Below are 72089 nucleotides of genomic sequence, written 5' to 3' on the forward strand. Positions count from 1 at the left end.
CTCGCAATGAGAAACTTGCACAACGTCTTTTGTCCTACCAGCCGGTGGCAGCCGGGCCTCTAGGGAATCGACTGGAAATTAAGGTACTATTTTTAATAGAGTACCGGAGCAAAGCATTAACACTCCGTGAACACATGTGATCCTCACATCACCGCCTTCCCCTCCGGTTGTCCCAATTTCTGTCACTTTGGGGCCTCGGGTTCCGGACAGCGACATGTGTATACAACTTGCAGGTAAGATCATAAAACAATGAATATCATCATGAAACAATAACATGTTCAGATCTGAGATCATGGCACTCGGGCCTTAGTGACAAGCATTAAGCATAACAAGTTGCAACAATATCATCAAAGTACCAATTACGGACACTGGGCACTATGCCCTAACAATCTTATGCTATTACATGACCAATCTCATCCAATCCCTACCATCCCCTTCAGCCTACAGCGGGGGAATTACTCACACATGGATGGGGGAAACATGGCTGGTCGATGGAGAGGCGTCGGTGGTGATGATGGCGATGATCTCCTCCAATTCCCCATCCCGACGGAGTGCCAGAACGGAGTTTCTGGTCCCGAGACGGAGTTTCGCGATGGTGGCGGCGTTCTGGATGGTTTCTGGCGACTTCGACTTCCCGTCTCGCGTTTTTAGATCGAAACCCTTAAATAGTCCAGAGGAAGGCGTCAGAGGCTGGTCGAGGCGGCCTCACCATAGGGCGGCGCGCCCCCTCCTAGGCCGCGCCGGCCCATGGTGTGGGGGTCGTGGGCCCCCCTGGCCTGCCCTTCTGGCTCCGTGAATCTTCTGGGAAAATAAGCCCTTTGACATTAATTCCGGGGATTTTCCTGAAAGTTGAATTTCTGCACAAAAACGAGACACCAGGGCAATTCTGCTGAAAACAGCGTTAGTCCGTGTTAGTTGTATCCAAAATACACAAATTAGAGGCAAAACAATAGCAAAAGTGTTCGGGAAAGTAGATACGTTTTGGACGTATCAGCGCCATAGATGGATCGCACATTCCGCAGTTGAGGAGGTTAACCACGCGGGAAGGCATGGTTACACATCACAAAATCTGCTAGCGATATGTGACTTCGATTTAAGATTCACATTTGTTGTTGCTGGATGGCCTGCTTCGGCAAATGATACACGCATTCTACAAGGTAGCATTGAGAAATATCCAGTAGAGTTCCCGACCCCTACTGGTGGTAATATTCTAAATATTTATTCAAATAACTACTTATGCATTATTATTTGTTTGATATTTTTCCTTTATATGCAGATGCATACTATCTTGTTGATTCTGGTTATCCAAATAAAAAAGGGTTCTTTTTTTTGACACAAAAGAAAAGGGTTCTTAGCTCCTTTTAAGAACAACAAATACCAAATACCATAGGGATTTCTATTTTCGTGCCCCTGGTTCGTTAGTTGTACTCAGTTTTCCCCAATCCCTTAGTCTTTCCTCAGTTTTCCCCTCCTCTAGTTTGAAACACGCACAAGTGCTGGAACGGCCCATAGCCGTCAGGTCAGAGGCCTTGACCGTTAGTCTGACCGGGTGGGGCCGCACAGGGGCAGCTCCTCCCTGACCGTCTCGTGCTGACGGGTAGGGTCAGGAGACACGTCGGAGCAGCCATCCATCTATCGCTGACGTGTGGGCCATTTTATGTCATGATTTTATACGCGTTGCTGCCAATGACAAAAGGGGCCGCTCTATAGGGCTGCCGCAGTCAATGACCAGTGGGGTTGTATATTTTTCAGGAAAAGACATATATTGCCGCTCTGTGGGGCTGCCGCAGCCAATGACCAGTGGGGTCGTCTATTTATTTAGAGAAAATTATATATTGCCGCTCTGTGGAGCCTCCGCAGCCAATGACCAGTGGAGTCGTATATTTTTCAGGAAAAGACATATATTGCCGCTCCGTGGGGCTGCCGCAGCCAATGACCAGTGGGGTCGTCTATTTATTTAGAGAAATCATATATTGCCGCTCTGTGGGGCCGCCACAGCCAATGACCAGTGGGGTCGTATATTTTTCAGGAAAAGACATATTGCCGCTCTGTGGGGCTGCCGCAGCCAATGACCAGTGGGGTCGTCTATTTATTTAGAGAAAATCATATATTGCCGCTCTGTGGGGCCTCCGCAGCCAATGACCAGTGGGGTCGTCTATTTTTCAGTAAAAGACACATATTGCCGCTCTGATATATGTCTTTAGAGAATATCATAGAGAGAAGCAACAAGTTCGCTAATTAATTATTCTTAAGCTAGACCGGAGAACCGCTGGCAGCTTGTTCCCCACCGTCGGACGGAGCAGCCATCGCCGGCGCCTCGTCGCGCCACCGGCTCTGTCCCCTGGCGGCGTCAGACGGACTGCGGCGCTGCACGTCAACCACGTCTCCAGCACTTGTTTCCTCCGCACACATTGTACCCACCGCAGGAAAGTCCGCCGCAAGCAGATCCACCGCCCACGACGACTGGGATTTGTTCCGCACACCAATTGGTAGTATAGCTTGGTAAGACCTCCGCTTCTGCCTCCCCCGCCCCCTAATCGATTCGGTTCCCGTAATTTATTGGAGTTTGCAGGTACGAAATAGTCCTCAATGTCTGGTCGTAGCGGGTACACCGGCGAGGGTGGGGATTCGATCATGTCGTGGCCACGTTCTACTTCTCCTACCTCGTCGGAAGTGCAGGTATCTAGCTTCAGCTCTCTGTACTACCGTTGAAAGTTCCGCCATGGCCTGTTGGAGTGATTTCAGTTGTTCTTATTTCCATTATTGTTACAGTTAGCCAGGCAAGCCGATGATCCATGGTACATTGCATACCAAGATGAATCAACCCAGTGGTGTAGCCAGAGGATGGATTTGGAGGAGAAGGTGGCCAATTTAGGTGATGAATTGGCCCGTAAAAACCTGATGATATTCGAGCTGAAGCGTATTGTGGAGGAAGAAAAGAAGAATTCAGAGCTTATTCGCAAGGAGAAGTTGAGAGTTGAGACAGATCTTGCCGTATTTGATCAAGTGGTAGAAAATCTAGAACATGAACTTAAAGTGATGGGAGAGGAGAAAAGTAGATTCATCTGGGCAGTTTTATTAGGTGTCATCCCTGTCCTAGCAGTTATGTGGTTCTGGTAGACGATTTAGTATAGAATTGTTATTCAGTAGATGGCTCTAACCACTGTATTTTGTTGTGGCTCTAAGCACTGTATTTTGGCGTACAGTTTCCTAGTTGTGCTATGTAATGCGCGCGATAATTTTAGCCTGCATGAACATTTTATAAAAGTGAAGGGATCCCAAAAGTGAAAGCATGTACCAGCCTCCGGATCAAATACATATCAATATATTCCCAATCAAGTTGGGATAGAATTCAAATCATACATACGGATGTACATGGATACATCAAGAACGTGGAGAAGCTTTTTTTGAGATGGTGGTAGTAGTTCGAACAATTTTATCCCAATTGGAAATTGAAAAATACAAATTTATCATAATTTATCTCAATTTGCGGCGTCGAACACGGCCGCGCAGCGATGGGCAAGAAAGGCCGGGACGACGGGCGGCTGAGGGTGGTCATCTGTGCCATCCGCCATTGAAGCGATGTTATCGGCGATGGCTTCAATGTTCGTGGCATCGATGACCACTGTCGGAACCGCCGCTGTCTTCATGTACTTACGGATCTGTGGAGGGCTGGATCGGCGGCTTTGCAGCGCGGTTGTAGACGATGGATTCAATCGTCTTGGCATCGATTCGCACTCTCGGCACCGGAGGTGAGACATCAACAGGCTCCGGCATTAAAGGCTGGGTCTGTGCCGTCGAAGCGATGTTGCAGGCGATGGCTTCAATGTTCGTGGCATCGATGACCACTGTCGGCACGGCTGCCGTCTTGTTGTCCTTCATCAGCAACGGATCTGAGGAGGGCAACGGAAGTGAGACATCAACAGCCTCCGACATTGAATGTTGGATCTGCGCCGTCGAAGCGATGTTGTAGGCGATGGCTTCAATGTTCGTGGCATCGATGACCACTGTCGGCACGGCCGCCGTCTTGGGGTTCTTCATCATTCAACAGATCTGAGAAGAGAAACGAAAGTGAGACAGAGAGAGACATTTCAACTATTTCTGACGGTTAGATCCTCACCGGCACTCTTAGATCCGCGCCGCCGCACACCACCGCACGCACGGTTAGATCTGCGCCGCCGCACGCCGCCGCACGCACGGTTAGATCCGCGCCGCCGCGACCGCCGGAGTAAGAGAGGAAAGAGGAGAGAGGAAGATGCGACTGGAATATGCGACTGCCAGGGTTGGTAGGTATGTGCTCTGCTCTTGTCTCCGTATGCGTCCATCGTGGTAGAGAGAGATATACAGGCCGTCCGATCATAAATGATCGTACGGTGCAAGCATTCGTTGAGCTTTCAACCAACCAAGATCCGTGTGACATACATCTCGACCAATCAGAGATCAGCCAGTGAGTACAAGTTAGGAAAACTGAGTAGAACTAAGAGGGGGAAAAGTGAGGAAATGTTTATCGGAAGGGCAAAACTGAGTAGGACTGAGTAAAACAAGTGGGCCCGGAGGGGGAAAACTGAGTAACACTAAGTAAAACAGGGGCACCCAAATAATAAAGGGACTAAGGGAAATTGAAGGTTTTGGCATAAAAATTGTAAAATTGTGTTATTTGCACAATATATTACATTTTGGCCGACTAGATATTGTTTGCAATTCAAAGATACACAAGTGTGACGAATTTGGACTCATTTGGACAAAGTTTGTAGGCATAGTGGGTATTTGGGAGGTGTATTGAGCAGAAAGCCCTGCATCTTCATAGCTAGTAGCTCATGGACTAGGAAGTGGTTTTGAAGCTTTTGGCATAAAAACTTCATATCTCTATATTTCCTTTTCCATTATTATTTCTCTAGGTTGTAGGTAACATAATAAGACTCCATGGGAAGGTTCCACCATGTTTTGAATTATTTTGAATTAAACCCTAAACCCTAAAACCCTAAATCCCTAAAACCCTAAACCCTAGAGAAAATGATAAATGTGGCTTAAATGTGGCATACAATATGTTCATACAAATTCAAACTGTTGAACACAAAGGGATCCCCAATACAAAGGGAACCCCAATACAAATTGTTCATACAAATTCAAATTGTTCATACTAATTCAAATTGTTCATACAAATTAAAATTGTTCAACACAAAGGCATCCCCAATACAAAGGGAACCCCAATACAAATTGTTCAACACAAAGGGATCCCCAAGACAAAGGGAACCCCAATACAAATTGTTCATACAAATTAAAATTGTTCAACACAAAGGCATCCCCAATACAAAGGGAACCCCAATACAAATTGTTCATACAAATTCAAATTAGTTGTTCAGAATAAAATCTTTCTCTTGCTCCTGGTGTTACTCGCTGGGGCCACCACCTTACTCCGGGTAACCCTACCAGGGATATTACCGGTGTCTACCTTCCTTTTGCCCTCTTTCTTGTTCTTCTTCTTCTATGAAGCTTGTGCTTTTTCTTCTGCCATCTGCTCTTCGAAGTTAGCAATAATCTGGGCCATACCACTTTCGGTGCACTCTCGATTATACTGTTCCTTCTCCTCTGGACTCATCGGTTGAAGCCATTCTACATCCATCTGTTCCCTCTGCTCACGATCCATCGGTTCAAGCAGCTCTACATCCATCTGTTCCCTCTACTCACGATCCATCGGTTCAATCTCCTCATGTTCAATTGCTGCTTCAATCTCCTCTGCATTTGCTGCTTCAATCTCCTCATGTTGAACTGCTGCTTCAATCTCAAGTTGAATTGCAACTTCATTCTCCTCTGCATTTGCTGCTCCCGCCTGATCTTCCATTCCAAAAGCTGGGTCAACTGGATTTTTACAAAGCCTAGCAATGTGTCCAGGGATTCCACAACATTTTCACTTACGTTTTCGAATCGGTGCACCGCCCTCTGCACTAGCTCTGATCCTATTCTTCCTCGGCCTACCTGCCGGTCTAGTCAATACTGGAGAGTACAGTTTGAAGCCTGGATTGACTTTCATCCATTGGTCTTTTCCCAACAAGGTAGGAACATTCATAGCATATGCAGCCCTAAATTTGGCAAGAGAGAAATACTCTGACACATACTGATCAACTTCACCATCTTCACCCCCTATAACACTCATGAAAAACAATGCGTGTATGCAGGGTATCCCACAGATCTGCCATCCCCTACAATGGCATGTCCTATCAACCAAACTCACTGGATACCTCCTTGCTGTTTTCTTTGTCGGTGTAGGTTACCTCAGCCTCCATTCCTTTTCTGACGCATTGCATCCTCAATTGTTTTGCCCTGTCATGCAAAGACTTAATCAAAGATGGGAGCATGAGATGGCCAACATATTTTGTGGATGCAATTCTTTGACGCAGATCGATCTTTATCATGACCATCTGCCTAATATTATCAAATATTTGCCACAGCATAAGCCCTTTCAATGACTTGGCCTTTGAATTGAAACTCTCCGCAAGGTTACTTGTTACATAGTCTACCTTGCAAATTTCATTGAATTGGCTTCTTGACCAGACCCTACCATGATGTTCATCCAAGTACTCCTTCACCCCAGGTTTTTGTTTATACAACACATCCAAATGAAACAGATGCTTCCTAGAGCTGCATGTGTATGAAGCTGGCCATAGGTTGTCAGTAAAAACTTTACCCTTGAATTTCTTTGTAAAATTCTGTACCAAGTGTCGCATACATTCCCTATGCTCCACTCCAGGGAATACTGCTTCTACCGCAGTCTCCAAACCTTTGCAAGCGTCTGTGTGGATAACAAGTCCTGGTGGATGACCTATAAGGTCGCGCAAATTCTGCAGAAACCAAGTCCAACTTTCCTGTGACTCAACCTCCAAAACCCCATGAGCAACAGGGAACATCCAATTATGTCCATCAACTGCAGTAGCAACAACTAGCTGTCCTTTAAACCTGCCATGGAGAGCTGATGCATCCACGGCCAAATAAGGCCTGCAACCGTCCAAAAAGCCTTTCCAGCAAGCTTTGAAACAAACAAAAGCCCTTCTAAAACATTCCTTGTGCATTACCTTCCCGCTTTTCAATTTGTAGGGAACTGTATGCTTGTCTATCGCTACAACACTGCCTGGACTAGCCATCTCCACTTCAGCTTTGAAAGTGTAAAGCAACTGAAAGCTTTCATTCCATGGACCATTGATCTTGTCAAGAGCCATTTCCTTTGCATAGAACATCCTCATGTAAGGTACTTCCATTTTATACTTCTCAACCACCTTTTTTACGAGTGCTGTTGGACCAAGTGAAGGATTTTCTCTCAGCCAATCTAGGATTATATCTGCCAACCACCTAGTCTTCGCTAGCTTTGTTTTCAGCTCTGGCTCTCCCCTAGAGGTGGACAAGAATGGACGTGCTCATTCTTCTTTATCTGAAACATAATGATAAGGGATGTCAGTAATAGATAACAAATTTTACACCGTGATCTAAAATACACAACTGGTTGGCGTAGTACCTGAACCAAGCTGCTTCTGCGCATTGTGGATGCATGCAGCCTCCACCTACACCTCTTGTATGGGCATTTAACTGTGAACCTACCTGGCTCACTTTTAATAACCTCATAATTATTCTTAGAGAGAATGCAATATGTAGTAATTGCATTACGGCAGTCCATCATTGTTTGAAACACGGTGCCTTCTGCAAGCTGAGGGTTCTCCCTGTTCCACTCAATTGTTGGCAAGTCTTCACCTTCGTAATCGGCTAAAATGAGGCTGTCATCATTCTCATTCTTCTCTTCATCATCAGTGTCATCAAATCTGGCACCAAAAGCAATATCTTCCATGTATTGATCCTCCATTGCACCTTCGCATCGATCTACCAATTCAGGAAACATCAACTCATCCTCATCATCTTGAGGAGACTGATCCTCAATGTCTGCATCGTCCTCCACATCGACCGTACGAACGATCTGGCTACCACTTGCACTGGGGACAGATGGTGCTGCTGTGGACCTACAAGGAGCGCCACGGCGCACACTATTAGCAGAGGCAGCAGCAGTGGAGAGACATGATGCCCGACCACCTGATGATGCCCCAGCACTAGATGATGCCTGGCCCCTGTCCACATGGATACGAATTTTACCGAACCGGTAAGAAGCATTCAAAGCAAAAAGAATTCCCAGATCGTCTTCGGAAATTAGTGGAACAAATCTTCCCTCCGGGCTGTTGAAATATTCGAAATGAACTGCATCGAAAGAGCTCCAGGGGTACTGATCGTAGATGTTAGCTTTGAAATCCCTTAACGAGATGGTGGTTGCAACCACCGCAGGGAAGTCAAACCCAGTCTTACAGCATTTAGAATCACACGTAAAGCTAGAATCCAGCCTAACCACCAGCCGAAAAGCCAGCGCTGGATCCATCCTATTCGAAAAGCAACGCAGTTAGTTGAGCAACAACGATTGGCGCTCAAAAACTTCCTACTGTTAATTCACATAGGCAGACGATGCTTACCCAGATGGAATCCATGCGTTAGATCCCTCCGATTCCCAATCTTCTCCACGGCTGACGGGAATAGTAGGCACACCAGACAGAATTACAAAGAGGACAGGGGTAGATCCAGATCTGGTGGAGGCGGAGCCCGGGGGTGGTGGTGGGGGCGGGGCCGGCTCGGCGGCGGACGACGACATAAGGTAGGTGTGCAGGATGGCGTGGCGGCGGAGGGGCGGTGTGTGAGCTCCTCCAGTCTCGGGCGGAGGGGAAAGCTTTGGGTCAGCTCTTCCAGTCAATAGTCAACACATTTCAAAAGCAACGGTCAAGTCAAAACCACCGCGGCTCCCTAGCCGTCACCGGTAACGGAAGGCCTCTGACCAGACGGCAACCCTCCCGTCCGAGCCTCTGCGAGGGGTTTCAAACTAGAGGGAGGGGAAAACTGAGGAAAAGTTAAGAGGCTGGGGAAAACTGAGTACAACTAACGAACCAGGGGCACGAAAATAGAAATCCTAATACCATATACCAGATTTTCGTCGAGAAGGACTATCAACAATAAAGGAAGATATTTTCAACTATCTACACTCATCACTTCAGAATGCTATGGAGCGTGTCTTTGGTATCTTGAAAAAAATAAGTGGCGCATACTGAAATATATTCCCTCTTACCGTTTGGTTACACATAATTTTTTTATTCTTGCTTGTATAGCTCTTCACAATTTCATTAGGGACTCCAACTTACGTGACAAACAGTTTGATCGATGTGATTCTGATGAGAATTACGTAGTTTGATCGATGTGATTCTAATGAGAATTACGTCTGTAAGGTCCAAAGGCAGTCGATAACATTAGTTGGTGATACTACACACAGTTTACATGGACTCAACGACATCATTGTTCAATGCTAGAAGAAGATGATTGACTAGTGCTAGCTAAGTTATTAATAAGTGTAACGACATTAATATGTATTTTGGAGAAGTGTATTATTACCTATATAAAAGCTAACCCTCTTTACTTCAAGGAGAATTTTTTGGTTACTGTTAACTCATCCGTTTCATCGAGTCAAGTTTAGACACGTCAGTATTTTGCCATGTTCACGCAAGGTTGTTTCCTGCACATGCGGGGCTGCACTTCCTTTTCTCCCTATTTTTCCTTTCTGAAATTCATGTTTATCAGTAGACAACGGGAGCCAGCCGGTGATCCTATTTTTCTGCACCGGTTGCTTCTTTTTCTTTCACCCTGTCTATCTTCCAAGTCCGGTTCCATCGGTTTTCACCGGTCGAGCATGCCTCTTCGACAACTTCCTTTGCTATCCAGCTGCCACGTTTCTTATTGTTGTAGCTATTCCCTCTGTTTTTCCTTCTTCATAGGCCTAAATTGAAAGGATCGTATGCCGCACCTAGAGGGGGGTAAATATGTGCTAACAATTTTTAGTTCTTTTTCAATTTAGGCTTGACACAAAGGTAAATTCTCTAGATATGCAACTATGTGAATTTACCTATATGAAAAGGTTAACAACTAAGCAAGATATAGCTACGCAATATATAGGAGATATAATAGGATAGAGGTAACCAAGAGTGGAGCACGCGGAGACACGGAGTTGATTCCCGTAGTTCCTGCTGCCTGTGACGGTAAAGCACACATCCGTTGGGAACCCCAAGAGGAAGGTATGATGCGTACATCGGCAAGTTTTTCCCTCAGTAAGAAACCAAGGTTATCGAACCAGTAGGAGTCAAGAAGCACGTTGAAGGTTGATGGTGGCGGAGTGTAGTGCGGCGCAACACCAGGGATTCCGGCGCCAACGTGGAACCTGCACAACACAACCAAGATACTTTGCCCCAACTTAACATTGAGGTTGTCAATCTCACCGGCTTGCTGTAACAAAGGATTACATGTATAGTGTGGATGATGATGTTTGCAGAAAACAGTAGAACGAGTATTGCAGTAGATTGTATTCGATGTAAAAGAATGGACCGAGGTCCACAGTTCACTAGTGGTGTCTCTCCCATAAGATAAATAGCATGTTGGGTGAACAAATTACAGTTGGGCAATTGACAAATAAAGATAGCATGACAATGCACATACATGTTATGATGAGTAGTGTGAAATTCAATTGGGCATTACGACAAAGTACATAGACCGCTATCTAGCATGCATCTATGCCTAAAAAGTCCACCTTCAGGTTATCATCCGAACCCCCTCCAGTATTAAGTTGCAAACAACAGACAATTGCATTAAGTATGGTGCGTAATGTAATCAACAAATACATCCTTAGACATAGCATTGATGTTTTATCCCTAGTGGCAACATCACATCCACAACCTTAGAACTTTCTATCACTGTCCCAGATTTAATGGAGGCATGAACCCACTATCGAGCATAAATACTCCCTCTTGGAGTTACAAGTAATGAATTGGCCAGAGCCTCTACTAATAACGGAGAGCATGCAAGATCATAAACAACACATAGATGATAGATTGATAATCAACATAACATAGCATTCATTATTCATCGGATCCCAACAAACGCAACATGTAGCATTACAAATAGATGATCTTCATCATGTTAGGCAGCTCACAAGATCCGACAATGATAGCACAATGAGGAGAAGACGACCATCTAGCTACTGCTATGGACCCATAGTCCAGGGTGAACTACTCACACATCACTCCGGAGGCGACCATGGCGGTGAAGAGTCCTCCTGGAGATGATTCCCCTCTCCGGCAGGGTGCTGGAGGCGATCTCCTGAATCCCCCGAGATGGGATTGGCGGCGGCGGCGTCTCTGGAAGGTTTTCCGTATCGTGGCTCTCGGTACTGGAACTATTATCGATGAAGGCTTGTGTAGGCGGAGAGGTAGGTTTAGGGGCGACGCGAGGGACCCACACAACAGGGCCGCGCGGCCAGGAGGTGGGCCGCGCCGCCCTAGCGTGTCGCTGCCTCGTCGCCCCACTTTGTTTCCCTTTCGGACTTCTGGAAGCTTCGTGGAAAAATAAGATCCTGGGCGTTGATTTCGTCCAATTCCGAGAATATTTCCTTACTAGGATTTCTAAAACCAAAAACAGCAGAAAACAGCAACTGGCTCTTCGGCATCTTGTTAATAGGTTAGTGCCGGAAAATGCATAAATATGACATAAAGTATGTATAAAACATGTGTGTATCATCAATAAAGTAGCATGGAACATAAGAAATTATAGATACGTTTGAGACGTATCAAGCATCCCCAAGCTTAGTTCCTACTCGTCCCGAGTAGGTAAACGATAACAAAGATAATTTCTGAAGTGACATGCCATCATAACCTTGATCAATACTATTGTAAGCACATGTAATGAATGCAGCGATTCGAAGCAATGGTAAAGACAATGGTTAAACAACTGAATCATATAGCAAAGACTTTTCATGAATAGTACTTTCAAGACAAGCATCAATAAGTCTTGCATAAGAGTTAACTCATAAAGCAATAAATTCAAAGTAAAGGCATTGAAGCAACACAAAGGAAGATTATGTTTCAGCGGTTTCTTTCAACTTTTAACATGTATACCTCATGGATATTGTCAACATAAAGTAATATAATAAGTGCAATATGCAAGTATGTAGGAATCAATGCACAGTTAACACAAGTGTTTGCTTCTTGAGATGGAAGGAAGTAGGTGAACTGACTCAACATAAAAGTAGAAGAAAGGCCCTTCGCAGAGGGAAGCATGGATTGCTATATTTGTGCTAGAGCTTTTATTTTAAAAACAAGAAACAATTTTGTCAACGGTAGTAATAAAGCATATGTATTATGTAAATTATATCCTACAAGTTGCAAGCCTCATGCATAGATTACCAATAGTGCCCGCACCTTGTCCTAATTAGCTCGGATTTACATGGATTATCATCGCAATACATATGTTTTAACCAAGTATCACAAAGGGGTACCTCTATGCCGCCTGTACAAAGGTCTAAGGAGAAAGCTCGCATTGGATTTCTCGCTTTTGATTATTCTCAACTTAGACATCCATACCGGGACAACATAGACAATAGATAATGGACTCCTCTTTAATGCATAAGCATTCAACAACAGATAAAATTCTCATAAGAGATTGAGGATTGTTGTCCAAAACTGAAACATCCACCATGGATCATGGCTTTAGTTAGCGGCCCAATGTTCTTCTCTAACAATATGCATACTCAAACCATTCAACTCATGATAAATCACCCTTACTTCAGACAAGACGAACATGCATAGCAACTCACATGATATTCAACAAAGATAGTTGATGGCGTCCCCAGGAACATGGTTATCGCACAACAAGCAACTTAATAAGAAATAAGATACGTAAGTACATATTCAATACCACAATAGTTTTTAGGATATTTGTCCCATGAGCTATATATTGCAAAGATAAAGGATAGAAATTTAAAGGTAGCACTCAAGCAATTAACTTTGGAATGGCGGAGAAATACCATGTAGTAGGTAGGTATGGTGGACACAAATGGCATAGTTTTTGGCTCAAGGATTTGGATGCACGAGAAGTAATCCCTCTCAATACAAGGCTTAGGCTAGCAAGGCTATTTGAAACAAACACAAGTATGAACCGGTACAGCAAAACTCACATAAAAACATATTGCAAGCATTATAAGACTCTACACTGTCTTCCTTGTTGTTCGACCCTTACTAGAAAATATCTAGACCTTAGAGAGACCAATCATGCAAACCAAATTTTAGCAAGCTCTATGTATTTCTTCACTAATAGGTGCAAAGTATATGATGCAAGAGCTTAAACATGATCCTTATGAGCACAACAATTGCCAAGTATCAAATTATTCAAGACATTCTACAAATTACCACATGTAGCATTTCCCGTTTCCAACCATATAACAATTAACGAAGAAGTTTCAACCTTCGCCATGAACATTATGAGTAAAGCTAAGGACATATTTGTCCATATGCAACAGCGGAGCGTGTCTCTCTCCCACACAATGAATGCTAGGATCCAATTTTATTCAAACAAAACAAAACAAAAACATACAGACGCTCCAAGTAAAGCACATAAGATGTGATGGAATAAAAATATAGTTTCACTAGAGGAACCTGATAATGTTGTCGATGAAGAAGGGGATGCCTTGGGCATCCCCAAGCTTAGATGCTTGAGTCTTCTTGAAATATGCAGGGATGAACCACCGGGGCATCCCCAAGCTTAGAGCTTTCACTCTCCTTGATCATATTGTATCATCCTCCTCTCTTGATCCTTGAAAACTTCCTCCACACCAAACTCAAAACAACTCATTAGAGGGTTAGTGCATAATCAAAATTCACATGTTCAGAGGTGACATAACCATTCTTAACACTTCTGGACATTGCACAAAGCTACTGAAAGTTAATGGAACAAAGAAATCCATTAAACATAGCAAAACAGGCAATGCGAAATAAAAGGCAGAATCTGTCAAAACAGAACAGTCCGTAAAGACGAATTTTTTAGGTGCACCAGACTTGCTCAAATGAAAATGCTCAAATTGAATTAAAGTTGCGTACATATCTGAGGATCACTCACGTAAATTGGCAGAATTTTATGAGTTACCTACAGAGCCTACTGCTCAAATTCGTGACAGCAAGAAATCTGTTTCTGCACAGTAATCCAAATCTAGTATGAACCTTACTATCAAAGACTTTACTTGGCACAACAATGCAACAAAATTAAGATAAGGAGAGATTGCTACAGTAGTAACAACTTCCAAGACTCAAATATAAAACAAAAGTGCAGAAGTAAAATCATGGGTTGTCTCCCATAAGCGCTTTTCTTTAACGCCTTTCAGCTAGGCGCAGAAAGTGTGACTCAAGTAACATCAAGAGACGAAGCATCAACATCATAATTTGTTCTAATGATAGAATCAAAAGGTAACTTCATTCTCTTTCTAGGGAAGTGTTCCATACCTTTCTTGAGAGGAAATTGATATTTAATATTACCTCCTTCATATCAATAATAGCACCAACAGTTCGAAGAAAAGGTCTTCCCAATATAATGGGACAAGATGCATTGCATTCAATATCCAAGACAACAAAATCAACGGTGACAAGGTTATTGTTAACCGTAATGCGAACATTATCAATCCTCCCCAAAGGTTTCTTTGTAGAGTTATCAGCAAGATTAACATCCAAATAACAATTTTTCAATGGTGGCAAGTCAAGCATATTATAGATTTTCCTAGGCATAACGGAAATACTTGCACCAAGATCACATAAATAATTACAATCAAAGTCATTGACCTTCATCTTAATGATGGGCTCCCAACCATCCTCTAACTTCCTAGGAATAGAAGCTTCACGGTTTAATTTCTCATCTCTAGCTTTTATGAGAGCATTTGTAATATGTTTTGTAAAGGCCAAATTTATAGCACTAGCATTAGGACTTTTAGCAAGCTTTTGTAAGAACTTTATAACTTCAGAGATGTGACAATCATCAAAATCTAAACCATTATGATCTAAAGCAATGGGATCATTATCCCCGACATTAGAAAAAATTTCAGCAGTTTTATCACAAGCAATTTTAGCAGTTTTAGAAGGTTCCGGCAGTTTTGCAGGCTTTGCATTAGAAGTAGAAACATTGCAAACACCAATTATTTTACCATTGATAGTAGGAGGTGTAGCAACATGTGAAGCATTAGCGTTACTAGTGGTGGTAATAGTCCAAACTTTAGCTACATTGTTATCTTTAGTATTTTCTTCTTTTTCCCACCTAGCACGCAATTCGGCCATCAATCTTATATTCTCATTAATTCTAACTTGGATGGCGTTTGCTGTAGCAAATGACTTAATATCTTTATTTTCATTAGGCATAACTTTCGATTTCAAAAGATCAACATCAGCAGCAAGACTATCAACTTTAGAAGCAAGTATATCAATTTTCCCAAGCTTTTCTTCAACAGATTTGTTAAAAGCAGTCTATGTACTAATAAATTCTTTAAGCATGGCTTCAAGTCCAGGGGGTGAATTCCTATTATTGTTGTAAGAATTCCCATAAGAATTACCATAACCGTTACCATTATTATAAGGATATGGCCTATAGTTGTTACTAGAATTGTTCCGATAAGCATTGTTGTTGAAATTATTATTTTTAATGTAGTTCACATCAACATGTTCTTCTTGGGCAACCAATGAAGCTAACGGAACATTATTAGGATCAACATTTGTCCTACCATTCACAAGCATAGACATAATATCATCAATCTTATCACTCAAGGAGGAGGTTTCTTCAACAGAATTTACCTTCTTACCTTGTGGAGCTCTTTCCGTGTGCCATTCAGAGTAATTAATCATCATATTATCAAGAAGCTTTGTTGCGGCGCCTAGAGTGATGGACATAAAAGTACCTCCAGCAGCTGAATCCAATAGGTTCCGCGAAGAAAAATTCAATCCTGCATAAAAGGTTTGGATGATCATCCAAGTAGTCAGTCCATGGGTTGGGCAATTTTTAACCAAAGATTTCATTCTTTCCCATGCTTGGGCAACATGCTCATTATCCAATTGTTTAAAATTCATTATGCTACTTCTCAAAGATATAATTTTAGCAGGAGGATAATATCTACCAATGAAAGCATCCTTACATTTAGTCCATGAATCAATACTATTCTTAGGCAAAGATAGCAACCAATCTTTAGCTCTTCCTCTTAGTGAGAAAGGAAACAATTTTAATTTTATAATGTCACCATCTGCATCCTTATACTTTTGCATTTCACAAAGTTCAACAAAATTATTAAGATGGGCAGCAGCATCATCAGAACTAACACCAGAAAATTGCTCTCTCATAACAAGATTCAGTAAAGCATGTTTAATTTCAAAGAATTCTGCTGTAGTAGAAGGTGGAGCAATAGGTGTGCATAAGAAATCATTATTATTTGTGTTTGTGAAGTCACACAACTTAGTATTTTCAGGAGTACCCATTTTAGCAATAGAAAATAAAGCAAACTAGATAAAGTAAATGCAAGTAACTATTTTTTTTGTGTTTTTAATATGGAGATTGCAAACAAGATAGTAAATAAAGTAAAGCTAGCAACTAATTTTTTGTGTGTTTTGTTTTAGTGCAGCAAACAAAGAAGTAAACAAAGTAAAGCAAGAAAAAAACAAAGTAAAGAGATTGGAAGTGGAGACTCCCCTTGCAGCGTGTCTTGATCTCCCCGGCAACGGCGCCAGAAAAAGCTTTGCTGCTTGTGACGGTAAAGCACACGTCCGTTGGGAACCCCAAGAGGAAGGTATGATGCGTACAGCGGCAAGTTTTTCCCTCAGTAAGAAACCAAGGTTATCGAACCAGTAGGAGTCAAGAAGCACGTTGAAGGTTGATGGCGGCGGAATGTAGTGCGGCGCAACACCAGGGATTCCGACGCCAACGTGGAACCTGCACAACACAACCAAGATACTTTGCCCCAACTTAACAGTGAGGTTGTCAATCTCACCGGCTTGCTGTAACAAAGGATTAGATGTATAGTGTGGATGATGATGTTTGCAGAAAACTGTAGAACGAGTATTGCAGTAGATTGTATTCGATGTAAAAGAATGGACCGGGATCCACAGTTCACTAGTGGTGTCTCTCCCATAAGATAAATAGCATGTTGGGTGAACAAATTACAGTTGGGCAATTGACAAATAAAGATAGCATGACAATGCACATACATGTTATGATGAGTAGTGTGAAATTCAATTAGGCATTACGACAAAGTACATAGACCGCTATCCAGCATGCATCTATGCCTAAAAAGTCCACCTTCAGGTTATCATCCGAACCCCCTCCAGTATTAAGTTGCAAACAACAGACAATTGCATTAAGTATGGTGCGTAATGTAATCAACAAATACATCCTTAGACATAGCATTGATGTTTTATCCCTAGTGGCAACAGCACATCCACAACCTTAGAACTTTCTCACACCGTCCTGCATTTAATGGAGGCATGAACCCACTATCGAGCATAAATACTCCCTCTTGGAGTTACAAGTAACGACTTGGCCAGAGCCTCTACTAATAATGGAGAGCATGCAAGATCATAAACAACACATAGATGATTGATTGATAATCAACATGACATAGCATTCATTATTCATCGGATCCCAACAAACGCAACATGTAGCATTACAAATAGATGATCTTGATCATGTTAGGCAGCTCACAAGATCCGACAATGATAGCACAATGAGGAGAAGATGACCATCTAGCTACTGCTATGGACCCATAGTCCAAGGGTGAACTACTCACACATCACTCCGGAGGCGACCATGGCGGTGAAGAGTCCTCCGGTGTGACGCCCCGGAACCGGTACCATGAGGATTCCAGCGAACCCGCCGAAATCCGCACGATATCGATCCAGAGACGCCCTCCGACACGACGTGCGCGACGAATCCCAGACGTGATGCCAGAGGAATTAACACGAGCGGTAACATTACAACAGGATTACAATAGAGCCCACAAGATACATATATTACAACAACGACTCCAACGAGTCAAGATACAAATATACAATACAAAGATCCAAATCATACAGAAGATCAAATACGTCCGAGTACGGACAAGATACAAATTGGACTAAGAGTCCTGAAGATAACCAGCGGCGTCCATAACCCTGCCCAGGCCAAGCCGGAAGGGTAACCTTGCTAACGTCGTCATCTCGTACCTGTCAAAGTCGGGCCATCGGTTGCCGACAAAAGGGGGAGGAGACAAAAAGAAAGGAAGGCGAGGGTAAGTACCATTGGCACGTACTTGCGAGACAAGACCAGCTATGCTCGCTGGTGGGCGGTATAAACTTCACCCGGCTATATGTGGAGTTTAGCGGCAGCAAAGCTACTATCCAATAGAGACACGCTACAACATCCGTCTACTCAGAGAAGATAAGAGAGCGCACATGGTAACAGATAAATACTACACAAACATAACCCAGCCGATTACACATATCCCCTTCAACAATTGCGAAGAGGCAATGTAAAAGGCACTCAACGGTGGACCAGTTTTATTAGGTATCGGTTGTAGTAATGCTAAATTACTAATCAAGTTATTAGCAAATTATTATTAACAACATAAAGGTGTAAGTTGTTCTATGATCAAGCTATACAATTCCAAGTCGTCCATAACCGCGGACACGGCTTATCGATAAGATGTACACCCTGCAGGGGTTGCTCAAATGTAACCATACGCATGCTCGAACCCACTTACTACAGGTGGAGTCTCACATCAAGACCGTTCCCAATGCAAGAGAAAGTTTAAGGGGAGCCACCCCACTAAGCTACCCGTGACGAAGTTCGGTCGTACTCCGATACGGACCCAGAGGTTTGTGCCAACGGCTAAGCTAAGTGTGAACAACCTGCTGTCGCTAATCGTTCCACGAGATGAGTACAGTACAGAAATAAACACCCGAAGGCAACAAGAAGTAAATCGTGCATCGTGCATATGAGCAAATAAAACCAAGGTTGTGGCTCCCAATAAACAGACTCGAGGAAAGGTAGTGGGTGATGGGGGTCCCATTCCCCCACGTACGGGTAGAGCGCTCAATCTCGGAACAGATAACAAGAACTCGGATCCTAGGGGACATTAGCGAGTCAAAGTTCCGATGCTTTCGCAAAGGGGCTCACAGATGCCTCTGCTTACAATTTTAGTTGTTAACAATTAAGTAAAGCATGTGTATCTCCAACAACTGATAAAGCATGTGAAAACCTCCCAACAAGATATCCCGAACATCTCGAGATATCAACAAGACCCTAAACTCGCCTACGACTCGCAAAGTTGGCAAACAACAAACAATAGGTAGGGCGAGGAGGTGTATCTCGGACATATAGATAACAGGTGGATAGGACACGTGACACAACAGAATCGCAACATAAGGATAGCAATAGATCAAAAGAGCATGTAAAAGTAAAATAGGTGAAGGGGTGGGCTCGCCTGTGAAAGGTTGCAGAAGAACTTGCCGGAGAACTCGTCGTATCTCACATCAACACTTCGTGATCCTATCCGGGAAGAAGCAAATGCTGGAACACACAACGCATGCAAGTCTTACTACTACGGATAAAGAAGATCCAACATGTTCGAGATGGTATGCATGGCATGGCAAATATGGTGCAATGCATCTTATCCAATTTAATCGGAGTCGGAACCCCGGACAAACAAATTAGGTTGGAGTTGCATTTCTACCGTCAAAGTTAAATGTTTATTAGCATGGCATAACATGGCAGGGGTGAGCTACTTCAATATTAAACGGAGCGGGGAAATCCTAGTTGGAAATCCGAAATACTCCGCATATATGTGAGGTGAAATGCACAAACTATCACGTCACGACATGATGCGAGATGCAAACAGATGAATGGATGGCATATTCATGTTCAGTGCATTTTTCTGATCAATTTTCATATAGAACACATTTTATTTCGAATTACAGATTTAAAGTTATTAACAGATTAAGTTTTATTGTTAATTTAAAACATAAAACAGGTTTTATTAAATAGGGAAGGACCCAGAAATCATATTCATACAGGGGGAAGGACCCCGGGTTGATTTTCAAAAGATACAGGGGGTTTTGTTTAAAAGGGAGAGGTCCAGGGGCTGCGGGTTGAGAAGGATAAACATGCAGGGGCCTAGACGAAAAGCGGCAGATCTGGATCTGAGGTGGGGGAGTTTCTCACCGAGCGGTTCGACCCGCGCGTCGCTGACGGGTGGGACCAAAGAAGCGGACGTGGCGGCCAGGCTGGCGAACCATCCAGGCACGCACGGAAAGTGCTCGACGCGGAGATGCCGTGCGCGGCGAAGGGAGACGCGGTGACTGCGGCTCGGCGTCGCGCGGCGCGGGCGTTGCAGAGGGCCCCCGGATGCGCGCGTGAGGGCGTTGGGTGCGCCTCGCCGGCGTGGACCAGAAGATGGCGGCGCCGTCTCCAGGAGGTCGCCGGAGCGTCGTCGTCGGAGGTGTCTGCGGAGGAGGCGGCCGGCATCAACGACGGGAGGTCGAATCGGGGACGAAGGAGAAGGGGAGGAGTACTTGGGAGGTAGAGGAGATCACCGGGGAACAGCGAGGAGGCCACGGCGGATGAAGGGGGAGTCGGTAGCGGCCGGAATCGACGAAGAACCGCGGCGGCCTGAGCGAGGAATCGGCGAATTTCTCGTCGATTGGAGGGGCCCTGGTTCGATTGCTTGCTCGAGGTGGTAGAGGACGACGGTGCGGTTCCAACGGTGGCAGCGGCGAGGCTTGGGGTGGACGGAGCTAGCGGCGCCACGGCAGAGCAGCTCACGGTGGTTGTCTCCGTTGTTCACAGAGAAGAAAAGGGAGAGGGGAAGAAGAGTGGCGGCGCGAGGGGAGGAAGAGTGGGAAAGGCGCTAGGGTTTGGTGCATCTGGGGTGGCTTTAAGAGAGGGGAAAAGGGAAGGTGGCCGCGGTGGTTGAGCTCGGTGGTGGCAGACAGCGATGGGGGGGCTCACGCTGCTTTTCGTGGGGAGGAAGAGGACACGAGGGAAGATCCTTTTCCCACGAAGGGGTACGGGCCTGGAGATGGGGAAGGAAGAAAAAGGCCAGGGGGAGAGAGTGGGCCGCCGGGTTGGGCTGACTCGGCCAGGAAGAGATGGGCCAGAGGGGAGAAGGTTGCTGGGCTGCAGGGAGGGAGAGAGAGGTAGAGAGAGCTGGGCCAGGAAGAGAGAGAGCCCAAGGAGAAAGAAAGGGTTTTGTTAAAAGAAGGAGAAGGGAAAGTTTTATTCAACCATATGAGAGGGAAAAGAAAATAGATTAGGGTTTATAAAATAATTTTATTTTGTAAAACAAGGATGCTATGATGCATGATGCATGATGATACACAAAAAGAAAGGAACAGACAAATCTAATAGGGGTGCTACCCGGGGTCGTTACAATCGACACCACTAACAAGGGATCGCGTCCCGAGATCCCACCTCAAGGTACGGGGGAAAGAGGTGAACTATCGGATCTTCTGGCGACGTGTCGATCTCCTCGACACCACTAACAAGAAGTCTTGCTCCATGCTGATCGGCGACACCACTAACAAGAAGTCGTTGTTCCGCTATTGATGATGCGCTTCCGTCGGATCCTCCGAAGATCGAACCTATTAGGTGAAAGGTATAGATCGTCCAACCCACGTCGGAACCTAAGACTCGGAGAAGCAGATAAGAGAGAAGACTCAAAACTCGCAAAGGTAAGAGGAGAAAGAATATAGATACGGAGAAAAACAGAGCTAATCAGATCTATCCAACGGATTTTAGAAAATAGGTTTTGACACTAGACACAACAACGTCTGTTGGCAAGGTTATCCTATAGGCTGGACTAGTGGGGTACCGTCAACCTGAGCTCTGATACCAACTTGTGACGCCCCGGAACCGGTACCATGAGGATTCCAGCGAACCCGCCGAAATCCGCACGATATCGATCCAGAGACGCCCTCCGACACGACGTGCGCGACGAATCCCACACGTGATGCCAGAGGAATTAACACGAGCGGTAACATTACAACAGGATTACAATAGAGCCCACAAGATACATATATTACAACAACGACTCCAACGAGTCAAGATACAAATATACAATACAAAGATCCAAATCATACAGAAGATCAAATACGTCCGAGTACGGACAAGATACAAATTGGACTAAGAGTCCTGAAGATAACTGGCCAAGGCGTCCATAACCCTGCCCAGGCCAAGCCGGAAGGGTAACCTTGCTAACGTCGTCATCTCGTACCTGTCAAAGTCGGGCCATCGGTTGCCGACAAAAGGGGGAGGAGACAAAAAGAAAGGAAGGCGAGGGTAAGTACCATTGGCACGTACTTGCGAGACAAGACCAGCTATGCTCGCTGGTGGGCGGTATAAACTTCACCCGGCTATATGTGGAGTTTAGCGGCAGCAAAGCTACTATCCAATAGAGACACGCTACAACATCCGTCTACTCAGAGAAGATAAGAGAGCGCACATGGTAACAGATAAATACTACACAAACATAACCCAGCCGATTACACATATCCCCTTCAACAATTGCGAAGAGGCAATGTAAAAGGCACTCAACGGTGGACCAGTTTTATTAGGTATCGGTTGTAGTAATGCTAAATTACTAATCAAGTTATTAGCAAATTATTATTAACAACATAAAGGTGTAAGTTGTTCTATGATCAAGCTATACAATTCCAAGTCGTCCATAACCGCGGACACGGCTTATCGATAAGATGTACACCCTGCAGGGGTTGCCCAAATGTAACCATACGCATGCTCGAACCCACTTACTACAGGTGGAGTCTCACATCAAGACCGTTCCCAATGCAAGAGAAAGTTTAAGGGGAGCCACCCCACTAAGCTACCCGTGACGAAGTTCGGTCGTACTCCGATACGGACCCAGAGGTTTGTGCCAACGGCTAAGCTAAGTGTGAACAACCTGCTGTCGCTAATCGTTCCACGAGATGAGTACAGTACAGAAATAAACACCCGAAGGCAACAAGAAGTAAATCGTGCATCGTGCATATGAGCAAATAAAACCAAGGTTGTGGCTCCCAATAAACAGACTCGAGGAAAGGTAGTGGGTGATGGGGGTCCCATTCCCCCACGTACGGGTAGAGCGCTCAATCTCGGAACAGATAACAAGAACTCGGATCCTATGGGACATTAGCGAGTCAAAGTTCCGATGCTTTCGCAAAGGGGCTCACAGATGCCTCTGCTTACAATTTTAGTTGTTAACAATTAAGTAAAGCATGTGTATCTCCAACAACTGATAAAGCATGTGAAAACCTCCCAACAAGATATCCCGAACATCTCGAGATATCAACAAGACCCTAAACTCGCCTACGACTCGCAAAGTTGGCAAACAACAAACAATAGGTAGGGCGAGGAGGTGTATCTCGGACATATAGATAACAGGTGGATAGGACACGTGACACAACAGAATCGCAACATAAGGATAGCAATAGATCAAAAGAGCATGTAAAAGTAAAATAGGTGAAGGGGTGGGCTCGCCTGTGAAAGGTTGCAGAAGAACTTGCCGGAGAACTCGTCGTATCTCACATCAACACTTCGTGATCCTATCCGGGAAGAAGCAAATGCTGGAACACACAACGCATGCAAGTCTTACTACTACGGATAAAGAAGATCCAACATGTTCGAGATGGTATGCATGGCATGGCAAATATGGTGCAATGCATCTTATCCAATTTAATCGGAGTCGGAACCCCGGACAAACAAATTAGGTTGGAGTTGCATTTCTACCGTCAAAGTTAAATGTTTATTAGCATGGCATAACATGGCAGGGGTGAGCTACTTCAATATTAAACGGAGCGGGGAAATCCTAGTTGGAAATCCGAAATACTCCGCATATATGTGAGGTGAAATGCACAAACTATCACGTCACGACATGATGCGAGATGCAAACAGATGAATGGATGGCATATTCATGTTCGGTGCATTTTTCGATCAATTTTCATATAGAACAGATTTTATTTCGAATTACGATTTAAAGTTATTAATGATTAATTTTTATTGTTAATTTAAAACATAAAACAGGTTTTATTAAATAGGGAAGGACCCAGAAATCATATTCATACAGGGGGAAGGACCCCGGGTTGATTTTCAAAAGATACAGGGGGTTTTGTTTAAAAGGGAGAGGTCCAGGGGCTGCGGGTTGAGAAGGATAAACATGCAGGGGCCTAGACGAAAAGCGGCAGATCTGGATCTGAGGTGGGGGAGTTTCTCACCGAGCGGTTCGACCCGCGCGTCGCTGACGGGTGGGACCAAAGAAGCGGACGTGGCGGCCAGGCTGGCGAACCATCCAGGCACGCACGGAAAGTGCTCGACGCGGAGATGCCGTGCGCGGCGAAGGGAGACGCGGTGACTGCGGCTCGGCGTCGCGCGGCGCGGGCGTTGCAGAGGGCCCCCGGATGCGCGCGTGAGGGCGTTGGGTGCGCCTCGCCGGCGTGGACCAGAAGATGGCGGCGCCGTCTCCAGGAGGTCGCCGGAGCGTCGTCGTCGGAGGTGTCCTGCGGAGGAGGCGGCCGGCATCAACGACGGGAGGTCGAATCAGGGGACGAAGGAGAAGGGGAGGAGTACTGGGAGGTAGAGGAGATCACCAGGAACAAGCAGGAGGCCACGGCGGATGAAGGGGGAGTCGGTAGCGGCCGGAATCGACGAAGAACCGCGGCGGCCTGAGCGAGGAATCGGCGAATTTCTCGTCGATTGGAGGGGCCCTGGTTCGATTGCTTGCTCGAGGTGGTAGAGGACGACGGTGCGGTTCCAACGGTGGCAGCGGCGAGGCTTGGGGTGGACGGAGCTAGCGGCGCCACGGCAGAGCAGCTCACGGTGGTTGTCTCCGTTGTTCACAGAGAAGAAAAGGGAGAGGGGAAGAAGAGTGGCGGCGCGAGGGGAGGAAGAGTGGGAAAGGCGCTAGGGTTTGGTGCATCTGGGGTGGCTTTAAGAGAGGGGAAAAGGGAAGGTGGCCGCGGTGGTTGAGCTCGGTGGTGGCAGACAGCGATGGGGGGGCTCACGCTGCTTTTCGTGGGGAGGAAGAGGACACGAGGGAAGATCCTTTTCCCACGAAGGGGTACGGGCCTGGAGATGGGGAAGGAAGAAAAAGGCCAGGGGGAGAGAGTGGGCCGCCGGGTTGGGCTGACTCGGCCAGGAAGAGATGGGCCAGAGGGGAGAAGGTTGCTGGGCTGCAGGGAGGGAGAGAGAGGTAGAGAGAGCTGGGCCAGGAAGAGAGAGAGCCCAAGGAGAAAGAAAGGGTTTTGTTAAAAGAAGGAGAAGGGAAAGTTTTATTCAACCATATGAGAGGGAAAAGAAAATAGATTAGGGTTTATAAAATAATTTTATTTTGTAAAACAAGGATGCTATGATGCATGATGCATGATGATACACAAAAAGAAAGGAACAGACAAATCTAATAGGGGTGCTACCCGGGGTCGTTACATCCGGGAGATGATTCCCCTCTCCGGCAGGGTGCCGGAGGCGATCTCCTGAATCCCCCGAGATGGGATTGGCGGCGGCGGCGTCTCTGGAAGGTTTTCCATATCGTGGCTCTCGGTACTGGAACTATTATCGACGAAGGCTTATGTAGGCGGAGAGGTAGGTTTAGGGGCGACGCGTGGGACCCACACAACAGGGCCGCGCGGCCAGGAGGTGGGCCGCGCCGCCCTAGCGTGTCGCCGCCTCGTCGCCCCACTTCGTTTCCCTTTCGGACATCTGGAAGCTTCGTGGAAAAATAAAATCCTGGGCGTTGATTTCGTCCAATTCCGAGAATATTTCCTTACTAGGATTTCTGAAACCAAAAACAGCAGAAAACATCAATTGGCTCTTCGGCATCTTGTTAATAGGTTAGTGCTGGAAAATGCATAAATATGACATAAAGTATGTATAAAACATGTGTGTATCATCAATAAAGTAGCATGGAACATAAGAAATTATAGATACGTTTAAGACGTATCAGTTCCCTTCCTTTGCAAGAAGGTACGTCTACGTTTGGAGGAGTGTGGTTGCTACGAAAGCCAAACCAACGCCACGAAGGCTTCACTTAGGTCTCCTGTGAGCAACGCCACGAAGGCCTAGCTCACTTCCACTAAGGGATTTCCTCAAGGCGAAAATCGGGCCTTTTCAAGGTTCTTGGGCACACATCCACAACCAAATTGGAGGCTCCCAAATCTGTAACAACACAACAATGAACAAGAATACATCAACAACAAACAACTAGGGATCCAAAGAGGAACACTAGCAAGGGGGCCCTCAAGCATATGAGGGGGAAATGAGAATCGCTTCGGTGAGGATGTAGATCGGGGCCTTCTCCTTCAAATCTCCAAAGATCAAGAGCTTTGGTTGGGTGGAGGAGAAGATCTTGCAAATCTTGTGTTATTGAGGTGACTCTAATGGTGGCGAAGCTTGGCAGATTTTTGTGCAATGATTGAGCAGGTTGGAAGGAGGAAGAAGGTGGGTATAAATAACCCCTCTCAAAATCCACCCGTTGGAGACTTTCGAGGGCGGGATAATCCGGCCTAAGTTGGGGCCGGATAATCCGGCCCCCCCTGAAAAGTCCGGCCCTGGGAATTTCCGGGCAAAAGTCCGGCCAAAAATCCGGCCCATGTCCAGGGGAGTAGAGCCACATCGTCAAGAGTCCTTAGCCGATTTTAGGCCCCCGGATATTTTGCAAATATCCGACCCGAATTATCCGGCCTGGTGAAAGATTATCTGCTTCCTTTTGTCTTGTTTTTTCACACAAGACACCCATATACATGTATATATATAATCTCTGCACCACTTCATCAAACATTAGTGTATCACATATATTGACATCAAACAATCCAAAACATAATGTGAGAGATGTTCTTTCAATCTCACCCTTTTAGGTGTTTGATGACAATATACGGATTTGCAATAAACAACACTATAGAGAACAAGCATGTTGGCAAAACATAGAGGCACTCCCCCTACATGTGTGCATACAAGTAATTTGCATTTGAATACAAATGCACAACATATAGGTGCGAGGTGCCTCAACACAAGAGATATCCAACATGAGCTCAAACAAGAGACATAGGAATATATATATATATATATATATATATATATATATATATATATATATATATATATATATGAGACAAGGTGATAGAGATCATACCCATATGGAGATATATAATACCGGATATATAAGTACCGCACCATATCATAAACCTTGGTCTCAACATATAGAATTCAGAAAACCTTAACATAATGTCTCAAATCCACACATAACACATAGTTTTGAATGAACAAACCAAGCCAAATAGTTCAAAAAAATGACATAAAAGAGGACACAAGCTATAAAATATTGGTAAACGCATATGCTTGTGCCCTACCCGAGCAAATCCTGTGGAGAAGGCCTAATAGAACACTTCTCCCCCTTTGGCATCGAGGCGCCAAAAAGGGGGAAAGCGCGATGCTACGCGCCCCATGTAGATCACTCGGAGTCCTCCTCGATGACATACTCATCATCACTGTCAGCAGTTGGAGGAGAGTCGCGAGCGATGTTGGCCCTCTGAATACACTGCTCGAGATCAGTCCATGGAACCTGGGAAGGGTGCCACCCAGTGTAGGCTGGGTGAACTGGAGGCTGAGGTGGAGGTCCTTGCTCACCACTGAGCCTATGAAGAATGACCGCCTAAGTATGCTGAATATCTGAGCGCTGACGGCTGGCCTCATAGTTTTCCTTGTGAATCCCAATGTTCATGCACAGAACATTACGCTGAAACCAACTAAGCTTCTTCACATTCTACTGAATCACAGGGGTAGCCATATGGCGACCGGGTGCATAGCCACTAGAGCGGGCATCATCCATAAAAGAGCCAGAAAGCAGGTGCAGCACGGGGGACTGACTTCTTCTTGTAGGCTTTCTTGACAGTGTGACTCTCTGTAGGGAATCGACTCAAGTATTCAGTAAGTGCAGCAGTGTTGTTGATGAGAAGCTGAATATATGGAGCATAGGGCATAGTGGTCCGGGAGACCATGGCATCATGAATCTCATTGAAGATGAAGTCCATGATATCAAGAGTGAAATCCAATTCCTCTTCACCATCACGAGCAAACTGAAAGGCGAGATGCATAAGGTCCACAAGGGATCCACGGATAGCATCATTGTTTCCACCACTTGGAGCAACGGTAGCTCAAGAGAAGCGGAGCAGCTAACTATAGATAGGAAGAAGCCCCTTGGTAGAGCCAACAGTTCCAGACGCGTCATAGAGATCAAATAGCACCATCTTATCTGTCTTCTGAGGGCCATGAAGACGGTGAATAACTCCCTCGGAAAGACCAAGAATCGAAGCAAACCGGCGTAAGGTTGCCTCACATTGGGTGGAGCCAGTCATCTACTGCATAGTGTGCTCTGCATCCATCTTGAAGGCAAGTGTAGCAAAGAATTGCTTGATCAAATCAGGACTGTAGTCACACTGTATCTTCATAAGATCCTGCAAACCCATCCTTCCAGTGACCCAGATGGCATCCTCAAAGTGATTGTTCACAGCCAGAAGATCCACATTAATTGCTTGCATAGGTCTCACTTTCTTCATAGGTTCATATATATCCTTGAAGATGTACTCCTGCTCCATGCACCAGAAGCGCTTGTCCTCAATACCATCATCCCTCTCAATGTCTTCATACCAGTTATTTTGTCGGATAGCAGCATAAGAGATATTATCCATGGACTTGTAGTTCTCCCTAGTTGCCTTGCCTTTCCGCCTCAGAGTGGCGGACTTGCGAGGAGCATTCTGTGCAAACTCATCACTCGACCTTGAAGTCCTAGCACGCCTCCGAGAACCACCTGTGATAGACAAAGATGGATAGGAAAGAGAAGATAATGCTCATAAGTCATGCATTGATACAGTAGTGTACTCTAGAAACATATTATGAGTCGGTAAAAGTTTAGACATGATAGATTGAATCAAAAATGCAGTAGCAACATAGCTCCAGGCCGGATAATCCGGGGTCCCCGAGGGGCGGATAATCCGTCCTGGCCGGATAATCCGGCTGGCGCGGGGGACCGGATAATCCAGCCCTGCGAATCTGCAGAAATCTCAAGAAAAAACTTGTCTAGAACCAGATCAGCCTCATAGCATGCAAATGGAGTATACTACACATGATTTGGAACAACTAGACACCATCCCCATCAATAAAATAGCACATATAAATCACAACACCTAGGGTTAGGGATTGTGAGCCATACCCTCATCCATTGGAGGAGCCGCTTGGAGGGGATGAAAGCTAGGGAGGAGGAGCACCCGATCCACCCAAAAACACAGAGAGGAAGCGGACGGGGCGGCTCCGGCGAGGAGGAGGAGCTCTGGCGGCTATGGAGGAGAGAGAGGGCGCGTGGGGGAGACTGGTTGCTGTGGCAACCGTCCACCCCGCGGCCTCTCTAAAATCCCCTTCGCAACCATCCCAGGCCGGATAATCCGGCCCAAAGTTGGGGCGGATAATACGGTCGGGCCGGATTTTCCGGGGTGCCCAAGGGTCGAATTATCCGGTTTTCTGGAAAATTCCAGAACACCGGAAATCCTGCCTATCTTTTGTTGGTCATTTGCATATGCCCATATGTGATGCAATAAGATATCACGTCACATATAAGAGGCAAATTGACCAATAAGATGGGACAACCGAGATCATCCGACCGAAACTCCTCAAACTCCAAGTTTTTACCAAAACATGACATAGGAGCAAGATGGAAATGGCTTATAGATGAGTGTAGGCTTGGGTTTAGAAAGCTCAAATTGTTAATGGTACATGATCACTCAAGTTTGCAAGATACGAGCAAATAAGGCCAAACTAGAGTGATTTCCCATAAGAACAATGAGATGTTAAGTAAAATCCAATTAAGGTCCAAATAATTCCAACTCTTCACAAAGAATAGTGTGGTGGCCTAGGCTACCATGTAGGAGTGATATGGTTTGGCGCCGCGAAGATATATCTTGGGCCCAAAACCAATACTCGTCATTGAAGCTCACATATCAACATATGATATAAAGAGAATCATTTCTTACTATCGGCATTATGGGTGGAGGGATAGCTCAATAGTTTAAACCGCACTCCCCCTATTTCCATGCCCACATCTAAACCAAATAAAGTTTTGAGACAAAGGTGTGTTTGCAAGATGATCAATCTACACTCCTTGAATCAATGATATTTAGCTCATTCGTCAAATAGCAAAACCTTGCTTCATCAAGAGGCTTCGTGAATATATCGGCAAGTTGATGTTTGGTAGGTACATAGATTAGCTCAATATCACCACGGGCAACATGATCCCTAATAAAATGATTCCAGATCTCAATATGCTTCGTTCTTGAATGTTGCAACGGATTATAGGCAATCTTGATAGCACTTTCATTGTCACATAATAGAGGCACTTTGTCACAAGTGACACCGTATTCCTTTAAAGTTTGCCTCATCCATAACAATTGAGTGCATCCACTTGCGGCGGCAACATATTCGGCTTGGCGGTGGAGAGAGATATACAATTTTGCTTCTTAGAAGACAAACACACCAACGACCTACCAAGGAATTGGCAAGCCCCGGAGGTTGATTTCCTATCATCCTTGTCCCCCGCCCAATCCGCATCGGTGTATCCATTGAGAAAGAAACTTGAGCCTTTAGGATACCAAAGACCATATCTTGGGGTATCAACTAAATATCGAAAGATTCTTTTGAGAGCCATCATGTGACTCTCCTTAGGAGAAGCTTGATACCTTGCACACACACCAACACTCAACACTATGTACGGTCTAGATGCACAAAGGTAAAGCAAGGATCCAATCATGGAGCGATATACCTTTTGATCCACATCTTTACCATTGGGATCAAGTGCAAGATGACATTGAGTAACCATAGGAGTGGCTACGCTCTTCATCTCGGTCCCTTCTCTCAATTGCTTAATCTCAAAACCAAGAAAGAACCTCATCTCTCCCATCATAGACATCTCAAACCTATCGGTCATAAGCTTTGAAAATTCATCATTGAAAGCTTTGTTAGTAGACCCAAAGATAATATCATCAACATATAATTGGCAAACGAAAATCTCCCCATTGATCCTCTTAGTAAAAAGAGTGGGATCGATTAGCCCAACATCAAACCCGGCCACGGTCTATCAACAATTCTTTAAGGTGCTCGTACCAAGCTCTAGGAGCTTGTTTGAGACCATAAAGTGCTTTATCAAGCTTACAAACATGGTTAGGAAAGTTGAGATCCTCAAACCCCGGGGGTTGATTAACATAAACCTCTTCATGCAAAGGACCATTAAGAAATGCACTTTTCACATCCATTTGTTGTAACTTAAAGTTATGATGCGATGCATAAGTGACAAGGGATTAACTTGTCAATGCCTACGGGTTGTAGACTAGGGTTTAGTTGGAAGTAGAGGGCAAGTAGATCTCGAAGGTTTCAGCCGAAAAGTACTCGACGATATGAAAACTAGGGTTTGCGAGACAATGATTTGATGCTTTCTTTGTCCCTCGACTCCCCCTTATATAGGAGGTGGAGCCGAGGGATTCGTATTGTACAAGTTACAGAGTCCGAGAGGGTTTCCAACTCATCCCGCAAGATTACAAATATTATCTCCTAATACAACTCTAGCTTTCCTTAATAACAACTTGGGCTTCCGATTCTTCTTATTCTTCGAGTCATGGGCCTTCAGTAAACCCCGGGTACTATCTTCGGCAGGCCCATTGGGGGTGCCAATGTCAGTAGCCCCCGAGATTTTGCTTGAATCGTAGATTCAGGGAAAATCTCCACTGTTTATATTTACTCGACAACTTTAAACTTTTCTATATTTCTTCATATGAATTTCTATATTGTACAGGGATAATGGTAGTTGGGGCTAGTTCATCTGACGGATCAGGTACTAGTTAACTGCTCTAGTGGCAATCCGCAAAAACCTACTTCAAGGTCATGTCCCTGGACATGATCTCGGGATACTGGTGTAAACTTCGACAGGTGCCGCTTAAGGTCTTACCATTCTGTCGAGTCCCAGTCATATTTATCGGGTACCTAACGCGTCCGTTAGGATTTTTCTTCGTATCTGTTGATACGGATAAAAGTAGCAAACCGACGTCAGAGATGGCGCCACGCCACACAGAACGGATCTGGGGTCTTACCTTCGCAAAGTTTTGCGGCATTCAGAAATTGTTCGCAACTTTGGCGTTCTGAGAATATATTGTCGAGTGCTTATTCGGCTGTTGAAATGGCACATTTTATTGAGTCAACGAATGACTTATATTGACTTCCCGATGGGAGTATATGTAGAGTTACTTATAACTCAAAATATACTCTCTTGTTCTTCGATCTTTCTTCTTTTCTTTTTTTTTTATAATTTCATCGGGCACGCGAACAGCGTTCCCGATGGGAGTAGCCCCCGAGGCTACAGCCAAGGACTTGTCTTGGGTGTAGGCTCCACGCCTTATGCCGCTATATTTTCTTTTCTCTCCCGATATTTTCAAATCTCTCGGGTGCGCGAACAGCGCTCCCGATGGGAGTAGCCCCCGAGGCTATGAGCAAATATTTTGTATTTGATCATAGGCTCACACCATTTCTATTTTGTCTTTCTCGAACTTTTCATTTTTTCCAAAGTAGCCCCCAAGCATTTGATCAAAAACTTGTATTTGATCAAAGGCTCTCCAATATCTTTTGTTGTCGCCTTTTTATGAAACTGTTGAGTCGATTTTTTCTCTTGCTGAAGTGACATCATTGCTGACGATAGCCACGACCGCTGTTCCTGGAAATCGCGAGATGTTCTCTCTCGATGCCTTGCGGGCCCAAGTTACGCATCACATTGACATGTCGTGCAAGTGGGGGACACACGTCCTCCGCTTTTCCTGGCGCACGCACTATAACGCCTGTAGGGAAAAATTACTTTTTTACCCCTGTTCCACGTGTACATCATCTGCCGCACACTTTTTCCATCCAACGGTTCGCCTCTTCGCCGCACCTCTATTTAAGGTCTTCATCGTCTTCCTCCAGCACTTTCGCTCGCGCCGCTCCTCTGCTCTCCTCTGCAAAAATCCCCTTTTGCGCTCCATAACTCCCTGAGCTCAACCACTCTCACATTGTGCTCCTGCGCCATTGTTGATGCCACCGCGCAGATTGACCAGGCACAGCACTCCTGAATCACAGATGGCTTCCGTGGATCTAGGGAGCGCTGAGTGGGAGAGATCCAAAATCTCGACCCAAGACATCAACCTCCTGAAGAAACTGGGGATCAGCAAGAAGCCAAAAGCGCTGTGCTTCCCCAGCGAAGAGAGCTACCCAACCCCTCCAATGGAGTATCGGGTTAGTTTCGTCGATCATCTCATCCGCGGTCTCTCTGCCCCCGTTCACCCTTTTCTTCGAGGGTTGCTTTTTGTTTATGGACTGCAACTTCATCACCTCACTCCCAACTCTATCCTCCATATTTCCATCTTCATCACCCTTTGCGAGTCCTTCCTCGGCGTCCAGCCTAACTGGGCGTTGTGGAAGCGTATCTTTTTCTGCCGCCGTAATGGCTCTCCCAATGTCGCCTATAACATAGGCGGCGTTGTTATCTGCGTTCGCCCTGATGTCGATTACTTCGATGTCAAATTCCCTGACTCAGTTCAAGGGTGGCGCAAAAAATGGCTGTACATCCATGAGGAGAATCATGGATGTGCTGAAGACAACATCCCTCCTTTTGATGGTGCCGAGAAAATCTACCGCTGTCGCTCCTGGGATGCAGAGGATACCGAGGAAGAAAAAACGGCGACGGAGGCACTAATGACCCGCATCCACGAGCTCCAAGACACCCACGGTAAAGAACTGTCGGGTATCCAAATCACGGCGTATTTCCTTAGGATCAGAGTGCAGCCTCTGCAGGCTCGCCAAAATCCCCTCTGGAAGTATGCTGGCGACAATGATGTGGATCGCCTGTCGGTGGATTTGCCGGTTAAGGACTTGGAAAAACTTGTCCGGAAAATTTCCTCCCTCAGCAAAAAAGATCCTGTCCCGTCTTCTTGTCGAGTAAAACCATACAGCGCCGCCAATGCGCTTCCCAAGGTAACTTCTGTCGACTCTCTATTTTTGTTTGACATCCTTTGCATAACTCCTTTATTGACATCCCTCTTTGTACAGAACCATCCAAATATTGTCTCTCTTCCTCCCCTTCCTGAAGGTGGGGAAGTCGAAGAACGAGCCGTTGTCACTGATGACAACCAAGATGCTCCTGGCCCTGATAGTGAACCCACAGGTTCTCGAAAATCTGCGGGATCCTCTGAAAAGGAAGCTGAATCCGAGGGTACCACCTCGGCACACTCTCCTCCTCCTGCTGTTTCTCCAAAGAACAAAAGGAAGAGGACTGATGTCGAAGATTCCGGCACCTACAAAGCTGAAGAAGCTGCTCCTTCACGTCGGAAGGCAGCTTTCGATCCATACCTTGAAGCCCTCGTCAGTTCGTAAGTCACCTTTTGTTTCTTACTATTTTGCTACTTGAAGATTTTTGTCTATCTTGCTTCTTATACTGTCGCCATTTAATCGTAGTGGTGACGAGGAAGAAATGCCAGCTATTGATGCGACTGCTCGAACGAGTACGTCACATACTCTAGTTGTTTCTGAGGTGCAAGTTGAAGGAGAAGAATCTTTGCCTCCTCAAAAAAACACCGACGCACCTACTCCTCCTGCAAGCCCCCTTGTCCCTTCACCAAAAAGGGCAAGGGTTGAAACAATCACGGAGCCTACCTTGCAATTGGGTAGCTCCTCGACTCCTCTTTTGGATGATGTAAGTCCTTAAATGCTTTCTGATGCTGTCGATGTTTTCTCTGTTTGCTTCTTTTGATTTTGTGCTATCGCACTTTTTTCCCCTACCGACGCTTTCTTTCTCTATCTTTCTTTTAACAGCCTTTGATTAAGGAATTCATCCGCTTCGGTGCCCAATTCGTTGGGTACCGCGAGCATGCTAGTAAAGCTGAAGGTAATGTCTTTCTGCTTCTCTTTACCCTTGCCTTCTCACTCCTTTCTTGTCGAGATTTTAAGTAGATTTGACTATCTTGGCAGAAAAACTGGCGGAGACCAACGAGCGTGCCAACACACTTGCTCAAAAATTAGAGCAAAGTGAGGAGGCTCGTAAGAAGGCCGAATCAGATGCTAGTAAGGCTAGGGCAGAGGCGGACAAGGCCAAGGCCGATGCTGCTAGTGTCGAAGAACTTAAGAAGAGGCTTCACGATGCCGAGACTTCGCTGAGCGAGCATATAGCCGCACAATCTGCTCGCGAGGACGTGATTATTAAACGCCTGAAGTCGCAAAACTGTCGCTTTGTCAGTGAGTACCCGAACCCTTTTGTATTCTTTGGACTTGCTTTTCTTTACTCGTTTGTTGATCAATAACTTTCTGCCTCGACAGGTAAAACATCTCAGGAATTTGAACTTGAAGATCCCGACAATGATCCTCTTCTTGACGCACTTGCGTTCCTTGAGTTTCACGGAACAGAAGCACGCGACGACATTGATCAGGCCAAGGAAGGACTGTCGCGGCTCTTCCCCTACTTCTTCCCGAAGAAAGAGGAACCCGCGACTTTTCTTGCTCTTGCCAAGTGCTTTAATCCGCCAGAAGATCTTGGACTGAAACTGCGCCAAGAAAATATGAAGGTCGCTGTTGAAAGCACTTTATCGCCACAGTTGTGACGACAACAAAACATCGTTGGACCAAAGTTGGCGACACACAGGAGATGGAGACCACGAAGTGGCGATCGCTGATCAAGGCTGCGAAGCCCAACACAAAGAAGATCCTCGCTTATATTGGATTCAAGCCTACTCCTGCCCCTAGCTCGTCAAAGCCGGAGGTCTAGTAGAATGCCCTATCTTTTTCTGTTTTTCATTTTCCTGTTCCTTCTGAAGTTGTCGCCACAGTAGCTTTGGTGACAACTGTCGTAGTAATTCTTTTGAAGACTCCTTCTGTAATATCTGTGTAAATGTCCCGAAGATCAATGGAATTCTATTTTGCGTGACCATTGATACTGAAATTTTCTTTTCCAGTTGATATTTGATAACTACTCCGCAAATCCTCATCCTGCCGATACTTTTCCTGCTTCCTCCTTCTCGAAGAAGACACTTGTCGATGATGACCTTATTGAGGGTTCTTCAAGCAAACACTCCTCGCAAGATTTACAAGAACTTCGCCAACAACTTCAGTCCATGAAAAAGCAAACTCTTGCGATGATGGAGCAATCCCGCAAAGCATCCGAAAGAGAGAAAATTGCCCTTAAACAAGCTAAAGAGGCCATAACTGCCAAGGAAGCTGCTATTTCGGAAGCTGAAAAAGCAAATACTCGAGAAAATAGTATGCTCGAACTAATGACTGAAGCTAGTGTGGATATGTTGGGTATGCTTTTTTCAACCCAGAACTTCTTCTGTCTTTTGCTGTACCCCCTTTTTTTTGAATGTCCTGTTCCTTCGCTTGATAGGTTCTGTTCTTGACACTGCTGCTGAAGATGAAAGGGTTAATGTAAGAACGAACCTCCTCGTTAACCTTTCACTTAACCATGGCTGTCTGTTCTGGGCCACTCCTGAGCGGACCCAATAGATTGTTAGGTTCCAAGACCGCGCGTGTCAGGTTCGCGAATTCCTTAACTTCTGCACGAGAACATTGACCCTTGTTTACAAGACTATGTTTCCGCGAGATGAAGCTCCCGATACTCTTCTTGGATTGATGGAAAAGTTTCGAGATGCTCCTCGGATTCATAATTTTGTACGAGCTCAATTGACTGCTGGAGCAAGATTCGCCATGATCATGATACATATTTGCCATCCAAAACTAGATCTGACGAAGATTGTCCCTGACTGCCTGGCCAAGAAATCGCGACGAAAGAATAACGTCGACGAAATCAATGAGATGGTGACCCCTGTGGCCGAAGCGATGATGGATGAACCTCTTCGGATGGATTCTGAATTCTTCGTCAAGGGGAGCTATGCTGAGCATAAAACAACTGCTGCAAATAACAAAGGTTTATCCATAGATAGTATATTAGGCATTGACTGAGTTGTACTATATTGCAAAAAGTTATGTCTATATTTTTTGTCGAATTCTTTGTATTGATGAAGTTGTCTATATTGCGAAGTGTAATCTATGTTGCGAAGCCCACGAGCCTTTGGCTGGAGCTTATACTATTTTGTCTTCTCGAAGAATTTACTGTTTTGCGAGAATATATGTATTTTGCTGTCGTGGGTTATGAGCCCCCGAGCCTGTCAAAGAAAAAGGATGTATATCATCACTATCTTTTATTATATTGCAGCACCGCGAGTCCGCCTCATTAAAAACCTTTCCAGCCCCACTCGGTGCCCTGAAAAGGAAAAGAGTGCGTCTGAAAACTCGCGGGCGTTTCAGTACATTGTATTTTTACAAAGGGGGACTATATTTCGGCTCTAAGCGTAGAACCGCCTGAGCTGCGCCACGTTCCAGGGGTTTTTCTCGGGAACCCCTGTCTTCTTGTCCTTGATCCTGTACGCTCCTCCTTCGATTACTTCTGTGACGATGTAAGGGCCCAACCATGGTGACTCGAGCTTTTCAGTACTTTGTTGATTGAGTCGTAGGACCAAGTCTCCGACCTGGAAAGATCTTGGCCGCAATCGTCGACTGTGGTAGTTTTTTAGGTCTTGCTGGTACTTGGTAACCCGTGAAAGTACTTCATCTCGAGCTTCGTCGAGTGCGTCCACATCGTCCTCCAAAGCTCTTCTTGAGCTTTCTTCATCATACTCTCTGACTCTTGGGGAGTCGTGCTCTATTTCGATTGGTAGTACTGCCTCAGCTCCATGGACTAAGAAGAACGGAGTTTCTTGTGTCGCCGTGTTTGGTGTTGTTCGAATACTCCACAAGACACTTGGCAATTCTTCTGGCCAGGTATGTCGAGTCTTTTCAAGCGGTCCTAGCAGGCGCTTTTTAATACCGTTGCAGATAATACCATTGGCTTTCTCGACTTGACCGTTGGTTTGCGGGTGCCTAACTGACGCGAAGTGCAATTTGATGCCCACTTCTGCGCAGTATGCCTTGAACTCCTTGGACGTAAAGTTACTACCATTGTCTGTGACGATGCTGTGAGGTACTCCAAATCGAAAAACGATGCCTTTCACGAATTTTATTGCTGATGCTGCATCTGGTGAATTTATCGGCTTTGCTTCTATCCACTTGGTGAATTTATCGACAGCAACCAACATGTACTCGTATCCTCCTGGCGAAGCCTTGTGCAATTTTCCCATCATATCAAGTCCCCATTGGGCAAAAGGCCAAGACAATGGTATTGGCATCAGCTCTGCCGCCGGAGAGTGGGGTTTTGCGGCAAATCTTTGGCACGCGTCGCGGGTTCGTACTATCTCTTTTGCATCCTCGATCGTTGTCAACCAGTAAAATCCAGCCCAAAAAACCTTGGCTGCAATAGCTCGACTGCTCGCGTGGTGACCAGATATTCCCTCGTGTACATCCTTTAAGGTTTTCCTTCCTTCTTCGGGTGTAACACACCTTTGCAGCACGCCCAAAATACTTCGCTTGTATAACTCCCCTTTGACCACTGTGAAGGCTTTGGATCGTCGAATAACTCGCCTTGCTTCCACTGGATCGTCGGGTATTTCTTTCCTTAGGATATATGATATGTACGCTTGCATCCATGGGACTTCTACCATCATCACCAGCTCCTGGTCCTCTTCTTCGTCTGGAGCTTCTTTGAGAGGTGCCGAAGTTTTCTCCTCCTTCATCTTCTTCTGCGACTTCTTTGGCTTTGTGGATCTCTCAGCTATCTCTTCCCAAAACACACCTGGCGGGATTGCAAGGCACTGCGACCCGATGTTTGCGAGAACATCGGCTTCATCATTGCTCAACCTACTAATGTGATTTACTTCACATCCATCAAACAGCTTCTCAAGCTCGTTGTACACCTCCTTGTATGCCACCATACTGTCATTGACTGCATCACATTGGTTCATAACCTACTGAGCTACCAATTGTGAGTCGCCAATTTTTTTTAGTCGAGTTGCGCCGCAAGCTTTCGCCATCTTCATCCCGTGTATAAGGGCTTCATATTCTGCTTCATTGTTAGATGCGTTTGGGAACGTCATCCGTAGGACATACTTCAATTTGTCGCCTTCAGGTGATATGAGTATCACCCCTGCACCAGCTCCTTCTACTCTCTTGGATCCATCGAAGTTCATGGTCCAAGTTCTCGACAAATCTGGGGGTCCTGTGTTTTGTAACTCCATCCACTCTGCAATGAAATCTGGCAGAATTTGCGACTTGATTGCTTTTTTTTTTCATACGTGATGTCCCGAGGGGAAAGTTCTATTCCCCAAAGGGAGACACGCCCTGTAGCTTCTGGATTGTTCAGTATATGTGATAGAGGTGTTTCATTGACCACTATTATCGGGTGTGCCGAGAAATAGTGGCGCAATTTTCTTGCTATCGTGAATACTCCATATGCTAACTTCTGGTACTGCGGGTACCGCTGTTTGGAAGGCGATAGCACTTCACTGATAAAATATACCGGCCTTTGCACTCCATGGAGTTTTCCTTCTTCTTCTCTTTCGACAACTAGTGCCGTGCTAACCACCTGAGGTGTGGCTGCGATGTATAATAGGAGAGGTTCGTTTTCTTTCAGTGCCACCAAGATTGGTGGTGTCGAAATTGTGCACTTCAAATCCTCGAAGGCTCTATCGGCCTCTTCGTTCCACTGGAATTTCTCTCCTTGCTTGATTAAAGCATAGAACGGTAACGCTTTTTCTCCCAGTCTGGCGACAAATCTGCTTAAAGCTGCGACTCGCCCAGTTAACTGCTGTATTTCTTTTAACTTGGTTGGCTTCCTCATTGTTACGATAGCTTGGATTTTTTCGGGATTTGCTTCGATCCCTCTTGCTGAGACTAGAAACCCAAGAAGTTATCCTGCGGGGACACCAAAGGAACACTTCGTCGGGTTTAACTTGAGGCAGAACTTGTCGAGGTTGTCGAAGGTTTCCTTCAGATCTTCGATTAACGTCGTCCCCTTCTTTGATGTTATGACGACATCGTCGATGTACACTTGTACGTTTTTCCCAATCTGTGTTGCTAAGCACTTCTGCATCATCCTCTGGTATGTTGCTCCCGCGTTTTTCAGACCAAAAGGCATTGTTCGGTAGCAAAATACGCCATAGGGTGTGATGAACGCTATTTTGACCTCATCTTCTTCTTTCAATCTGATCTGGTTATAACCAGAATATGCATCCAGGAAGGAAAGACGTTCACATCCTACCGTGGAGTCGATAATTTGATCGATCCTCGGGAGGGGAAAGTGATCCTTTGGACAATGTTTATTGAGACACGTAAAATCGACGCACATGCGAAGGACTTTAGTGTTTTTCTTCGGCACCAACACTGGATTTGCTACCCATGTGGCCTGTGTATGCAGCTCCTTGATAAAACCAGCTTCTCTTAGTCGATCGATTTCTGATAGCACAGCTTTGCGGTTTGGCTCCGAAAAACGCCGCAAAGGTTGTTTTATTGGTCTCGCTAATGGATCCAAGTTTAGGTGGTGCTCGGCAAGTTCCCTGGGTACTCCAGGCATGTCAGCTGGACACCATGCGAAAATTTTCCAGTGCTCACGGAGGAACTCGACGAGCGCGCTTTCCTATGCGAGGTCCATGTCTTTTGCAATGGAAGTCGTCTTTTTCGGGTCTGTCGGGTGAATCTGCACCTCCTTAGAATTTTTCTCAGTGTTGAAAGTTGATTCTTTGTTTGGCCTTCCTACATCTGGCAGCACATCATAATCAGTTGTGAGCCTTGACGCCATGTATTCTGCTTGCATCCCGAAAGTTTCTGACAGTCGATGAAAATCCTTATCGCACTTATCGGCTAGCGCAAAGCTTCCTTTGACTGTGATTGGTCCCTTAGGCCCAGGCATCCTCCACAGCAGGTACGTATAATGTGGTACCGCCATAAACCTAGCATATGCTGGACGTCCCAACAAAGCGTGGTATTGTGATGGGAAATCCACGACTTCGAATTCCAGCTTCTCTATCCTGTAGTTTTCTCGGGTCCCAAACTGAACGTCGAGATTAATCTTCCCTAGCGGATAACTTGGCTTCTCCGGTGTGATACCGTGGAATCGCGTGTCGGTTGGTTTCAGGTTTGCTAGGGATATGTTCATCTTCCTTAGTGTATCTGCATACATAAGGTTTTAGACTGCTGCCGCCATCTATGAACACTCGAGATACATCGAATCCTGCGATCACTGCTGGTAATATAAGTGATGATTGCCCTGGTCGAGGAACTTGCTGTGGATGATCCGCTATTGTGAATCCAATATCTTGCCCTGACCAGTTTAGATACTCAACCGTTGGTGGAGGCATCTTCTCTGCCATGAACACCTGTCGCGAGATTACTTTCTGCGCTCTATTGGATGGCCTGCCTTTCTGAATCATCGAGACCGCTCCATTGGAATTGGGATCAACATAAGGCAGTGGTGCAGGTGCTGCCGCAATTCTAAGCTGATGTCGATTATCGTCTGTAATTGCAGGAGGAGGTGGCAGGTGAATCTCACTCCTGGGTCCTTGAGGATTTCTGGGCGCTGCCTGAGCATTGGCATGCCCTGCCCACCTTAACATTGCCTAAAAATTTTGGCAATCCTTTTGCAAGTGTCCTGACTGTCTTTTTCCGTTATTGTCGAGATAAAAATGCATCTGACACGGACCGTTCATCATCTCCTCGGGAGACACGAAGGGTCTCTGAAACCTTGACCCTGTATTTTGCCTGTTGTTTCGAGAGTCATCTCTGTTGTCGCCTCGCTGCTCGCTGCTCCTCTGATAATCATCTCTATTGTTTCCTCCGGCGCTTGCTCGGGAGCCAGCCAAAATTTGCCCAGGTGCATCATAGCCCGAGTACTGCCAAGGAAATCGTCGCCTATTTTGATAATTTCGGCCGCGGTCCTCCTCTGGTGACCTATGCCGTTTGTTGTGAACAACATCTTCTCCATCTGCCCATCTGTTTGCTATCTCCATCAATGCGGATACTGTCTTTGGATTGGTTCTCCCCAAATCCTCGACAAAATCTCCTCGCCTGATTCATGTGACAAACGCATCTATCGCTCTCTCGTCAGATATATTCTCTGCCGAGTTTTTGATGATATTCCACCTTTGGATGTATTTTCTCATTGATTCGTCTGGCTTCTGTCGACACGCCCTCAATTCCTCTAGCGATGCGGGTTTTTTGCAGGTGGACCGGAAATTCTTGACGAATATGTCCTCGAAGCTATCCCAGCTGTCGATAGATCCTAGAGGAAGTTTCTTAATCCAAGATCGCGCGGCTCCACTTAAATGCACCTGGATGCTTTGCATAGCTGTTGCTCTGGTTCCTCCTGTGAGCTTCACCGTCTCAAGGTAATCAACTAGTCAATCCTCTGGATCTTGCAGGCCGTCGAATTTCTTGAAGTTGTCAGGCAACTTAAATCCCGAAGGGACTCGAGTTTTTCGGACTCTCCTCGTGAAGCATGGCAAACTGCACATATCCTCGCCGTTTAGTTCTGGGGAATGTCGATGTTCCCTTCTACTTTGTCGTGCTCTGTCCACCCTTGCTTGCGCTGCTGTGTCTCTTGCTCCACTTGTTCCTTCGGGAGCTGCTGCTGCTGCTGCCGCAGGTCGTGGACTATTTTGCCTTGCTGTTCCTTCGGGAGGTGTTGATGCAAACGCCGTTCCCATGGCTCCAACTCCTGCCATTGCCATGTTGTATAGTGCCTCCCTTGGATCTCCTGGAGGTGGCCTGGATGCAAGGATAAAGGCCTGTGTCGCCATATACCCAGCTTCTGGTGTCTTGGGGATAATATTCCCTCTCGTGTCTATCGACATAAAAGACATGTCGAGGTTTTGAACCAACTGCTCTCTTTCTCCTTCAGGTATATGTTGCAACCCTGATCTCGCTCTGTTCCGAGCTTCCCTGTGGCTATCTCCCGAGGTTCCAGATTGTCGACTCAGCTCTGCCCTTCGCCTGCTTGACGCGGAGGCTGCCTCCTTTCTTCTGTTCAGGGCAGCTGTCTGTTTTTCCAATTCCCTTGCAGCTCGTGCGAGCCTATATTGATATGCTTGCAACTCTTCTAGCGTGGCTGTTGTGGCCATTGGTTCTGAGCCATCCATAGCTCTTGCGGCTCTATCCCATGCTGCTTGCGGGAGTTGAACTCTATCACGAGGCTCAGATCCGATATGTTTGTTGCCTAGATCTCGTCGTAAATCAGAGGGATCGACGTATGGATTTCCCAAATCGTCGAAAGCCTCAGATGTTTCCTCCTGATCGCGGCTTGGTTCTCCGATGGCATAAATCTGGTGGTATTTTGTATTCAGATCTGTGCTGGGTTTGGTGACACCATCATAAAGATTGGTGAAGACCTTGCCCACTGTAGTGGATTTGTCGATGAAGTTGAAGCTGTCGACACTGCTCGAGTCATCGCTTATATAGGAGTCCGCGGATGACTCGAAGGACATGTCGCTGAACATCTTGGCAAGATTTTCGCTTGCCCTGGTGCTGATGAAGCGTGGCGACGAAGTCTCCTCTTCGCCTGACTCGATTGACGATGTTGAGCTCGAAAAATCGGAATCGACCGCCGACAATCCCGACGAGATCTGAATTTCGAGACGATACGTTCCCTCTTTCTCGACGCGAAAGTGGAATCTTCCGAACGTCATCTCCATAGGCTCCCCCAGATACGCATATGCATCCAAACGGGAGGGCGGGTGAGGAACAAAATCGACAGGACCAGTTGCGATCTGTTTACCTCGATCTATCACGTTGCTTGCTGTTGATGAAGTCGACGATCTTGAACGTGCCATCGAGATCAGATCCTTGACGCCTCTAATTCCCACAGACGGCGCCAATTGACAAGGGATTAACTTGTCAATGCCTACGGGTTGTAGACTAGGGTTTAGTTGGAAGTAGAGGGCAAGTAGATCTCGAAGGTTTCAGCCGAAAAGTACTCGACGATATGAAAACTAGGGTTTGCGAGACAATGATTCGATGCTTTCTTTGTCCCTCGACTCCCCCTTATATAGGAGGTGGAGCCGAGGGATTCGTATTGTACAAGTTACAGAGTCCGAGAGGGTTTCCAACTCATCCCGCAAGATTACAAATATTATCTCCTAATACAACTCTAGCTTTCCTTAATAACAACTTGGACTTCCGATTCTTCTTATTCTTCGAGTCGTGGGACTTCAGTAAACCCCGGGTACTATCTTTGGCAGGCCCATTGGGGGTGCCTATGTCAATAAGCAAGAAGGATACGGATGGACTCAAGGCGAGCCATGGGAGCATAAGTTTCTCCAAAGTCAATTCCTTCAATTTGAGAGAAACCTTGAGCTACCAATCTTGCCTTGTTCCTCACAACATTTCCAAACTCATCTTGCTTGTTCTTGAAAATCCATTTAGTGCCTATAACATTGCGGCACTCCTTTGGCTTCTCTACTAAGGTCCAAACTTTGTTGCGCTTGAAGTTGTTGAGTTCCTCAAGCATAGCTTCCAACCAATCCGAATCTTCAAGAGCCTTAAACACTTTCTTGGGTTCCACTAAGGAGATATAAGCATGATGATTGCTAAAGTTAGCCAATTGCCTTCTTGTGGAAACTCTTCCTCTTACTTCACTTAGGACCTTATCAAGTGTGTCCAAGAATTTCCAAGTTCCTATCTCTTCTTGCTAGACGACGGGCCTCGATCTCCTCCTTGGTTCTTCTTGGGCTTGGAGGTATCACTTGATCAACTTGATCATTTGGGTCCCCGTCTTGACCTTCAACTTGAGCTTCCTCAATTTCTTGAGAGTGCTCAACATCATGTGCTTGATCTTGGACATCATTTGGTGAGGAGCAAATATCAAATGGATACTCATCGGAGCCATCATGAATCCTTGGTTGATCTTGTCCTTGATCTTGCACACTAGAGGGAGGGTCTTGTTCTTGTTCTTGGGTTGGTGCATCATTAGCTTCAATAGATGGGGTTTGTTGATGTTGAGAAGATGAGGGCTCCACCGTGGTAGAGCATAGTCCTTCCCGAGACGCCACACCGTGTCCCTCAATGGGGCGGAAAAATCCCACACCCATTCTTACTATGGCATCTTGAGGTATTTCATCACCTGCACATACATCAACTTGCCCCACTTGGGAGCCATCATTTTCTTCTAACTTCACACTACAAGATTTGATGATAATCCCGGAGGATACATCAAAGACTCTATAAGTGTGAGATTCGGCACCGTAACCAACAAATATACCCTCCAAAGCTTTAGGAGCAAATTTAGATAAACGAACTCCTTTGATTTTATAGAAACACTTACACCCGAAAACCTTGAAGTATGAGATATTAGGCTTGTTCCCGGTGAGTATTTCATATGGAGTCTTATTCAAGCCCTTGCGGAGATAGAGCCGGTTAGAAGAGTGGCAAGCGGTGGACATGGCTTCGGCCCAAAAGTTATAGCAGGATTTATACTCCGCCATCATAGATCTTGCCATATCCATAAGAGTCCGGTTCTTCCTCTCCGCAACACCATTTTGTTGAGGGGTGTATGCAGCGGAATATTGATGTCGAATCCCCTCATCACTAAGAAAATCATTGAGTGTATAGTTCTTGAACTCGGAGCCGTTGTCACTTCTTATTGCCATTATAAGGAGGTTGTGTTGGCGTTGCAACCTCGGTGGCAAAGTTAATGAAGATTTGTTGAGTCTCATCTTTACTTTTGAGAAAGTAGACCCAAGTGTATCTTGAGTAGTCATCAACAATCACCAAGCAATGTTTCTTCGCACCAAGACTTGCATGAGTGGTGGGACCAAAAAGATCCACATGAAGGAGCTCCAAGATCCTCTTGGAAGAGATAATAGTCTTGCTTGGGTGCAGAGAGTCATGCATTTTGCCTTCAACACAAGCCCTACAAACACGATCTTTGGCAAAAGACACATTTTCCATTAGTCCCACAATATGGTTCCCATTGTGAAGACTTTGCAAAGTTCTCATGTTGACATGGCCAAGCGGCGATGCCACAACCAACCCACATCCGCCTTTCTGAATAGGCACATCGCACTTGCCGTGCTGGTCCCCAAAAAGTCCACCACATACAAGTTATGTTTGCGATACCCAACGAAAGCGACTTTTAGAGTCCTGCTCCACAAGAGGACCACAATATCATTATCAAAAAAGACGGCGAAACCCATCTTGCCAAGGGCGGAAGCAGAAAGCAAATTGTAACCAAGGGTTTTGACAAGCATGACATCCACAAGAGTAATGTTCACTACTAGGAAAACAGCTACTGCTGGCGCACCAAAATTGGCTACTGCCGGCGCACCTACGCATGCCGGTGGGAACAGGCTAGTGATACATGGATACCACTGGCGCAATGTTTGTGCACCGGCGATTCATATACCACTACCGGGGCGCTAGGATTGGTTCGCCGGTGCCGGGCAATTTTGAGAATAAATAAAAATACTAGTCGAGCATACAGCAGGCTGCACATGCCTGCAGGCCCCCCACCCCACGTGATGATAGCATACAGAGCAGTAAAAACCAAAGTTACAACTGACAGTCAAATTTAAAAATGACACCCTACAATGAAAATCGAAAAGCAATCAGGTCCTGCAGGCTTGTCGGCGCCCAGATCACGGCGGCAGGCTTGTCGGCGCCCAGATCTCGTCATAGAGCACGAAGACAAGCTCGGTGGTGATGAAGTCGATGTCGAGCTCGCCTTAGAGCACGGAGACGATCTCGGTGGCGGCCGGGTGGGTGGTCAGCGCGTTGAGGCTGCTGGGGGCGTAGTCGATGTGGGATACGGAGACCCCGAGGGTGCTGAGGCCGGGCACCTTCTCCACTTTGGTGCCGATGACGACGGAGCCGGAGGTGGTGTTGGTGGCGCTTGGCTTGGTCGCTGCCAGGGCGGGGGCGCGGAGACCTATAGCTGTCGCTGGAGAGAGGCGCCGGGAGCGGCATCAGCATCGGGGGAGCCCTCCCGATGGCGAAGCACCGAGCGAAGTCCGCGCGGCCGGACGGGAGTAGGCGGCTAGAGATGGGAGGGCGGCGGCTAGATAGGGGAGGGCGCAGCGGATAGAAAGGGTTTGTGGTGTGTGTGCTATCGCGTGGTGTGGGGTGTCTGTGCGTGGTGGGGTGTCTGTTGCGTGGTGGGGTGTCTCTGTGTGGGGCGTCTGTGTTCTCTTTTTTTAACTTAATTTGTGTGTCCGCTTTAGAAGGAGAACGAGGGGATCACGGGCAGTATAGCTGGCGCACCCAAATTCTGCTACGCCAGCGGTAGGTGACTTGGTTTGTTTGACCACCCAGCAAAGTTTGTGAGATTGATCTCCGGCGATCTAACTTTTGACGTGCGCCGGCGGTATCCTGCTATCACTGGTGCTCCTAAGAAATGGCGCGCCAGCGGTAAATAGCACCTGCGTATCGCATGTTTGGCACGCCGGCGGTAACTTTTACAGCTATAGACCTTTTCCTAGTAGTGGTTGTGTGCAATGATGTCTACTCATGCTTCTTTTCCTGTAGACAGTGTTGGGCCTCCAAGAGCAGAGGTTTGTGGAACAGCAACAAGTTTTCCCTTAAGTGGATCACCCAAGGTTTATCGAACTCAGGGAGGAAGAGGTCAAAGATATCCCTCTCAAGCAACCCTGCAATCACGATACAAGAAGTCTCTTGTGTCCCCAACACACCCAATACACTTGTCAGATGTATAGGTGCACTAGTTCGGCGAAGAGATAGTAAAATGCAAGTGGTATGAATGAATATGAGTAGTAGTAACGGCGCCAGAAAATAGCTTGCTGGCGTGCAGTTGATGATGGTAATATTGCAGGAAGTAAAGATGCAGTAGAACAGTAAATAAGCGATGATTGCAGTATTTGGAAACAAGGCCTAGGGATCATACTTTCACTAGTGAACACTCTCAACATTGATCACATAATAAAACCACTCTACACTCTCTTGTTGGATGAGGAACACCATTAATTGTGTAGGGCTACAAGAGCACCTCAATGCCGGAGTTAACAAGCTCCACAACATTCGATGTTCATATTTAAATAACCTTAGAGTGCATGATAGACCAATGCAATTATACCAAGTACTAACATAGCATGCACACTGTCACCAACATACTATGAAAGGAGGAATAGATCACATCAATACCATCATAGTAATAGTTAACTTCATAATCTACAAGAGATCACAATCATAAACTACGCCAAGTACTACATGATGCACACATTGTCACCATTACATCATGGAGGAGGAATAGAGTACTTTAATAACATCACTAGAGTAGCACATAGATTAATAGTGATACAAAGCTCATCATATGAATCTCAATCATGTAAGGCAGCTCATGATATCATTGTATTGAAGTACATAGGAGAGAGATTAACCACATAGCTACCGGTACAACCCTTAGCCTCGATGGAGAACTACTCCCTCCTCATGGGAGACAGCAACGGTGATGAATATGGTGGTGGTGTCGATGGAGATGCCTTCCGGGGGCACTTCCCCGTCCCGGCGGCATGCCAGAACAGAGACTCCTGTCCCCCAGATCTTGGCTTCGCGATGGCGGCAGCTCTGGAAGGTTTCTCGTACCGTGGCTTATTCGTATCGAAGATTTAGGTCAGGGGGCTTCTTATAGGCGGAGAGTCGGAGTCGGAGGGGTTACGGGGGCGCCACACAATAGGGGGGCGCGCCCCCCTGGGCCACGCCGGCCACCTGTGTGGTGGGCCTGTGGCTCTCCTCTGGTCCCTCTCGGGTGTTCTGGAAGCTTCGTGGAATTATAAGATGCTGGGCGTTGATTTCGTCCAATTCCGAGAATATTTCCTTACTAGGATTTCTGAAACCAAAAACAGCAGAAAACAGGAACTGGCACTTCGGCATCTCGTCAATAGGTTAGTTCCGGAAAACGCATAAAAACGATATAAAGTGTGAACAAAACATGTAGGTATTGTCATAAAACAAGCATGGAACATCAGAAATTATAGATACGTTGGAGACGTATCAGCATCCCCAAGCTTAGTTCCTACTCGCCCTCGAGTAGGTAAACGATAACAAAGATAATTTCTGAAGTGACATGCTACCAACATGATCTTAATCATAATATTGTAAAGCATATGAGATGAATGAAGCAATTCAAAGCAATGGTAAAGACAATGATTAAACAACTGAATCATATAGCAAATACTTTTCATGAATAGTACTTTCAAGACAAGCATCAATAAGTCTTGCATAAGAGTTAACTCATAAAGCAATAAATTCAAAGTAAAGGCATTGAAGCAACACAAAGGAAGATTAAGTTTCAGCGGTTGCTTTCAACTTGTAACATGTATATCTCATGGATAGTTGTCAATACAAAGTAATTTGATGAGTGCAAATATGCAAGTATGTAAGAATCAATGCACAGTTAACACAAGTGTTTGCTTCTAAGATGGAAGGAAGTAGGTAAACTGACTTAACATAAAGTAAAAGAATGGCCCTTCGAAGAGGGAAGCATGGATTGCTATATTTGTGCTAGAGCTTTTATTTTGAAAACAAGAAACAATTTTGTCAACAGTTGTAATAAAGCATATGTATTATGTATAAGATATCCTACAAGTTGCAAGCCTCATGCATAGATTACCAATAGTGCCCGCACCTTGTCCTAATTAGCTTGGATTTACATGGATTATCATTGCAATACATATGTTTTAACCAAGTATCACAAAGGGGTACCTCTATGCCGCCTATACAAAGGTCTAAGGAGAAAGCTCGCATTGGATTTCTCGCTTTTGATTATTCTCAACTTAGACATCCATACCGGGACAACATAGACAACAGATAATGGACTCCTCTTTAATGCATAAGCATTCAACAAAAAATAATATTCTCATAAGAGATAGAAGATTGTTGTCCAAAACTGAAACTTCCACCATGGATCATGGCTTTAGTTAGCGGCCCAATGTTCTTCTCTAACAATATGCATGCTCAACCATTCAACTCATGATAAATAACCCTTACTTCAGACAAGACAAACATGCATAGCAACTCACATGATATTCAACAAAGGATAGTTGATGGCGTCCCCAGGAACATGGTTATCGCTCAACAAGCAACTTATTAGGAAATAAGATACATAAGTACATATTCAATACCATAATAGTTTTTAAGCTATTTTTCCCATGAGCTATATATTGCAAAGACAAAGAATGGAATTTTAAAGATAGCACTCAAGCAATTTACTTTGGAATGGCGGAGAAATACCATGTAGTAGGTAGGTATGGTGGACACAAATGGCATAGTTTTTGGCTCAAGGATTTGGATGCACAAGAAGTAATCCCTCTCAATACAAGGCTTAGGCTAGCAAGGTTATTTGAAGCAAACACAAGTATGAACCGGTACAGCAAAACTTACATAAGAACATATTGCAAGCATTATAAGACTCTACACTGTCCTCCTTGTTGCTCAAACCCTTACTAGAAAATATCTAGACTTTAGAGAGACCAATCATGCAAGCCAAATTTTAGCAAGCTTTATGTATTTCTTCACTAATAGGTGCAAAGTATATGATGCAAGAGCTTAAACATGATCTATATGAGCACAACAATTGCCAAGTATCAAATTATTCAAGACCATATACCAATTACTACATGTAGCATTTTCTGTTTCCAACCATATAACAATTAACGATGCAGTTTTAACCTTCGCCATGAACATTATGAGTAAAGCTAAGGACATATTTTTCCATATGCAACAGCGGAGCGTGTCTCTCTCCCACACAATGAATGCTAGGATCCAACTTAATTCAAACAGACAAAAACAAAAACATACAGACGCTCCAAGTAAAGCACATAAGATGTGATGGAATAAAAATATAGTTTCACTAGAGGAACCTGATAATGTTGTCGATGAAGAAGGGGATGCCTTGGGAATCCCCAAGCTTAGATGCTTGAGTCTTCTTGAAATATGCAGGGGTGAACCACGGGGGCATCCCCAAGCTTAGACTTTTCACTCTTCTTAATCATATATCATCCTCCTCTCTTGACCCTTGAAAACTTCCTCCACACCAAACTCAAAGCAAACTCGTTAGAGGGTTAGTGCATAATAAAAATTCACATGTTCAGAGGTGACACAATCATTCTTAACACTTCTGGACATTGCACAAAGCTTCTGAAAGTTAATGGAACAAAGAAATTCATCCAACATAGCAAAAGAGGCAATGCGAAATAAAAGGCAGAATCTGTCAAAACAGAACAGTCCGTAAAGACGAATTTTTTAGAGGCACTGGACTTGCCCAGATGAAAATGCTCAAATTGAATGAAAGTTGCGTACATATCTGAGGATCACGCACGTAAATTGGCAGATTTTTCTGAGTTACCTACAGAGAATACTTCCCAAATTCGTGACAGACAGAAATCTGTTTCTGCGCAGTAATCCAAATCTAGTATCAACCTTTCTATCAAAGACTTTACTTGGCACAACAATGCAATAAAGTAAAGATAAGGAGAGTTTGCTACATTAGTAACAACTTCCAAGACACAACAAAACAGTAGCAAAATAAAAACATGGGTTATCTCCCAAGAAGTGCTTTCTTTATAGCCATTAAGATGGGCTCAGCAATTTTAATGATGCACTCGCAAGAAATAAGAGTTGAAGCAAAAGAGAGCATCAAGAAGAAAATTCAAAACACATTTAAGTCTAACCCACTTCCTGTGAAAAAGAATCTTGTAAATAAACAAATTCATGAAGAACAAAGTGACAAGCATAGTAAGATAAAACACGAGTAACTTCAAGATTCTCAACATAAAGAGGGGAAACTTAATATTATTAAGATGCATATAACCATGCTTCCCTCTCTCATAATAACTTTCATTAGTATCATGAGCAAACTCAACAATATAACTATCACATAAAGCATTCTTATCATGAGTCTCATGCATAAAATAATTACTCTCCACATAAGCATAATAAATTTTATTAGTAATACTGGGAGCAAATTCAACAAAGTAGGTATCATTATTATTCTCATCAAGTGTATCAGGCATAGTATAATCGTAATAAAATTTATCCTCCATAGTAGGCGGCACCAAAAGACTATTATCATTATAATCATCATAAATAGGAGGCAAAGTATCAGCAAAGTAAATTTTCTCCTCAATACTTGGGGGACTAAAAATATCATACTCATCAAAACCAGCTTCCCCAAGCTTAGAATTTTCCATATCATTAGCAACAATGGTGTTCAAAGCGTTCATACTAATATGTTCCATAGGTTTTTTAATTTTCGCATCAAACCATCCATGTCTTAACTCAGGAAATAGATTAAAAAGCTCCATGTTGCTTTCCATTATGCCTAACTAGTGAAATAAAAACAAGAAACAAAAAGATGCAATTGCAGGATCTAAAGGAAATAGCTTCGAGCACTTACAATGGCAACAGAAAATAACTTAGTTACCTGGGACCGGAGTGTGAGTGCCTTTTACCTTTCCTCCCCGGCAACGGCGCCAGAAAATAGCTTGATGTCTACTCACGCTTCTTTTCCTGTAGACAATGTTGGGCCTCCAAGAGCAGAAGTTTGTAGAACAGCAGCAAGTTTTCCCTTAAGTGGATCACCCAAGGTTTATCGAACTAAGGGAGGAAGAGGTCAAAGATATCCCTCTCAAGAAACCCTGCAATCACGATACAAGAAGTCTCTTGTGTCCCCAACACACCCAATACACTTGTCAGATGTATAGGTGCACTAGTTTGGCGAAGAGATAGTAAAATGCAAGTGGTATGAATGAATATGAGTAGTAGTAACAGCGCCAGAAAATAGCTTGCTGGCGTGCAGTTGATGATGGTAATATTGCAGGAAGTAAAGATGCAGTAGAACAGTAAATAAGCGATGATTGCAGTATTTGGAAACAAGGCCTAGGGATCATACTTTCACTAGTGGACACTCTCAACATTGATCACGTAATAAAACCACTCTACACTCTCTTGTTGGATGATGAACACCATTAATTGTGTATGGCTACAAGAGCACCTCAATGCCGGAGTTAACAAGCTCCACAACATTCGATGTTCATATTTAAATAACCTTAGAGTGCATGATAGACCAACGCAATTATACCAAGTACTAACATAGCATGCACACTGTCACCAACAGACTATGAAAGGAGGAATAGATCACATCAATACCATCATAGTAATAGTTAACTTCATAATCTACAAGAGATCACAATCATAAACTACGCCAAGTACTACATGATGCACACACTGTCACCATTACATCATGGAGGAGGAATAGAGTACTTTAATAACATCACTAGAGTAGCACATAGATTAATAGTGATACAAAGCTCATCATATGAATCTCAATCATGTAAGGCAGCTCATGAGATCATTGTATTGAAGTACATAGGAGAGAGATTAACCACATAGCTACCGGTACAGCCCTTAGCCTCGATGGAGAACTACTCCCTCCTCATGGGAGACAGCAGCGGTGATGAATATGGTGGTGGTGTCGATGGAGATGCCTTCCTGGGGCACTACCCCGTCCCGGCGGCGTGCCGGAACAGAGACTCATGTCCCCCAGATCTTGGCTTCGCGATGGTGGCAGCTCTGGAAGGTTTCTCGTACCGTGGCTTATTCGTATCGAAGATTTAGGTCAGGGGGCTTCTTATAGGCGGAGAGTCGGAGTCGGAGGGGTTACGGGGGCGCCACACAACAGGGGGGCGCGCCCCCCCTGGGCCGCGCTGGCCACCTGTGTGGTGGGCCTGTGGCTCTCCTCTGGTCCCTCTCGGGTGTTCTGGAAGCTTCGTGGAATTCTATGATGCTGGGCGTTGATTTCGTCCGATTCCGAGAATATTTCCTTACTAGGATTTCTGAAACCAAAAACAGTAGAAAACAGGAACTGGGACTTCGGCATCTCGTCAATAGGTTAGTTCCGGAAAACGCATAAAAATGATATAAAGTGTGAACAAAACATGTAGGTATTGTCATAAAACAAGCATGGAACATCAGAAATTATAGATACGTTGGAGACGTATCATGCAACCACAACCTTGCCAAAACCCAATACCTCGGATGTAGAATTATCGCCAAAGGAGACGGTGATATGATCTATGTTGGGCCTCAACTCTTTGATGAGGTTCTTTCCGCCGGTCATATGATTTGTACATCCACTATCAAGTACCCATTTTGACCCTCCGGCGGCATAGTCCTACATGAGATCAATTCTTTGATTTAGGTACGCATTTTTCAATGGTCCTCTTTCGTTAGCAACAAGGGTCTTTGGGACCCAAATAGACCAACCGACATAACCATCACATGGACCAACATATTTTTCATAAACATCACCATAATAATCTTTAAATAAAACATAGTGAGGGCTAGCAATTCCCGCATCATCATCATTAATGATGTTGGCCTTAGGGGCTTCATCATTAGTGATAACCTTCTTTTGTGCGGGCTTGGTTTTCTTCTTGTTAGCCTTCTTTGCCTTGGCAATATAACCAATGACCTCCTTCCCATTGTTTGATCTTTGTTTACTCAAAAGATCATCCAAAGACAATTTACTTTGGGGAGAGGAGGCCTTAGCAAGGTCATCCTTTAACCTAGAATTTTCCTCAATAATGTTTGCATGATCACAAGTAGGGGTGGAGGAGCGAGGCACATCATATTTAGCAAGCCTAATTTGAAGTTGCTCATTAGACTTGTAGAGGAGTGAGTATTCACTCTTCAAGGCCTTGTGAGCCTTGTCTAGATCATCTAGATCCTTCACAAGTTTCTCATGATCAACACCAAATTTGGCTTTTTTCCTTTTTAATCACTTTTGCTTTAGCCCTAGCAAGATCTCTTTCTTTTGTAAGCTTATTAATTTCATCTTGAGGCTCTTCAAGAATTTCTAGCTTCTCTTCAAGAGAAGCTATAGTTTCTTGTCCTTCCTCAAGGGCATTTTTAAGAGCATAAATTTCAAGAGATTCATCTCTCTCTATTTGACATTTTTTCTCAAGGGTATCATTTAGTTGTGCTAGTCGAACCATGAGATTTGAAACATGCTTTTTAGTGTCACCTTTAAAGTTAGGAATGAACTCATCAAAATCAAGCATTTCTTGTTTCACTTTTAAACTAGCATGAGCAACCCCTAGGTCATTTGATATGATAAGCATAGAGGGGTTAGGGGATGATACCTCGGAAGATTTAGCCATGAGGCAACTTTCTTCCTTCAAGTGAATGTCTTCATTGGGGAATTCATTTGGTGATGACGAGTTGGTGGAGAGAGAAGCAAGAGCAACCAATCCATTCGAAGTTTCATCTTCTTCATCATCATCATCACCGGAGGTATATTCTTCTTGAGTTGATAGCACAATAGATGTGTCCAAGGAGGACCTAGCCATGAAGCAATGTGCATTCTTGATGTGAGGGTTCTCATTGGGGGATTCAAAGAGATATGAAGAGGGAATATTGGTGGTGGCAATGGCGGCCACTTCCTTTGAGGTTTCTTCTTCATCACTACTACTCTCAACTTCATCAGAAGAATACTCTTCCTTGGTCATAAGCACAATCCTTGAAGGCCTCTTGTCCTTCTTACCCTTGTTGTAGAATTTCTTGTTGGGTGCCTTTGAGTCTTTGCCCTTGTCCTTGGGAATGAGCCTTCCACCACGAGTTTCCCTATGCTCATAGGGGCATTGGGCGATGAAATGGTTCTTGTCACCACAATTATAGCAAGTTCTTGTTTTGGGGGCCGAACCCTTGAACCCACTTGAGTTTTTTCTCTTGATATTGTCTTCCTTGGCCTTGGATGGATCAACCCAAAAGGTTTTTGCATGGAATGCCATGTGGTCATTGTAGTGGTATTCCAAATCATCCGGATAGGACATACTGCAAGATGTCCATATGGTTCTTGAGGGTTCATTTCTTCCACAGAATTGACCACCAAGGCAAGGTTGGTCCATCTAGACATTCCAATAGCTCGATTGCGAGAATCATGAGAGTTTTGCTCGAGCACCTTGAGAGCTTGCAACTCGTGCACCGCTTGTTGAGAAGTGAGAGAGGAAAAGCATTCTCTCCCAACAAGAGTCTTGACATCAACGGGTTCAAAAGGCATCATGCAGTCAATATACTTATCTTTGATCCAAGAGTCATCAATGTGTTTGGCACCCGCATTCCGGAAAGCATCGACAACGGTGATAAGTCTTCTATACATGACTTCATGATCTTCATCCGGTAGCCTCATGAATCCTTCGGCTTGATTCCGAAGGGCATTATACTTGTTCCTTCTCATGCTTTCACTTCCCATGCAACTAGCGGCCAAACCATCCCAAGCTTCCTTGGCGGTGGAGAAATTCCGAACACGAGACAAGTCCTTTGTCCCCACACTAGTTTGAATCATGTGCAAGGCAATGTCGTTGAGTTGATTATCAACCGCTTCTCTTCTAGTCAACTTGTCGGGTGTCGAGGGTACTCCTCGGCAATGCCCTCCGATTGGGGCTTAGGGTTGACGGAATCCTGTAGGCTGACACGAGACATCGGTTAACAGACAAGCAGGGAGAGCGATTTACCCAGGTTCGGGGCCCTCGATGAGGTAAAACCCTTACGTCCCGCCTGTCTGATCTTGATTATGAAAATATCGGGTTACAATGGGGTGTCGAAGGTTTCGGCTCTGGTTTTGTCGAGAAGCTAAGCGCTACTTGGACCTAGCTCTGGACTTGCGGTGGCTAAAATTGCTAAGATTGATCGTGTCCCTCGGCAGCCCCTCTCTTGGCCCTTATATAGGGTGCCAGGTCTCAAGAGATCTCTCCGGGTACGACTAGGTTACACAAGCCCTAGACCTAAACTTTCCATGTTCGGTTCCTCTTCGTCTTGTTCTTCAAGGAATCTCTTTCGGCACCGCCGTAGTGGCCTACCTTGCCATCGGATGTCTTCATGGGCCTCCAGTTGAGCCACATAGGATAGGGCAATAACAATTACCAGAAGGGTAATGCCCACATCAGTAGCCCCCGAGTGTCTAGCCGAAGATATTTCGGGTAGAGACTAAAGCATGCCTCCATCAAATGTTCTTCTCTCTTGATAGTTCTTGTCTATCTTGTAACAGCATCATCTTCTTCTATCAGGTGCGCGTTCAGTGCTCCCGATGGGAGTAGCCCCCGAGTCTAGGTACGGATGCTTGCAATCCATGCGTAGACTCAAGTTGTACCACTCGAACTTTTTCTTCTGCCGAAGCTTTCTGCAATTCTTCATAGGTCATCTGATACATTTATATCGGGTCTTCAAATTCTGCATCTTTTTAATGCGTAAAGGACATTGAGTAGCATGCCCAGCTTTGCTGGTTAACTGCCAAAGCCAAAACAACGCTACCCTACACAGAATCACGTCCCCGGGCATGACCCTGGAGTCCAAGAAAGTTTGTCGGGTGCGCGTCCAGCTATCCTGATGAGAGTAGCCCCCGAATCTGGTCATTCCGTCCCTTTTCTTCAAATATTTCTTCACGTCCTTCTTTGCAGTAGAATCTTCGAGTCCTCGTTTGTCGGATGCGCGTTCAGCGCTCCCGATGGGAGTAGCCCCCGAGTCTAGGTATGTATGCTTGCAATCCGTGCATAGACTCAAGTTGACCACCCGATAGTTTTGTTTTTTCCTCGGATGCTTCCAGCGAGCTTCATGATGTCACTGATGACGTAATTACTGTTGCAATTCTGACTGACAGGACACGACATGTTGGGCCCATCCTGCTTCTGCACGGTTCTGTTTTAAGAAGTGATCGCTACTTGCGTGCGGTTACCAAGGTGTCTCCTCGATTTCCGCGATCAATGATGAAAAAGGTCCTCTTAATAAATTGGAAACAATGACACATGCCCGCTCAATCCTCAGGTTTTTTCGTACTTTATAGTCTTTCGGGGCAAACTCCTCCCTTTCCACAATCCATCGTTGCATCCTCTTTCTTCATTCATTTTCTTCATCCATAACCACTGTGCTGCCGCCGCCGTTTCTAGGTGTCGAGGGTGCTCCTCGTCAATGCCCTCCGATAGGGGCTTAGGGTTGATGGAATCCTGCAAGCTGACACGAGATATGGGTTCACAGACAAGCGGGGAGAGCAATTTACCCAGGTTCGGGGCCCTCGATGAGGTAAAACCCTTACGTCCTGCCTGTCTGTTCTTGATTATGATGATAATGGGTTACAATGGGGTGCCGAATAGTTCGGCTGAGATCTCGTCGAGATGGCTAATCGCTAAGGTGACCTAGCTCTAAGCTTTTGCTGGCTAAGATTGCTAAGATTGATCGTGTCCCTCGGCAGCCCCTCTCCTGGCCTTTATATAGGAGGCCAGGTCTCAAGAGGTCTAACCGAATACGACTAGGTTTACAGTAATTTTAGATCCGATCTTTCCTTGTTCGACTGCTTCCTTTTCTTGCCCGTCAAGGAACCTTCTGGTGCATCGTCCTAGCGGCCCGCCTTGCTTCCAAGTGTCTTCATGGGCCTCCAACTAGATGGTACAGGATAGGGCAACATCGGTTACCCGAAGGGTAGTGCCCACGTCAGTAGCCCCGAGTGTCTAGCTGAAGATAGTTCGGGTAGAGACTAAAACACATCTCCTCCTGATGTTCTTCTCCTTCATTGTCCTTGTTCATCTTGAATCTGCTTCACCTTCTTCTATCGGGTGCGCGTCAGCGCTCCCGATGGGAGTAGCCCCCGAGTCTAGGTACGGATGTTTGCAATCCGTGCGTAGACTCAAGTTGTACCACTCGAATATTTCGTTCTGCCAAAGTTTTTTCTGCAAATCTTCATAGGTCATCCGATATATTTTCTTTATGCAAGGGATAATGAGTAACGTGCCCAACTTTTGTTGGTTAACTGCCGATGGCAAAACAACGTTACCCTACACAGAATCAAGTCCCCGGGAATGATCCTGGAGTGCAAAAAACTTCTATCGGGTGCGCGTCACGCGCTCCCGATGGGAGTAGCCCCCCGAGTCTGGGTACGAGTGCTTGTAACCGAGTGCAGACTCGAGCTATTCAAACGATTTTTCTTCAATCCCTTCTTCCTTCAACTGCTCATTCTGTTGGGTGCGTATCACGCACTCCCGATGGGAGTAGCCCCCGAGTCTGGGCGCGGGTGTTTGCAGCCGGGTGCAGACTTAAGTCGAGCAATTATCTCTGTGGGGACCCCGGACTAGCTGTCCGAAATTCCCGTTATGTATACAGTTCACGATCCCATGATCAGTGCGTCGCGAACACATAACCGAACTGATATCATAGTTACATCACCCATTACAAAACGGAATAAGAAAATTACAACAAGGTCACATGACCAATCTTTACATAATAGCCTCGAAGGGCCTAACTTAATCATCAGAGTAGCGGAATCACATCAGCAGCGTAGAGCCCGAGTCATCTGCCTTAACCCTACGAACTGGCCCGGCGGGAGAACGTTCCTAGCTCGCATAGACGTCGTCCAATCCTTCTTCATTTGTCGAATTCCTCCAAGTCTGACCAAGTAAATAGCCAGGGACAAAGCCGTGAGTACATTTGGAATTGTACTCGCAAACCATCAAGAAGGTACTTTGGAAGAGTGCAAGATAACAAGTGCTAATCTAGATGACAAGAGGGAAGAGCTAATTTCTCTTGTGGAAATAGCATGTAGAAGAGAATTAGTTTCTCTTGTGGATGTAGCATCCCAACATCACAGTTGAAGGGGACACTAAGAAGATCCTATGACATCTCTATATCTTTGTTGAAGAAGATACTTCAAAAGAGTTCTACAAGATAAAACACTAGGAAGGGAGTAACCCAGTTTATTTCCTTTCCGACCATCTCCATATGGTCAACCAAACCATTCTAGTACCCTTCCGGTACTCCGAAAACAAGTTCCTTTTTCCTTTGGTAAACACTTTCTCAAACAAAACTCATCAGGCTAAGCAACAACCATTTCAACCGTCCATGACCGCGGACACGGCTATTCGAATAGATTTGACTCTGCAGAGTTTGCACACTTTCCCCACAAGATCCACGAGTTTATCATGTGGGCATCATCCCTGCATATCAACTATGCCATGACAAAAACTCGGACATAGCCCTTCGCCTATTCGTCTTAGCACGGGATCCTACCCTATGGAGTATGTACCTCCCCGGCACCATGGCAGCTCACCTCACTTTGAGCGTGGCTCCACCGCCAAGCCAGGAGACCCATAGTGTCTTCCGGACGGGTCAGCCCCGAAGGCCTCCCGTTATACTATTGTCCCCACCAACGACAATCCGGATTCAGGGGTAACCTTACCCTTATATAGTTGTGCGGTGTCCCATGTTAAGAAGAACAAACTACGAGCTAAGCCCCGTCCCACCCCAGGGTAATGTGGTTGCGCGGGTTAATTGTCATGGGTGAATACTTAGGCGCCAAAGTTTTCAAAAACAAGATTTTCTTTTCAACCATCTTTGCCAAGATCCTTTCCTTTCATAAACACACGCTTGGGTAAGTCCAACTCACCCAAGGTTTTCAAAAATTCTTTTCATCAAGGTATTTTTCCAAGGGGGTTCCCAACCTATAGTTTTATGAAGGAACTAAGAGTCACAATGACATGATGCTAGCCATCATACCACTAAGGGGATGATAATTGAGGTGTTAAAAGGATCATACATACTTAGGATAAGCATGTATAGGGACAACATAATTAAGATGATTCAAACAGGGGTCATGATGTTAATCATCATACCACTAAGAAGATGACAACATGGATATGGTCAAGGGGGCATACATGCTTAGGGTAAGCATGCATAACATCAACAAGGGGGTTCACATACTTGGGAGCAAGTATGCAAAGCATCAAAAAGGGGTTCATCATACTTTGGGAATAAGTATGCATAGAGTAGAGGACCAAAAATCACACATGATACAATGAACCAAGTATATAATGGAGCAATGAGCACACCAAGAAGGATAAATAGCAAGAGATCAAAAGATGGCTTGCCTTGGTTGGCTTATTTGTCCCTGGACTTCTCCAACTCCAAAAAATAAGACTTCGAACAATATAAATAAAATCATCGTCCGAACCACTTCTTCTTTCCCGGAATTGTTCGCATCTATCGCCGAAAAATATAAAAGAACACAACCAACACATTGTACCAACAAAATAACATACAACAAGCAACAATCAATAGATAACCACTCTACTAAGGGCTAACATACTAAGGTCTTATAGATACTACAAAACAACTTTAAGAGTTTTGATTTTAGAAAACTCAATTTATTCACCTAATAAGGGCATAAGAGCCTCACCAATTATCAATTGCCTCTTTGGGTATCACCATGACATAAATTAATTATCCCCTGGTATATAACACCACAAAGAAGACAAGTGCATTGGTTAGACATCAAAAGCATTCATATTTTATTTTTAAACATTTTTGTAAAAGTAGGAAATCATTTTCCTAGTTTATTTGGCTAATAGACACTATGCAAAAATAGGAGGTAAACAATATGCTACACTCTTTTGAAAACTTAAGCAAAACAATAGGTCTAAGGTTAAGTTGCAGAGGGTTTGTTTTGCAAGAATAAAACATAGGCTGAGTATTTTTTTTAAAACAAAGTGGTGGCAAATGTTTTGAATAATTCAAAAAGATTTTAATTCTAACAATGCATGTGACACACATACACTCACAAACAGAGATAAATTTTTATGATCAGTGACAAATGATATTTTTCCTGGATGGGCAATAACAAAACAAGATTAACACGATTGGATTCATCCAAAAATATGAAATCTACAATTTTAGGAATTAGAAATACTAACCAGAATACAGTGATCATGTTTAAAACATTAAAAATCGTACAGAAATCCTAAAAATATGAGGCCAGAGGCATTGGAAAGGTAACGAAATTTCTGGTCTAATGCAATTGATTTCACTCGATTTGGCTTGTAAAACTTTAGTTATTCAAATTTTGGTGCCACTGGTTTTAACACAATTAAACAGCTATTTTCAATTTTTTTCAAATGGCTCACACGGGCGGGAAAGTCTTGGGCCACGCAGTTTTTGAAGAGTGGGCCGGCCCAGGTGGTTGTCCAGGTGGAGGTGAGGAAAAAATTAAAGAAAAAGGGAGGAAGAGGGCCCCGGGCGGGCCAGGCCGGTGCATGGGCTGACGTGGCCATGCAGGCCACGCATCCCCACGATCGGGACGCGACCTGGGTCGTCATATTCCCTCGTCTGTGCACGCACGCGGCTCGGGAAAGAAGTTGGGGGCGGCCAGGGGCTCACCGGGGCGACGGAGGTCGACGACGAGGGCTGGGCGGAGCAGTGCCGGGTCGATGCAGTCCAGGGGCACGTCCGCCAGCCTCTCCTCCTCCTGCAGAAGCTCCTCCCGGAGGCCTCCTTCCGCAGATGCTTTCGGACGAGCCACGGCGGCGGCAGTTACCCAGGGCCGGGTCATACATATTCAGGGCCCCGGGGCAGAGACACAAAAAGGGCCCTTATTGACAATAAAAAATAGAATGCATTGTATTTTAAAAGCAACGCTGTACATATATAGCATTATATTGATGGTCTTTGAACTCAAATAACTACATCATGGCAACATTATAGTTCTACAAATGATCAATCTTCCAAGTGCCATAAAAAGACCATCAATTCATCTGCAAAACAAACAATTTTGTCAAACTGATTGTTATTTGAAGCTTTTGTTCTACCATATAAGATATGAAGTTAATGAACAAGAAATTACATCAGTTTCCATCATCTTCATTCTACTATGTTCTTCATGCGGTAAAAACTTCTCAATCTGCAATGCTCTTCACTCCATGTCTTCACCGGGAACAAAACTTCCCCAAAGTTCACTACATATGGCAAAGCAAAGCAATCTTAACACTTCATGTTTATACTATGATGAACAAATCTTTTGTTTTCTTTTAACACTTCTAGAGGCAAAGTCATCAATTATCGCATCAACATTTATTTCATCCAGCTTATCTTTCTCAATGCATAAAGTTGCAAGACCGGTCAGTCTTTCCTGTGACATGGATGATCTCAAATAGTTTTTCAACAACTTCAACTTTAAGAAACTACGTTCTGCTGATGCTACAGTGACCGGTACAGTAAATAAAATTCGATAAGATATTAATATGTTTGGGAAGCAAGCTATGTCTCTAACAAACTCAAAAATCTCCATAGCACGCAATAGCACATCAGATTTGGGTAAAGTCATTTGCAGTAGTCTTAATTCAGAAAAAAGATCATCTAATTCAACATCACTCTAAGAAAAGGTTTCTACAAATTTTTCACAACATTTGCGCAAATCAATATCATTCAATGACTTTAAGTATTTTGAGTTAAGTAAGAATCTAAATATATTTTTGAACACTTTAAGTTCTTCAAATCTGTTTTCCAGAGAGACTTTTGCAACATCGACCATGACTAAGAAATAATTAACTTCAAATGCCTTCTCAGCTAATAGAACTTCTTCATCGTGATCGGGCTCATCAAATTGTCTTTTCCTAGTAACAGTACGTTTTATTGGAAATGATGGTTTTATTCCCATTTCGGATGCAAGTCCTTTCGTAATCTTCAAACTAGATGCAAATCCTACATTTCTGTAGTTGTCAAAAAAATCCATTACTCCTCCAATTTGCTGCAAAGTAGAGTCGACACACATGGTCGCGGACTGCAAGTTCTTACTCACTGAGTTTACAACAAATAAAATGTCATGCCAGATGACCATACCGAGTAAAAAACTCAAAACTACCAAGCGCATCAAATAAATTTTTTGCATCAGTCTTCGACTTGGCATCTGTACAAATTTTACCTACCTCGGACAAAGCTAACCTTAATTGGGGCGCTTGAAATCTAATAGCTTTAACACTTTTAATTCTACTCTCCCAGCGTGTGTTAGACAATCCTTTCACAGTTAAACTTGGAATATGGTCAAGCAACACTTTCCATCTTTTAGTGGAACTTGAAAATAAAACATAAATGCATTGGACAATTCCAAAAAAGGAAATAGCTTTACCGCACGAACTAGCCATATCACACAAAGTAAGATTTAGACTATGACACGCACATGGCATATACAGAGCACTTGGATTAATTTCAAGCAATCGACTTTGTACCCCTTCCTTTTTCCCTTTCATGTTCGAACCATTATCGTAACCTTGGCCTCTGACATCATTAATATTTAAGCCATAAGACTCTATAGCATCAAGAAGTACATTAAAAAGACCCAAACCAGATGTGTCATCCACCTTTAGAAATTCCATAAAGAACTCCTCTATCTTAATTTTGTTGTTGGACATGTTAACACATCTAATAATTAAAGTCATTTGTTCTTGATGGCTAACATCCGGAGTACAATCAAGAATAACAGAGAAATATTTAGCCTCTTTAACAATTTTTAAGATAGAACTTGTAACAGCAGAGGCCAATAGAGAAATTAACTCATTCTGAATTTTGTGGCTGAGATAATGATGATAAATTTCATCATTTTTAATTCGCCTAAGATGTTCTTGCATTACTGGATCAAATTCGGCAATCATCTCTACACATGCCAAGAAATTACCATTGTTGTATTCGTAAAATTTTTCACTAGATCCACGAAAAGCTAAGTTTCGTTTAGCAAGAAATTTCACAATGGACACTAGTCTTATTAGCACTTGCCTCAAATGTTCTTTCTCCTTTGTGATTTGTTGCTGCAAATCACTATCAATTGTTTTATTTTTTGATAGTCTGACTCTAAATTCATTCCAAGTGTTCAAGTTTTTAATATGCTCTGCACCATTTTCATGTTCTTTAAGTCTCTCGCTAAGATGCTTCCAATCTTTCAGTCCATTACCTGCTAACGAACTCTTGTTGCCATGGGATTTAAAAAGCTTACAACAGAAACAATACACCTTGTTAACATATGTAGAGTAAACCAACCATTTCCTATCATGCATCTCCCCATTGTTCATTTTTCTTGAATAATAAGTTTCTGAAAAATGCCTAGACTTACTATCTGGTGGGAACACAATATTCTCTTTTCTTAAGGGCCCCTTTTCAATTAAAATGTGCCTACCTTTATCATCCAAATTGTCCCAATTTCGTGGATCAAGAATATCAACAGTAAAAGGTCGCTGTTCATCAACTCTTGGAATTTCCGAATTTGGTGAATCAACTCGGTTTTCAGGTTGACTAAAATTATTATCACCTAATTTCTCTGTTTGGTGCTCTTCAACATTTACTAGGGCCAATTGCAGGGAGTTCCTAGAAGAGCTACCAGTTGCAAAAAATTTGTCTATCGAACCTCTCTCGGATTCTAGCAGTTCATCTCTCTTTTGTTTTCTCTTCTTTTTCTCATAGCCAGATAAACATTTTTTAGAAGACATGTCACCAAGAAAACTTGCAGTAAATAATCAATACAGGGAACAAAAGCACCTGGATATGAGCATATGGCTCGATGCCGAATTGTTGATGCAGGTTCCTTGATCTGCAGCCTGCAACACGTACTCAACCGTCCCCTCTTCTTCTCCTAATGTGCTCGCCAACGCTCAGATCCAATCAGAGAAGAACTCAAGAGCATACCTAAGAGGAGAGAAATTGGAGATATGGAGGAATCAGAGACAGGGATCCGTGCTATTTAACAGCGATGCGGCCGGATTAGGGGAGGTAAGGATACATACCATCTCTCATCTTGATGCGGGATTGCCTCAAACGTCTAGGGAGATGATTGGGGAACAAAATAGCACCGTTGGTCTCCATTGATGGCTGGAGCGACCTCGGAATTGGAAAGGGCCGAGGGGGAGGCAGCGTTCTCAGCTCGGATTGGAGAAATTTGGGGAGTCGGGACTCGGGAAGGAGACGAGTCAATGATGAGAAAAAGGGGAACGATAGGATTGGGTACTGCCGTGCTGTGCTAGGAGAATTGTGATCGATTAGATTTTTCATTGCATCCACGTTTGGTCCCTCACGTGATGGGCTGATGACTTAGGCCTTATTTCTCTTTTCCCAATTGTCTTCCTTATTTTTTTTTGGCCTAATACAAGGTATCCTATACTAAACTACTTGCTGGGCCGGGGCCCCTGCCTCGCGAGGGCCCAGGGCGGTCGCCCCGTTGCCCCGCCTTATGGGCCGGCCCTGCAGTTACCGGTAGCCCTGGACGACGGAAAGATGTGCGTTAGAAAGGTAAGAAGCAGGGGCATGTGATGGAGAAGAAAGGAGGGGGGAAGAGCGTCGGGGTTGAGCTCCTTCTTGACCGCCACCCTCACGGACTACGGCGGTGCGGGTACCCTCCGGCGAGCAGCAAGGGAAGGGGAGAGCTGCGGAGCTTCTTTGTGGCTTAGTGGGGTGGGAGGTAAGTGGTGTGAGGGTGGAGTGAGCTGGGGGCTCGGGTTTTATAGGCGAGCGAGCTCAGCCGCGGACGGGCGCGCGCGGTGACCACGGCCAATGGCATTGCGCGGTGATCACGTCCAATGGCGGGCACGGCGTGGCCTCTGCAGGGTAGGGCGGGCCTCGGGAGTGTGCGGAGTGCAGAGAGGAGGGAGAGGTCAGTGCCTGGGCGTGACAAACGGGGCAGGCGTGCTCGATGCCGTGCTGATCAAGAACGGGTGGTCATTAGTTGGGCGTGGCTATAATGGACATAGGGATGCTGTGCTCGGTAGGGGATGCAGGGCACTAAACCTAGGCGTGCCCAAGGGCCATCATGGCGTGCTGCATTGGGACGAGGCGAAGGGAGACAAGGGTCGCCATGCCCGTGGCGCTGCAGCCAAGACAATGAAGTGAGAGAGGGTGAAACGGGGAGGACAGAGGGAGGGCTGGCTCCGAGAGGCTGCCAGGCAGGGTTAGAGCAGGGCTGGGTATGTCTACCCACGTTGATACCGTCTAGGAAGGAGAGGAAGATCAGCACAAGATCTCACATTCATAAAAATGCCTCAGCCACCTCTCATGTGTTTGAGAGAGAAAGAAAACCAAGAAAGATTTGGAGGGAAACAAAGAAAGAGGGGAGCATGCTAGCGGGTGCATGACGATTGCTTAGTTGTGGAGTAAGGTTCTCATAAGCAAAATCTATCTTGTAAAGGATTTAATTCAAGGGTGAATTGGAATTATTGAAAGTAGATGAGATGGAGAGAGATAGGATCATATGCACTTGAATGGCATGGCCGACACTTCACTAGTGCCATGCAAAAAGAATGCATTACCTATTCTCCCAAAGGGTCAAATGGGAGTTGTTTGAATCACTACACATGTCTATGGCAAATTTTGAACGAAATTCATTTGAATATAATTTGAAGATTTAGAGAGTAGCAAGGTAGTACTTTGAATTTAAAGGTAAAAAGTACAGGCACATGTACAACTAAGCATGGTAGTTTTTCTTGAAATTTGTTTGATAGCAAAAAGTGCAAGAAAGGCATGTGTACCCATAACATGCATTTTGGTGAAAACAAAATAAAACAAGAGAATAATTATATATAAATTATTTTTGGGTGGAAATAAGGTGATATAAAATACCACACACCTTTCCCATTTTATATGAGAAAATAATTTGAAAAGCTTTGATAAAACTAGAAGTGGCTTTGTAGTGAGAAACTAGAGAAGAAATTAAATAGGGTTTTGGAAATGTTCTTTTAAAGGAAAGTAAGAATAAATTTTTGGGGAAAGATATCAAGGGTAGAGGATTATTACACGATGTAGCAATCATCTCCACACTTGGTTTTGTGAATATTAAACTTGGATGAACATAAAATCAAGAGATAAAGAGGAAGAAGTGATCTAGAGTTGAAACAGTGGATAGGATATAAGATCAAGTGGAATATATGTGTTGCAAGGATAGACTGAGACATGCAAGACGTGGAGGTTGAAGAGGGTGTTGCATAGATGAGATCCATGCATTGAGGTCAGCAATAACAGTGGTGGTTGTTTAGATATCAACAGCCAAAGTCTGGAACTTTTAAGTAGGCACACTCATGTTGCCATCAGAGAAGAGATTTTATGTAGTGAGATGGGAAACAACTTTTCCTAAGCCACACAAGTGTTTCATTAGGTGAGTTGCTTGTTTTACCACTAGAGGTGTTGTTCTTTGGGGTAGCTCAAGACAAAACCCAACAAGCAGATCAAGACAATTTATCTACCAACATATCAGAGCAATTCATTACAACAAACAGATCAAGGCAATTCATCTAATTAGTCTATAGAAAAAGTTTTTTGTTCCCCCTAATTTTTGCACTAAGGACAACTAAACCAGGTTGCAAAAGTTGGGGTGTGACAGATCTTCCACCCTTAAAATAATCTCGTCCCGAGATTACTAGGCGTAGGACTAGAGGGGTTGTAAAGTTCAACTAAAGTTAGACTCCATTCTTCTGTAGATGTGCCGCCGTTGAGAGGGTTGCAACTTCAGCTTCTGAGAGACACGGTAGATTCTGGCCGAGAGCAAGCTTCGTGAAGAGGTTGACTACTCCATGGAGGTGGTAGATCTAAAACTTCTTAACGATCCTAGCGGGGGTTCAAGATTCTGGGAGAGTTAGTGTACTCCAACGGGAATTTGGTAGGGTTGAAAAGTATTAGAGTTAGCTTAATTTAGTGGAAGACGAAGCCTTCCACCCTTAAAATTGTTCACCGGGGGTTTTGAAAACTTAAGTTTCGGCCACGGAGTCTTGTCGGGAGCTTTTTGAAGAGGTCTTCGGTATCTCGTCTTGAGTCGAACAGCTTCAGGGGGCGATGTGTAGTCCACAACTTCAAAGGGGGGGGGGGGGTTATGCATCCCAACGAGTTCTCAACGGTGTTTTTAGAAAGGTTGAAAATTTTGGGGTCAGCTCCAATTTTTAGTGGAAGACGAAGTCTTCCACCCTTAAGATTTTTCATCGGGTTTTTGGAAAAAAACTCGGAGCTTCTGCCTTGTGGTCCTGTCTGGGGCTTCTGAAGAAGTCGTCGATCTTCCGTATTTAGTTGAAGAATCTTCGGGGGAGAAATGTAGACCACGGCTTCAAAAGGCACTCACAGTGTTTACTAAACCTTATAACGCGCGGTAAGTTAGTAAGTCGATGAAGCGCCTGGTTGTTGTCCATATGAAACAGCATCAAAGGTCATCGGAGACAATTTTCAGATTGGGTGTCAGTGCTAACTTATACCAGCTAAGAAGTGAGCGGGTAACTACACCTAATCTTGAGTCTTGAGGTATCTTCTGGAGCTTCACTTAATGAGGACCAGATGAACCATGTGATGAAGGCGTTGGCGCTATTTTTCTCTCAGCTTGTTAGACGATGTGCTAGAGGGTAGTTTCATGAAGATACCCTCAAGGTTAGCGCGATTTTGCTCTAAGGTAAGACTAAGTTAGTATGTCTTCTCGCAGAAGTGTAGTCACTCCTGAAGGTACGGGCTTCTTCTTTCTTGGCGTAGTAGAGATGCTTCAGCTGATCTTGAAAGTAGTCAGCGTTGATAGGGGTCTGGGTTAGTTTTTCCGACGGTTGAAAAACAACTGCTAACGGGGTTAGAGTTAGAGCCTTTCGTTAACCTATCCAACTAACTAGATGTTAGCAATCCATCAGCGAGGTAGATGAGGGTGGAAACATGTTTTGGAGGCTTCCTAAGTTGGTTTATCACACTAAGAGGGTTTTTCACACCGAAAGACCAAGACAAACATACATACAACAAACAGACAAAAACACTCAAGGCAGCACACTAGGGAACTACAAGCAATCATCACACCAGACATGGTACTCTAAGTACCCAAGGGGCCTAATACGCGGGGGTAGCTCATTCAAATCGATTGAGTTTGTCCTATCCATCCTATAGGTTTGGGGTTGGTCAGATATGTTAGCGTCTTCATTCTTCTGACGTTGTCTTCAACTGGTATTCTTGGAGCAGTTGGTGGTGAAGAAGATCTGACGTTGAGTTATTGACACTGAGTGGGAGGCGGGAATTGCGGAGAACTTCTAGTCTCAACATCCCGGGGACGTGAGGTCTTCGGAGGATTAATTGCTGAAGAGCTCCATATACGACAACTTCTCGTGATGAACCTAAAAATTACTAGTCAATAAATTGAGGACTTGATCCTTGACAACTACAAAAGTGCGGGTCCAAAGAGGAACAAGGTCAGCTCCCTGACAGACTTTGGTGACAACCAAAGATATGATCTAATTATCCCTTTGTGGGCACACTAAGTCAGCCTCCAATCTTCAATAGCTGCTGTTGGAGATACATGAGTCTTCCAAAAAGGTTGGTCCATCTTGGACTTCGAGTCTCTGGGTCTGAGTTGGGGACATCGTCCAGTATGTAGGCTTGAAGTGGATGAGATAATAGAGTAAGAATTTTTGAACATTTTTGATAATCGGAGAATGAGGTAAGAATTAGAAGGTTTGAAGAAACAAGAGGAGTTGAAGCTATGCTTCCGACTATAGAAAGAATTTGTTTTGTAAATAGTTTTTTTTTCCAAGTACTTGTTTCCTAACTAACGTCCATGCTAACTAAGGTCTCCTACAGTCAGGATGGCTCTAATACCAGCTCTGTGGGGACCCCGGACTAGCTGTCCGAAATTCCCGTTATGTATACAGTTCACGATCCCATGATCAGTGCGTCGCGAACACATAACCGAACTGATATCATAGTTACATCACCCATTACAAAACGGAATAAGAAAATTACAACAAGGTCACATGACCAATCTTTACATAATAGCCTCGAAGGGCCTAACTTAATCATCAGAGTAGCGGAATCACATCAGCAGCGTAGAGCCCGAGTCATCTGCCTTAACCCTACAGTAACTCGATCGGGAGAACGTTCCTAGCTCGCATAGACGTCATCCAATCCTTCTTCATTTGTCGAATTCCTCCAAGTCTGGCCAAGTAAATAGCCAGGGACAAAGCCGTGAGTACATTTGGAATTGTACTCGCAAACCATCAAGAAGGTACTTTGCAAGAGTGCAAGATAACAAGTGCTAATCTAGATGACAAGAGGGAAGAGCTAATTTCTCTTGTGGAAATAGCATGTAGAAGAGAATTAGTTTCTCTTGTGGATGTAGCATCCCAACATCACAGTTGAAGGGGACACTAAGAAGATCCCATGACATCTCTATATCTTTGTTGAAGAAGATACTTCAAAAGGGTTCTACAACATAAAACACTAGGAAGGGAGTAACCCAGTTTATTTCCTTTCCGACCATCTCCATATGGTCAACCAAACCATTCTAGTACCCTTCCGGTACTCCGAAAACAAGTTCCTTTTTTCCTTTGGTAAACACTTTCTCAAACAAAACTCATCAGGCTAAGCAATAGCCATTTCAACCGTCCATGACCGCGGACACGGCTATTCGAATAGATTTGACTCTGCAGAGTTTGCACACTTTCCCCACAAGATCCGCGAGTTTATCATGTGGGCATCATCCCTGCATATCAACTATGCCATGACAAAAACTCGGACATAGCCTTTCGCCTATTCGTCTTAGCACGGGATCCTACCCTATGGAGTATGTACCTCCCCGGCACCGTGGCAGCTCACCTCACTTTGAGCGTGGCTCCACCGCCAAGCCAGGAGACCCATAGTGTCTTCCGGACGGGTCAGCCCCGAAGGCCTCCCGTTATACTATTGTCTCCACCAACGACAATCCGGATTCAGGGGTAACCTTACCCTTATATAGTTGTGCGGTGTCCCATGTTAAGAAGAACAAACTACGAGCTAAGCCCCGTCCCACCCCAGGGTAATGTGGTTGCGCGGGTTAATTGTCACGGGTGAATACTTAGGCGCCAAAGTTTTCAAAAACAAGATTTTCTTTTCAACCATCTTTGCCAAGATCCTTTCCTTTCATAAACACACGCTTGGTTAAGTCCAACTCACCCAAGGTTTTCAAAAATTCTTTTCATCAAGGTATTTTTCCAAGGGGGTTCCCAACCTATAGTTTTATGAAGGAACTAAGAGTCACAATGACATGATGCTAGCCATCATACCACTAAGGGGATGATAATTGAGGTGTTAAAAGGATCATACATACTTAGGATAAGCATGTATAGGGACAACATAATTAAGATGATTCAAACAGGGGTCATGATGTTAATCATCATACCACTAGGAAGATGACAACATGGATATGGTCAAGGGGGCATACATGCTTAGGGTAAGCATGCATAACATCAACAAGGGGGTTCACATACTTGGGAGCAAGTATGCAAAGCATCAACAAGGGGTTCATCATACTTTGGGAATAAGTATGCATAGAGTAGAGGACCAAAAATCACACATGATACAATGAACCAAGTATATAATGGAGCAATGAGCACAACAAGAAGGATAAA

General features: G+C 44.7%; 3 long non-coding RNA genes across 4 annotated transcripts; all 3 read right to left on the minus strand.

Moving 5' to 3' along the window:
- Positions 1-17880: 17880 nt before the first annotated feature.
- LOC139838652 (uncharacterized) lies at positions 17881-20388 on the minus strand. Its single transcript, XR_011756336.1, has 3 exons — positions 20113-20388; positions 19376-19461; positions 17881-18116 (listed from the first exon to the last, which is right to left on the minus strand). It is a non-coding gene; the product is annotated as an uncharacterized lncRNA (long non-coding RNA).
- A 1709-nt stretch (positions 20389-22097) lies between these two features.
- LOC139838653 (uncharacterized) lies at positions 22098-25114 on the minus strand. Of its 2 annotated transcripts, XR_011756338.1 has the most exons (4): positions 24528-25114; positions 24156-24437; positions 23422-23507; positions 22098-22162 (listed from the first exon to the last, which is right to left on the minus strand). It is a non-coding gene; the product is annotated as an uncharacterized lncRNA (long non-coding RNA). The 2 variants fall into 2 exon arrangements; XR_011756339.1 differs by lacking the exon at positions 22098-22162 and having other exon boundaries at positions 23468-23486; positions 24528-25086.
- A 35801-nt stretch (positions 25115-60915) lies between these two features.
- Positions 60916-65761, minus strand: LOC127321264 (uncharacterized). The gene is made up of 5 exons (XR_011756340.1): positions 65493-65761; positions 62567-65394; positions 62104-62477; positions 61127-61177; positions 60916-60930 (listed from the first exon to the last, which is right to left on the minus strand). It is a non-coding gene; the product is annotated as an uncharacterized lncRNA (long non-coding RNA).
- Positions 65762-72089: the final 6328 nt, after the last annotated feature.

The sequence above is a fragment of the Lolium perenne genome, chromosome 1 (genome assembly GCF_019359855.2).
Source record: "Lolium perenne isolate Kyuss_39 chromosome 1, Kyuss_2.0, whole genome shotgun sequence".
In the NCBI taxonomy this organism is placed as follows: Eukaryota; Viridiplantae; Streptophyta; class Magnoliopsida; order Poales; family Poaceae; genus Lolium; species Lolium perenne.